Raw genomic sequence first — 72,089 nt, 5'->3', positions numbered from 1 at the left:
GTAGAGATATCGAAGATATACTTCTAAGGAAAAATATCTAATTTATAAGATACACATTGTTAAGAGAAAACAGTTTCTAATTTTTGAACATAATAAAACATCTATTCACTTGTGTGTGTGTGTGTGTATGTGTGTGTGTGTGTGTGTGTGTGTGTGTAAAATGATGACTTTGTCACTTTATCTAAGTAAAATATGCATAAATATAGAAACACTCTAATGCATATATCTTACAATTACCTAATTTCAGTTACTTTTTAATTTGACTAGTCTTCATAATCTGTACCATTGTTTTCATGAAAAATTTCTAATACTTTAGCTTGCATCACCTACAATGACTATCTCTTTTGGATGCAATTCATTTGCAATTTGTCCATGCCATTATGTTTTATACAATAGAAACTATTGCATTATTCTTCAGAGCATTTTGTTTCCTAGATATGCCAAAAAATAATTCTTTGGATTTATTTTTTTAAGTTCTTTTTTAAAATTACTTATATTTTCTTACAGTCTAGTCATTACCCCCTTCCTGGTCTGCCCTCCCACAGTTCCACATTCCATTCCTCCTCTCCCCTGTCTACAAAAGGATGTCCCCACCCCTGAACCCCACCCTCACCCCACCCTAACCTACCCCTGCAAGGCCTTTTCTCTCTAAGGTTAGGGGCATCTTCTCTCACTGAGGCCAGACCAGGCAGTCCTCTACTGTATATGTGTCAGGGGCCTTGGATTAGCTAGTGTATGCTTCTTGGTTGGTGACTCAGTGTCTGAGAGAGCTCAGTGGTATGGATTAGTTAAGACTGCTGGTCTACCTATGGGGGTCACCCTCCTCCTCACCTTCTTCCAGCCTTTCCCTAATTTAACCACAGAGATCCCTGACATCAGTCCATTGGTTGGGTATAAGTATCTATCTTAGTCAGCTGCTTGTTAGGTCTCTCAGAGGACAGATATGCTAGGATCCTGTCTGTAAGCACACCATAGCATCAGTAATAGAGTCAGTCCTTGGAGATGAATCCCAAGTTTGGTCAGTCACTGGACCTCATTTCCCTCAGTCTCTTCTCCCTTTTTGTCCTGAAGTTCTTTTAGACAGGAACAATTATGGGTCATTATCTTTGACTGTGGCATTGCAACCCCATCCCTCAACTAGATGCCCTATGTTTCAACTGGAGGTGGACTCTACAAGTTCCTTCTCCCCACTCTTGGACACTTCATCTAAGGTCCCTCCCTTTGAGTCCTGAAAATAAAAATAATTTTTAAGACAAGGCAAACCCCTCATATTGTGCCTGGAAGTTCAACCCAATAGGAGGAAAAGAGTCTGTAGAACAGACAATGAGTCTGAAATACATCCTCTCTCACTGTTAGGAGTTCCTCCAAACTCCAAGCTAACAGCTATAATATATACACAGAGAACCTCGTTCAAATGCATACTGGCTGCATGCTTGCTGCTTCAGTCTTGAACCCATGTGAGCAATGCTTAGTTGATTCAGTAGGCCACATTATACTGGCGTCTTCAATCCCCTCTGACTCCCACAATCTTTATGTCTTTTGCTTGTGATTCCTATCAAGACTCTTTTATTATTTTACTGAGAATACATGTTAACATGGAGAAATGTAATATTTACATCAGAAATTCAAAAAAAATGGATTTCAGTGTATTAAACTATTCAATTTTTCTCAGAAATTTTTATATATTTGTAGATATAAATTGAATGTACACATTAGATTCATCATTAAGTATTTAATATTAAATTGTAATAATAAGTACCTTATAAATTACATCTTTTATGCCTTTAACAACTAAATATTAAAACAAAGTCAGTTTATATTAGCTCTTTTTTCCCTAAAGAAACTCCAAACTTAGGTTTATTTTCTAATATTTTTTAAAATTTACTCTCTTATATAACTCATCTCAACTTCAGGTTCCCCTATTTCCACTCCTCTCAATTCCCAATCACACACCTCTCTCCATCCTCAGATTCACTACATATGCATTATTTCTGCCTATAAGACAAAACATGCTATTTCTGTTTCCTAATCTTACTTATTTAAAACAATGATCATCAGTTCCATTTATTTTCCTTCAAATGGTAGAATCTCATTTCTCTCTTTAAAAAAAGATTTATTTATTATTATATCTAAGTACACTGTAGTTGTCTTCAGATGCACCAGAAGAGAGCGTCAGATCTCATTACAGATGGTTGTGAGCCACCATGTGGTTGCTGGGATTTGAACTCAGGACCTTCAGAAGAGTAGTCAGTGCTCTTAACCACTGAGCCAGTTCTACTGCATGTATATATACCATACCGTGTTCTTTTTATCAATTAATATGTTGATTGACATCTAAGCTGATACAAATTTTTAACTATTATGAATAGTACTGCAAAAAAATGACCATGTAAGTACATCTATAGTATGGTAATAAGAGTTTTCAGAAGATATAAGTGAGACGATATAGCTGGATCAAGTAGTACTGACATTTGTAGTTCTTTGAAGATGATCCTTACCAATTTCCATAGTAGCTGTACCATGTTACACTTGCTCCATAAAGATTCTTCTTTCCCCATATTTTAAGTAGCATTTGTTTGCTTGTTTACTTGGTTAGCATCTGACTGATGAAAGATGGAATCTGCAGGTAGTATTCATTTGTCTTTCTATGATGGCAGACTAGCAGACATTTATTTGACATCTGTGCTAATTTTCACAGCTGTCTACTTCATTAACTCACTTATGATATGGAGGAGAACATTTAATATTTGCACTTCATATATTCTGCTTATCAATTCCTAACTGATATGTAGTTCATAATAATTTTACAGTTCAACAAAAGTAATCATTTAATTTGCTGTGCAGAAGCTTCTTAACTTCATATGATCATGTTTGTTAATATTTAGGAATACTTCCAATACCAGTGGAGTCTATTTTGGAACAGTTTATGCCTCTATCTTGATGTGTTTTCTCTGTATTTTCCTCTACCAGTTTCAACATTTCATATTTTATGTTGTTTCTTTAATATCTATTTTGAGTTTCTAATTTTTTTCAGAAACTGGATTTATTTTCATTTTTATATATGGATACCCTAGTATAACAGCAAGTTTCTGCAATTTTATATTTACCAGCTTCTCCTCTTACATCTTTAGCTTGTCTTACTTCTCCTGTGGGTTACATAAGAGCAAAGGTCTCTACTTTGTCTGTGGCTTTAGAACAGTGCAAAATGTAATAGTGGGCATTTAAAAATCAATTTGTACTCCAGTGAGTTCAGAAGAAATTCTGTGTTTTCTTTATCTCAAGGCCTATTTCAGATATGGCCTATGATTTTAAAATTTATATTCCCTCATGAATATTGTACACACAATATTGAAAACTCCTTACATTCTTCTAAAGAATTCCTTCCAAAATATTTTTGATGTGTCCTTGGAAATCCTTAAATTTCAGAGTGTAAACAAAACTGGGTACAGTTCTACTTTTGAGTTATCAGCCATAATAATATTAAATGCATTATTTTAAATTTTTGCCCATGTCCATGCTTCATGTACATATTCAAAAGTTTATGGAACACAATGGTGTATTTATTCTTATCATGTATATCATGTATTGTCTCTGAGTACAACAAGCTAAGTAGTTTTGAAAAAGCTATGAAACTGAAAACCAAGGCATGGATTCACGGTGATGCACACTTTATTTCTTGCCATGGAGGATCTGCCCTAGGAACGTTCAGCAGAGTGCATAACACAGAGTGTGGTGTCTAGGATGTGGGAATCATAGACCAAAATATCAATTCTGATCCACGTTAGATATGTGGCCTGGGTGTCTCTAGGGCTTCATTTAATCAACAGTGTACATTTTAATTGTAAATAGTTACTCATTTTGTTGCACCATTTTGAAGGATAGGCAGAATATGTCTTGTGAACCATTTGAGAAAACCTAGCACAAAACAATCAGGACATGTCAGTAACTTTGAGCAATAATTTAATTGCTTAATCATGACTCTTAACATTTCCCAATTAGGCTGTACAACTCATGCAAATCAGAGCAAACTTTTAACAGAAAACGTCTAAATATTCATTAAACCTTGATAAATAAATTGAAAACTTGACAACTCCAACATCGAATGGGGAAATCTCCAACCACATTTGCTTTTGGAGCATGAAAATCAGACCTGAATTTTAAAAAGGTAAGAGTTCTCTGTGTTCATTTTGCAAAGAGCAAACTAAGAATAGCCTTTCTGATTTGCTTTGTTTTCACACTGTAGATGATGGGGTTGAGCACAGGGGGCAAAAGAAGGTAAACATTGGCCATCATTGTATGGACTACCTTGGGCACTGACCGACCATAGCGATGCACCAGAGACAGACTAAACGTAGGGATGTAGAAAACTGCAACTGCTGCAATGTGGGACACACAGGTGCTAAAGGCCTTGTGCCTTTCTTCAGAGAAAGCAATATTGAGGACAGAGCGAATGATGAGTATATAAGATAAGACAATGCAGGGAATATCTACCCCTGTGGTCAGAATGAGATCAACCAGTCCACAGATGCTATTTGCCCGAGTGTCTGAACATGCTAACTTAATCACATCTGGATGATAACAGTAGGAGTGGGAGAGGGTATTCCTTTTACAGAAAGAGACAGGTTTAAGGAGCAGAAGTAGTGGAACTGTTAATAGTAGAGTGTGCATTATCACTAGGAAACCTATCTGAATAATTCTAGAATTCATAAGAATCATGGTATATCTAAGAGGTTTGTAGATCGCTACATAACGATCAAAAGCCATAGCCACTAACACTCCAGATTCTGTACATGTGAACCCATGGAGAAAAAACATCTGAACAATGCAAAAATCTAGACTGATTTCATTTGCCTGAAACCACAGGATTCTCAAGGTGGTTGACATTGTAGAAAAAGTCAAACCCAGGTCAGTGGCAGAGAGCACGGAGAGGAAATAGTACATAGGTTCATGCAGGCTATGCTGGGTCACAATGATGAAGAGGATCATGCTGTTGCCAGAGAGGGCGGTGGCATAAAGACAACAGAAAGGGATGGAGATCCAGCCATGAGCAGACTCTAGGCCAGGAATGCCAGTCAACAAGAAGGTTGGTAATTTCGATGTGAAGTTGCTTAGGAATTCTGTGTTGTCTTGCATTTGTAGCATTTGCCTTCACAATGCTCACATCCTAAGAAGTAACAAATTGTACTTATTTAAAAATATTTAATCCATTTTCTGATTAGAAAAACTACTCTAGGAAATTAATTCTGTTGTTCAGAAAACTAAAATTTATTAATTTAGGTATTGAAATTAGAGACATTTAGAATATACAAAGCTTTATATTCTTAAACCAAGAAACTAATCACATAAATTTATACACTTATATATTCATCTTCATATTTATAGACATTTAAGTTTCACAGGATTTTGTGCATAAATAGTGATTTCTAAAATGGCAAACAATAAGAATCTTCCAGTGTGAGAGACTCCAATCTTAGAAACACAGAAAACAAGCACATTTAATTCTTAATTTGCTAGGCTTAAAGTGAGCCGGAAAAACCTTCTTAAAGACTTTGTTTCTCTGGATTGGTCCTGCTGGTGTGACTCTTCAGACATAGAACTCTAGAAGCAATCACTTTGATCCCACATTATGGGTGAATAGCTGAAGAGAGTTGGCATTTAAAGGAAAATAATGAAGACAGAATATTGTGAACGTTAATAGGATAGATTACATTTTCTAAGCTATGGGATGCCTGAATGCTTTATGAGAACTATAAAACAAACAAACAAACAAACCGAGTGCATGGTACCCCCTATGTTTGACAGCAGTGCTGAACTGCTTGAGCACCCAACTCTAGTAAGCATGGAAACATTCCAATGCAGGTCAGAGTAGTTGTGACCTTGGGAAAGGCAGGTGCCCTCTCTGCACTGAAACTGACAATCAGCAGGGGTGGATTAGTGAGCAGATGGAGAAATTGTGCTGGTACTCTAGTTTGGTTCATTTTCAGAAACTTAGCAGTTAAGACAATTACAGAAATAGAATGTGACAAAAGGAGAGGTGTTTTGCAAAAGGGGGATAAACAAATTTATAAACTGTGATTATAGATACTGTAAGTAGTCATGAATTTTAGATAATGAGTGATAGGATTCAGTTGATACATAAGAGTTTGAAAGTCAGGTGATTGAGCTCAGCCCAGGAGAGTAATTAGATCTCAGAAAGATGAGGTTTAGCATTTTCAGTGACACTAAGGTGTATCAAGAAGTAGGTTGATCGAAAGTCACTCCAGGGAAATTTTCACTCAATACTTATGATTCTCCCAGGGAATTATGAAGAGTAGATTTTGTTTTTTTATCCACTAGTATCCAAATAGATAAATTTTGGCTTGAGGACAAGGTAGAAGATACATTTAGACAGGAAGATGATTTTACAGGCATGTTTAGGATTTATTCAATTAAAATTATAAATTACATGATTAATGTCTAGGATTACTAAAAATTAAACACTGACAATATTACCTATCCTGTTAAGGTTTTCAGTCAAATTTGCTTTATACTAATAAATATCATGTAACCTACTTTGAATTTACCATGTTTTCTTGCTTTCTTCTATTGTTGTTAAATCATGAATTTCATCTCTGAGAGTAATCATTACAATATTCAGCTACAAACTGTTTGATAATATTATATGGGACTCTAAAGATATGGTAGAATATAGAATTACTTGAAAATTCTGTAAGCTAGTTTGAATATTTATGTGTAGGTAATAAACATACACAAAGACAACACAGTGAGCATCATTATCTATCTTACCAGGGCCTTGTAGAAACAGGAACTTTCTATGTCTTTACTAGCAGAGACAGAACAGGCTATCATGCTGGGAACTGTGGGTCTTTTAGTAAGTTTGAACTGAACTGTGGGATTATATCCAAGATGTGGATCTCTCTGGGGAAACTGACAAAGAACAAACAACATATATAAAAATGTAAGGCATTACCACTGAATCCCAAGGCTGTAAGCTACCAACTTCAGTGAACAGTAGTACCGAGGAGTCCTGAATGATAAACAAAGGAAACCAGAGCATTCATAAACAGTTGGCTCTCCATATTGATGTACTGTTTCTTGTGCATTCTGTCACACTCACTGTGAGTTCATATGCACACTACTTTGTCTGAAAAACACCTTTTTCTTCTCTTTATCCATCATCACCTCTGGATTAATGGTATTTCCACAATGCTTTCTGTGATAATCTCAGTCTTGTGAAGAAGGATGCTATCTAGATGTTGCATTTAGATTTAGAATTCCATTATCTCTTATTCTCTAAATGCTCACAAAGGGGTCTCTGTGTTAATTACAATTTTCCACAAGCTGAAACTTCTGTTATGGGAGATAATAAATACATTAACCTATGGGTAATGCAATATACAATATGCATCATTTTAACTATATATTCACTAAGCAGAATAATTTTGGGTTTGCCCCTAGTATTTATAAAATAGCAGACCACAGGTTTTTGGCCCCAACTATGCTGCAAGGCATGAGTTCTACCTAGTGTAGAGGACCTTACATATGATCAGAAAGCAGTCAGTTACTCCCTTAACTCTGAACCACTATTGTATCAGTGAGCATAGCTTATCAAGGTAGTCACTGTTGTTGCTCATAAAGTGCTCAGAAGAGTAAGACTGTGCCTAGCATCTTCTAGATTAATGAAAGCTAGCCAGGAGGAATGAGGGTTTAAGATCAGCACTCATTGATTTCTCTATGTTTCATGACTCAGATATGTGGTATCTTCAGCAACAGAGCATGATAGATTATAAGTGTACAAAATTGTAGTGCACAATATGATATTTTAACACATGTATACATGGTATGAGATCAAGGCAATTAGTATATACATTACCACAGATATTCTTGATGTAAAAACTTTTCTTCTATGCATTTTGATTTTTTTGTGTTTTTTGTGTTTTTGATTAAATAATAAGAATAAAATATAGGAATAACTTGACTCTGAGAATAAATCATGACCATGAAATCATTCGTATGCCTACTCTTTGAAACTGTGTACATAATTAAATACAACTGCACCTAGTTCTCAGAGATACATACTGTACAAAACAAATACAGATAAAAAAATCAAAACAACTGTGGAATTATATCCTGAGCAACAGTTTTTCACTTAGAGAGGAGTTATAATAGGCCCAAAACAACAGTGCCTTACTCTCCAGCCTCTAGGCCTTCACTTACTGTTAGTCACATAATCAAGAAGAACTATTTTATAAACATTTTATCAATCTTTTTTTCTGGGAAAATTGTTTGCTACAATGCATTGTTAGCTAATCCAATTGATCTCAGAATGGAGATAGGACCTGATTGACTTGTTCATTTTATCAGTTATCCTAAGGGAAGAATGAGAGAGAAATGGACAATCAAACTCTTTGTGGTCACAAAGAAAATAATCTTTAGTAGAGTAAACTAGCTATCAATAGAATACAGGGCATGAGAAAATATAAGAAAATAAAATGGAGGTTCACCCTCCTGTAAATGAAAGCTCTGTGCTCATTAGTGTTCCACCACGGTGACTAATATATGAAGATAAAATACCTTTAGAGGAGGAGGGTTTATTTGGTTCATACTTAGCAAGTTTTACTGCTGAGGACCTTGAGTGAAGCTGAAATATAGCATGAGCATCTGGTGGAGAATAGCATCTTACCAAATGGTGAACAGAAAGCAGATATGGAAAGATAGGAAGAGACCATAGAAGGTCACTGCAAGGACAGTATCCCAGTGACTGATTTCATCCAGCCCTGTTCTGCCTTTAAAGTATTACCTATAAATGGAGAACAGATCTTGGACACAGGTCTTGAGGGAGACATTTTGTATTCCAACTATATCTGCAAGGGGTGACCTCTGACTGAGCTGGGACTGTAGATTTTTAGTTTGACATCCACAGAAAACTGTTACTATGGAGATTTTCCTTGTTGTTTATTGTATAGAACTTTGCTTGCTGATTGCTGTGAGCCAATTGGCTCGTATTCCATTTCACTATAGTACTATAAAATTCATATATGGTATTATGTACCATCATTTCTTAACATCTTAAAATTTCTACTGAACTGATATAATAGAATTTTTAAAATAGAGTAATTATCCAAAATGAAACAGAACTGGATTATAATTATCAATCTCCCTAATGGTGAACACATTTCAAATGACTGGTGTATGTTCGGATACTATGAAGGGAATGACTGTTTGTATTCCTACTCTTATATAAATCATCTTTTTAAACACACTTTAAGATGGCTATAGGCGTCATGCTTTCTAGGTATGGGTATTGAGTTAAGATCTTCTTACTTGACCTGTAATATCAACCAAAATTATGTGGTGTGCTTACTATCTGACACACAGATGCAAACATTGTTGTGAAATGCAGAAGCAAAGACATTTTCCAATATTTCTTTTTTCTTTCTCATATCTACTAATATTTCTGGATTTTATATATTGGTTCGAAGTAATGCGCATCAGAGCAATTTTAGATTTTTGTCCTTTTCAATCAAAATAGATCTCTTATTGTTGTCATCACAAAATCTAGACTGTGAATTCTTGTGTATGGTGAGATTATGATAAAGTAAATGCATTAAAACACAGTACTCAAAACGAACAGCCTCTTTCATGCCACAGATTCCTGAGCTTTTGTCTCCAAGACCCAGGTGAAACTTACTCACTAGGCAATATTGCAGAAGTGTCTCTGAATACATCTTAACAAGTTGAGGTGAATTTTGTTATTTATTACTTGTTGGTTGTTGACTAATAAGAATGAAAAAGTTAAGGTATATGGTTTTATCATAGGAAAACTTTTCATAAAACTCTGTACCATTCTTTTGATTGAAACAAAAAGACATAGTTTGAACTGGACAAATGGTTCTTGCTGGGTCAATTCCAGTAATCTAATGAAGGAGAACCAGAGAAAATTAAAGTCAATAGCTGGTGTCAGGTGGGCTATAAGAGCTTACAACCCAAGCTACATAGCTTATTATCATCATTATTAGGAATTATTAGTATAGTATTACTAGGAACATTGGTGCCAGTCCCTTGTTTGCCTTCACAATCATAACAGCATTCATGGAAGAAACGTTTAGTATTCCTTATTCCCATCCTCAGGATGCCAAAGGACCTTTGGTCCTATCTGGCCCCCAACAGTGGTTCAATGGTGGAGAGAACCAGAAGGTTGATACTGTGCAGAATAATGGAAACAATTCTGAGAGTACAGAAGCTAAAGCAATAGGAGGAGAAAGATTTGAGCATAGCAAGTTGGCATAGAAGCAAGAATCTGTACTAAATATGAGGTAGAATTTCTCCAGCTACAGCACTACCTGTGTATTACCTACTGTTGTGCTGACAGTACAGATGAAATGCAACCACAGAAAAAGCCATAGAAACTGGTTATGGTCTGTGGGGCAACTATGAATGTGATCATGGTCACTTGTTCACAGTAAGTATCTGAAAATCTGGTTTAGGCAGATGGAATTCCAGGAGACCATAAAGATAAACAATAAAATCTGTGTTATTGCTGCTGTTCTGAGCCAGGCTGGAATGATTGAATCAAAACATTATATTAAGGAGGAAAATAAGGTTGTGCCTACTGAGCATCTGTAGCTACCAGAGAGACAGAGAAGATGAAAGAGGCCTAGAATGAGTGAGTCAGGTGTAGAGTTTGATTTTATAGACTGAGAACCGACTAAATGGCCAACCATAGGGTACATTGAAAAGCCCCTCCCTCATGAATCTAGAAAGTCCAGAATGAATTTAAGCATTCATAGAGGTACTTAGCAAATGTCACATCAATGAATAACAATAAAGTAGAAAACTTGGGGAGGGAGGAAATAAGTAGAATTAGGTAATAAGGACATGGAGAGAGGGAGAAATATGCATAGAAAGTCATCACAAGTAACTATGAAGAATATGTCATAAGGAAACTTACTTTGTATAAACCAATAAAATTGAGAAGAGACCCAGGATTGGGATACTTTCTATCCTGGAAAAACCTAGAGGCAAATGTATGTGGTGGGTGGTGAAGTTGGTTGTTCACAGTGATGATATCAGATAAGAGATAACCATGAGACTAGCATCTGAGGGGAAGACGACCCCTTGCAGACTTCCTGAGTCATAATAAACACATTACTACTGACAGAAGCTGGAACTGTGGGTAACTAGTGAATATGAAGTTATAAGAACAGGAAACCACGAATCATATGACTATAAACACACTCAATTTTCTAAATTGAACATTAGGAAGTTTGTCTATATCTAGTAGAAATACTTATGAGCCATGAATCCAGATTTATATATAAAGATAGGCATTTCACATATGGCACTTCTAGGTGAAAGTTTGTCACAGTAAATGTTGCATTAACCATTGTAAAATTTTGCACCATAAACATCAGTTACAACCAGAGTAAGAAATCAGTTTTTCACTCTGTCTTTGGGCAGGTCTGAATATACTTTCCATTTATGCACACAGTTAAAATAGAAAGGTACTAGAAAAAATCAATAAACTCAAATTAATAAAATCAAAACATCAAAATAGGAGAGTATGATATGTTCACTTGAGTCAGAGAGAGAGAGAGAGAGAGAGAGAGAGAGACAGAGAGACAGAGAGACAGAGAGAGAGACAGAGAATTATATGTTAGAATCCTTGATCTGGATTCTACCTCAGCTTCTTTCTTTCCTCTCCTGGAACCAAAGGTTTCAGAAGAATTCATTCAGAATATCTCTTCACACTTCATATGGGACTTCCTGGTAGAAACAGTGAAGGATCTCTCCATATCCTATAAGCTAAACCCAAGCTCCTCATAACAGAGCCACTGTATTGGGCTCTGCTGGAACTTTGACTGAAACCATTTTTCTACTCATCAGAACTCTCATGGTTCATGTCTATGAAAATTCCAAATATTCTATTTCACACCTCTTTCCCACATGTATACATCTAATGAATTAAAACTACTTTTTATAAGACCCAAAAGAGTTACAATTTCTTTTTTAATAGATATTTGGTTGCAATTATAATGTTTCATTCATTTTTACCTTATACCCATAGTCCCTGTGTGAGTGGGACCACCTACATTACCTTTCTATTATTGAATGGTTCTCTAGTCCCCATATTTATGGGTAATCAATACATTCTTACACCCAGTATGATACTCTTCCTTTTTAATAGTCACCCTAATGTTTCAGGCCACTTCTAAACAAACCCTTGTCTCCTAGTCTTCCAGGTAATGAGAGTAATAATACACACTTAAAATTCCATGTTTTGTGTGTGATTGTTTTATTCTAGTCATATTTTCATAATCATAACAAGTTACCTGAGGTACAACTACAGAGGAAGAAAGTCCTACATTGACAAATAGTTACAGTGGTCAGGACCTGCTCACCTGGCTCTCTTGCTTTTAGCCAACTCATCATGGCTGGTCTGCTGGAGGTCTGGTCATCTCGTGTCAGTTGGGAGAAAAGAGACATAGTGAGCTGGGATCCACCATGCCTCCTCAAATGTCACACCTCAGTGGCATAACATTCTTCTTTGGGTCCCATCAGCTTCCATTGCCTTCCAGTAGTGCCAAAGCCTTATACCAAATGTCCTTCATTAGTACACACAATTTCTTTTTGTCTTTAATCAGTAGGGAAATTGCAAATAGATCAAAGAATTGTTTTAAAAATCTTTTTGTAAATTTATTATTAGTAAAATATTTTACCTATTACTATTAGTAAAATGGTATTGTTATTTTTGTATATCTATAAACTTTATCTCAATCATTTTTAATAACAAGATTAAACTTTAACAACTAAAGATAAGTTTTGAAAAATGCTATTATGAAAAAGAAAACTAGAAGACCCTTATCTTTATTAACTAGAGTGGGTATTTTTAGTATTTAGATATCTTCCAAAGCTTCCATATATGTGCATTCATTTTATAGATAGTATGGAGTATGATGGTAACTAAATTTAATTTCTTTAAAACTTAAAGCATATCAATAGTTCATCAAGTCTTTACTACAAATAAAATGGCACCTGGTGTCCAATCACATTTCGTCATTGGTTTCATTTATTTTCTCCTCTTCCTCCTTCCCACTTGTATTTTCTTCTCTCCTTCTCATTATTCCTTTCTTCCATTGCCCCTCCTTTTATTCTCTCCCTCCCTCTAACCTTCCTATCTACTTTCATTTTATTTTATTGGGATAAAATTTTTCTATGTATTCTAGACTGGTCTCAAATTCACAGTGCTCCCGCCTCGGATTCCCTGTTGCTGTGATTCTTGTCACGTGCCATGACACTCACTTCCTATAGGATGACAGGTATGATTTATGTTGATTTTGTAGATCAGATTTAAAAATAACTTTGAACATATGTCTATTTATAAAATAATATTTTATGTAGAGATTAGTTTGAAGAAATGCGTATATTTTAACTGCTTGATGAAATGTCTAGATTCATTGAAAATTGTGCAACCTTCCAAATGAACAATGACAACTAGGTAAAATATTTACTGATTTAATCCATGAAAAGTCTCCAGATTTTGAATTCAACAACATAGATTAAGGGGTAAAGTTGTCACATGAATAAAGAGACAAACAAAAGAAACAATTATAACAATAACTAAAGTTAAATTCTGCCAGAAAAATCAAAGTGAATTTGTCTTTTCCAAATATTTGTTTTATCAAATAGGTCAAATTCAAATTGACCAATCTCCATTTGAACAAAGAACTGCAGATTTAATAAATGAATTTTGTTAATAAACTTTTTTCTTTCACAAGGAATGCATCAGTTAAATCTGTATTATATACCACATCTCTCAGATCTCTGTCTGTGGGTACCATGAAATTCATTTTTTGTTGTTTTAGAAGGTTTTCAACTTGTAGGATACCTGTCCTAACAGGGATGACCTTGTGATGTTACGTAATAAACCTGTGAAGTGTTTCTCATCTGTGTTAATGTCAATGTGGGTAAATGAAAACACAATATACTGTGGTTCCTGATTCATGAGCCTTTTCCACAAAATGCTTGGGTAACTCTGTCTCTGATCTGCTTGGTTCTAACTCCATATATGATGGGATTGAGCATGGGAGGAACTAGAAGATAGACATTGGCAAACATGATGTGAACAATTCGGGGCACATGGTGACCAAAGCGGTGGGTGAGGAAGGTGAAAAGGGCTGGGATATATAAGGTTAAGATGACACCAATATGAGAAGCACATGTACCAAAAGCCTTGAGGCGAGCTTCACCTGAGGGCAACCTCAGCACAGCTCTCAGAATCATTGCATAAGATACACTGATGACAGCTAAGTCAAAGACAGCCACAGAGAAAGCCACAAAGAGTCCATATCCACGATTGACTCTGGTATCAGCACATACCAACTTAAGCACAGCCATGTGCTCACAGTAAGACTGGGGAATGACCTTGTTGGGGCAGAAGGGCATCCTGGAGACCATGAAGCAGAAGGGGCTCACCCACAGCAGCCCTCTCACCATCACAGCTACCCCTAGTTTGATGACTACAGATGTGGTCAGGATGCTGGAATGTCTGAGTGGGAAGCAGATAGCCACATAGCGGTCCAAGGCCATATCCATGAGCACCCCAGACTCCACAGAAGAAAAGGCATGTATGAAGAACACCTGGATGAGGCAGGCATGATATTCAATCTTATGATCATGAAACCAGAGTATGGCCAGCATTTTGGGTTGTGTGGAGGAGGACAGGACAAGGTCAGTGGTAGCCAGCATGGCCAGAAAGAGATACATGGGCTCATGTAGGGTGTGGTCAATTCGGATTATGTGAAGGATGGTGATGTTTCCAGTCACTGCCACAATATACATGACACAGAATGGAAAGGCAACCCAGAATTGGTAATTCTCCAGTCCTGGGATTCCAAGCAAGATGAAAAATGTAGAATGGGAAGAGTTGTTCCTTGAAGCCAACATGAGAGAATGCATCATATTTCCTGTGTGGTGAAGTTACTCTGCTCTCTGAGGATCATAACAGCCAAGGCATGGATGGTTATTTGCATGTCTGTAATTTTACAAATTTATTCAATATTAAATTGTAGTAAAATCATTCTTTATAATAAATATTTTATAAAACAAATGATGCTATGCTACTTATTAGAATTTGTAACATTTAAAATATTAGAACATATTAGGATTGGGGACAATCATTTCCTAAAGAAAAATATTTTCCTGGAATTGGAGTCTACTGAGTGAAAACAAGCATGACAAGTTAGTTACAATCAACTTTGTCATTTTCTCTTTGACAAATTACTTGGTCTTTAATACAGTTCCATTCATCTCTGTGTTGTGTCATTTGAGCAACTCTGGCTCATGATAGGAAGGAAGAATGTAATACCGGACCATAGAAATTTATTTTCATATTTATCACAGTTACCATCTTGGTTCTAGCCTAGAGAAAATGACATGGTTTATTTAATGAAAATCCTAGACCATGACCAATTTATGCTTTCTGGGGGACCCACTCCTTTTAAATCAGTACCTTTCTCTGTTATATTGTAACAGTAGGCACAGACAACATGTTGGTACCTGTCTGCAGCTATATTCTGAAACAGACTTGCTTATACAAAGTCAACCGGGCTTTGATTTGCAGTCTGCAATTTACAGTCTACTGCAGGGATGTCAGAAATGATAAATTACACAAGAAGATGGCTTTGAACCTGACACTCTGTTTAGCACACCTTTTTTTTTTATAAGTAGAAGTTCTGTCAAATGTTATCCCCTTTCCGAGTTTCCCCTCTGAATATCTCATATCCCCTCTTCCCCCTGCCCCCTGCTCCCCAATCCACCCACTTCTGCTTCCTGACCCTGGCATTCCCCTATACTGGGGCATAGAACCTTCACGGGACCAAAGGCCTCTCCTACCATTAATGACTGACTAGGCTACATATGCAGCTAGAGCCATGAGTCCCACCATGTGCTTTCTTTAACATTTGAAATGTAAATAAAGAATATATTTATTAAAAATTACATTAAAATAGAACAAAACAAAATCAAATAAAATTTTTCTTAAAAAAAAGAAACTAAGAAAAAAAAAGAAGTTGGGTCAATGTATAGTGAGTGAGATATCAGGTAAAGTCCATTATTCAGATGCAACAGACCCATTAACTGATATTCCATATCATTGACTGGAAACTTTGCTCATAAAATCTCCTGATCCCCACTTGGGCTATGCTCATCAGAGTTAAGGCCATTTCTCATGCTAGAAATTATGGAGGAATTTATCCAGTGCCAGCTTTTGTATGTTCTTTCTTAATGCACTTGTTCTTTCATGTCTAAGCTCTCTAAGGAATGAAACTTGTCACACACACACACATGTGTGCATGTGCACACATACACACACACACACACACAGAGAGAGGGGGGGTGAGACTTAAGACACAGGTGACAGATTAATTGCTTCTTACCAAACATCTTTTCTCTTAGTCGTTGCTGTCCTGTGCTTGTGTTTGAGAGCCTCACTTTTCACATCTTTCATTACAGCAAACCTCAGGTGAAAATAGTATTCTTACTGTCTCCCTTAACAAATGTTTGCAAACTAAAAAATTTTATTTTATAGGTGTCTAGTATCGTAAAAGTTCTTTTCAAGATCAAACAGTCCTCATATCTGTCTTATAAACCTTCATCTATAGTGGCTGAGGGCACTGAGGCTCAGATTTTAGAAGTCCTCTCTATACCACAAAGCTCACCAACCATCCTAGCTCACCATGAGATTGCCCAAGTACTCCTGTGAAATCTGCAGTTACAGTTCAGATAGGCACATCATCTGGTGCTCAGGGTCTCTGCTCTTCCATTTACCAGATTCAATCTCCACAAACAATACCACATTTTCTGATTAAACCAGGGGCTTCATCCTTCCCTGCCCGTATGTAACTCTCACTTTCTGAGGACTAAAGGTGATTTAGACAAAAATACTTAGATCATCTTCACTCTGGCCCACAGTTTTTGGACCGGGTGCTACAGGCCTAACTTGTCAATGTGGGTAGTTATTTCTGATTGTTGGGGACAGATTACTGGTTTATGAGACCTTTCACTAAAGTACATTAAAATGTATTGTTCTAACTTATGTAAAGTTTCTGTGTCATCATTTATCATGAAAAACAATAAGAGCTCAGAGCTGTTAAAGATCTGTCAATAATCACATGTAAAATCACTGTCTGAACACTTATCTCCTGGACCAGGGCTCCTAGAGGAACACAATACCTGTCTCTATTGGAAACGAATAGTTGAGAATCCTGCTTAACATGGATCTGACAAATTGCTAACCCATTGTAACAAATGCCAATGTACAGAGTACTTAGAAATTAAACTGAATTAGAGAATTTGGACTCATGATTCTTCTACTTTCCTGGACCTGAGCCATGATAAAGCAATTTATTGCTTTTTCTGGGGTTCTCTCTCTCTCTCTCTCTCTCTCTCTCTCTCTCTCTCTCTCTGTGTGTGTGTGTGTGTGTGTGTGTGTGTGTGTTTGTGTCTCTCTGTCTCTGTCTCTCTGTCTCTCTCTGTCGCTCTCCCCCCCTCTGTCTCAATAGAATAGAATAGAATAGAATAGAATAGAATAGAATAGAATAGAATAGAATAGAATAGAATAGAATAGAATAGAATAGAATAGAATCTATGCATAATGGACAGGTGGTTGCTGATCCTTTGTCATTTGTGTTACACAAAGAAGAATTTCCTTAGGCAAAGAACAGGTTGTCATTTTGCTTTGGTTTGAAAAATGTTGTTGTACATTCCTTAGACAAGAGGAAAAAGAAATATAGTTTTCCTTTTGCCCAGTACTCCTTGTTCCTATATTAATCTATAGCATATGCTGTTCTTAGTTTTACGTGATATAACTACTATTAGCATACTATACAATACTGCTCAACAGGAGATGACATTAAGTTGTATACCTGTAAAACATTAATGAAAGCATGCTGAACCTTTGAGTCTCACTGTGGACTATCTGAATCTCAGTGCAGAGCCTGTGAGATTCACATTCATGCTGCTGCTGGAGAGCCTCTGCCTGGAAGGTATCTTCCTACCTTTCTAAGTTTGCCACAGGAAGCCATGATTCTTCTCCCCATCTCAGAGTGTAGCTCAGTGGGCTTGAATTTCTATACAAGTTGCTCACATCAAGCCCGTGCTCTCAATATAGTACATCACTCTCCTTCTTGATTCTTGAAGAGTATGCGTGTTCTATTGATTTCTGAGAAGGAAAAAAATTGCCTTTGGCAAAAGGAATAATTTACCCAGACTTATTCTGTATCTTTAACTAGCTAGATATGGCTAAATATGTTTTATGATTACCCCTAGTATTCAGCCTTGTTTAGAGACTTTGGTTCAGGGTCTATTTAAGGAAATGTATGTTCTGTCTGTTTCCCCAAGCACTGAATCTTTTCCTTTTTATATATTCACTACCTCATATTTACAAGAACTACATTTATTCCCTCTGAGACTAGCAGCTGTAGCTGGGAAAATTAACCCCTAACTTTATTATCTTAAGTGTATATAGGAACACAAAAGCAGGTTTACATGAATGCAGAAAAAGGTGGGTTATTGGAATTACATAAATGAGCTTATGCTTTTATTAAAACATTTAATTAAAATATCTAGGGCTCTCATTTAAGGTATATTATATGGAACATGAAAGCTCACTGAGACTCCACATAGGTTTAAGTATAACTATGAGAGGTATGACCATAAACATGAAAGGCACTCAGATGTATGTGAGCATATGTGTATATATACGGAAGTGTTGAAAATTACTTGGTTTTTTTTAAGTATTTCAAAATACTTCTATTTCTTTTTTTTTATTTGTTTCAGTATCTAATTTTTTATTACGCATTTTCCTCAATTACATTTCCAATGCTATCCCAAAAGTCTCCCCCACACTCCCCCCCCCACACTCCCCTACCCACCCATTCCCATTTTTTTGGCCCTGGCGTTCCCCTGTACTGGGGAATATAAAGTTTGCATGTCCAATGGGCCTCTCTTTCCAGTGATGGCCGACTAGGCCGTCTCTTGATACATATGCAGCTAGAGTCAAGAGCTCCGGGGTACTGGTTAGTTCATAATGTTGCACCTACAGGGTTGCAGATCTCTTTAGCTCCTTGGATACTTTCTCTAGCTCCTCCATTGGGGGCCCTGTGATCCATCCAATAGTTGACTGTGAGCATCCACTTCTGTGTTTGCTGTGTTTGCTGTGTTTGCCCCGGCCTAGTCTCACAAGAGACAGCTATATCACGGTCCTTGCAACAAACGTTTGCTAGTGTATGCAATGGTGTCATCCTTTTGAGGCTAATTATGGGATGGAACCCTGGATAAGTCAGTCTCTAGATGGACCATCCTTTTGTCTCAGCTCGAAACTTTGTCTCTGTAACTCCTTCCATGGGTGATTGTTTCCAATTCTAATAAAGGGCAAAGTGTACACACTTTGGTCTTCGTTCTTATTCAGTTTCATGTGTTTTGCAAATTGTATCTTATATCTCAGGTATACTAAGTTTCTGGGCTAATATCCACTTATGATCTACATATCATTTGAGTTCTTTTGTGATTGTGTTACCTCACTCAGGATGATGCCTTCCAGGTCCATCCATTTTCCTAGGAATTTCATAAATTCATTCTTTTTAATAGCCGAGTAGTACTCCATTGTGTAAATGTACCACATTTTTGTATCCATTCCTCTGTTGAGGGGCATCTGGGTTCTTTCCAGCTTCTGGCTATTATAAATAAGGCTGCTATGAAAATAGTGGAGACTGTATCCTTCTTACCGGTTGGGACATCTTCTGGATATATGCCCAGGAGAGGTATTGCTGGATCCTCTGGTAGTACTATGTCCAATTTTCTGAGGAACCGCCACACTGATTTCCAGAGTAGTTGTACAAGCTTGCAATCCCACCAACAATGGAGGAGTGTTCCTCTTTCTCCACATCCATGCCAGAATCTGCTGTCACCTGGATTTTTGATCTTAGCCATTCTGACTGGTGTGAGGTGGAATCTCAGGGTTGTTTGGATTTGCATTTCTCTGATGATTAAGGATGCTGAGAATTTTTTCAGGTGCTTCTCAGCCATTCAGTATTCCTCAGGTGAGAATTCTTTGTTTAGCACTGAGCCCCATTTTAATGGGGTTATTTGATTTTAGGGAGTCCACCTTCTTGAGTTCTTTATATATATTGGATATTAGTCCCCTATCTGATTTAGGATAGGTAAAGATTCTTTCCCAATCTGTTGGTGGCCTTTTTGTCTTATTGATGGTGTCTTTTGCTTTGCAGAAGCTTTGCAAATTTATGACGTCCCATTTATCGATTCTTGATCTTACAGCACAAGCCATTGCTGTTCTATTCAGGAATTATTCCCCTGTACCCATATCTTCAAGGCTTTACCCCACTTTCTCCTCTATAAGTTTCAGTGTCTCTGGTTTTATGTGAAGTTCCTTGATCCACTTAGATTTGACCTTAGTACAAGGAGATAGGAATGGATCGATTCACATTCTTCTACATGTTAACAACCAGTTGTGCCAGCACCATTTGTTGAAAATGCTGTCTTTCTTACATGGGATAGTTTTAGCTCCCTTGTCGAAGATCAAGTGACCATAGGTGTACGGGTTCATTTCTGGGTCTTCAATTCTATTCCATTGGTCTACTTGTCTGTCACTATACCAGTACCATGCAGTTTTTTTTATCACAATTGCTCTGTAGTACAGCTTTAGGTCAGGCATGGTGATTCCACCAAATGTACTTTTATCCTTGAGAAGAGTTTTTGCTATCCTAGGTTTTTTGTTATTCCAGATGAATTTGCAGATTGCTCTTTCTAATTCGTTGAAGAATTGAGTTGGAATTTTGATGGGAATTCGCATTGAATATGTAGATTGCTTTTGGCAAGATAGCCATTTTTACAATGTTGATCATTCCAATCCATGAGCATGGGATATCTTTCCATCTTTTGAGATATTCTTTAATTTCTTTCTTCAGAGACTTGAAGTTTTTATCATACAGATCTTTCACTTCCTTAGTTAGAGTCATACCAAGATATTTTATGTTATTTGTGACTATTGAGAAGGGTGTTGTTTCCCTAATTTCTTCTCATCCTGTTTATTCTTTGTGTAGAGAGAGGCCATTGACTTGTTTGAGTTAATATTATATCCAGCTAGTTCACCGAAGCTGTTTATCAGGTTTAGGAGTTCTCTGGTGGAATTTTTAGGGTCACTTATATATACTATCATATCATCTGCAAAAAGTGTTATTTTGACTTCATCTTTTTCAATTTGTATCCCCTTGATCTCCTTTTGTTGTTGATTTGCTCTGGCTAGGACTTCAAGCACTATGTTGAATAGGTAGGGAGAAAGTGGACAGCCTTGTCTAGTCACTGATTTTAGTGGGATTGCTTCCAGCTTCTCACCATTTACTTTGATGTTTGCTACTGGTTTGCTGTAGATTGCTTTTATCATGTTTACGTATGGGCTTTGAATTCCCGATTTTTCCAAGACTTTTATCATGAATGGGTGTTGGATTTTGTCAAATGCGTTCTCTGCATCTAACAAGATGATCATGTTGTTTTTGTCTTTGAGTTTGTATATATAGTGGATTACATTGATAGTTTTCTGTATATTAACCCATCCCTGCATCTATGGAATGAAACCTACTAGGTCAGGAGGGATGATTGTTTTGATGTGTTCTTGGATTCGGTTAGCAAGAATTTTATTGAGTATTATTGAATTAATATTCATAAGGGAAATTGGTCTGAAGTTCTCTATCTTTGTTGGATCTTTCTGTGATTTGGGTATCAGAGTAATTGTGCCTCATAGAATGAGTTGTGTAGAGTACCTTCCTCTTCTATTTTGTTGAATAGTTTGTGCAGAACTGGAATTAGATCTTCTTTGAAGATCTGATAGAACTCTGCACTAAACCCGTCTTGTCCTGGGCTTTTTTTTTGGTTGGGAGACCATTTATGACTGCTTCTATTTCTTTAGGGGATATAGGACTGTTTAGATCGTTAACTTGATCCTGGTTTAACTTTGCTACCTGGTATCTGTCTAGAAATTTGTCCATTTCTTCCAGGTTTTCCAGTTTTGTCAAGCATAGCCTTTTGTAGAAGGATCTGATGATGTTTTGGATTTCTTCAGAGTTTGTTGTTATGTCTCCCTTTTCATTTCTGATTTTGTTAATTAGGATGTTGTCCCTGTGCCCTCTAGTGAGTCTGGCTAAGGGTTTATCTTTCTTGTTGATTTTCTAAAAGAACCAGCTCCTGGTTTGGTTGACTCTTTGAATAGTTCTTGTTTCCACTTGGTTGATTTTGCCCCTGACTTTGAATATTTCCTGCTGTCTACTCCTCTTGGGTGAATTTGCTTCCTTTTTTTCTAGAGATTTTAGGTGTGTTGTCAAGCTGCTAGTGTGAGGTCTCTCAATTTTTTTTTTTTTTTTGGAGGCACTCAGAGCTATGAGTATCCCTCTTAGAAATGCTTTCATAGTGTCCCATAAGTTTGGGTATGTTGTGGATTCATTTTCATTAAACTCTAAAAAGTCTTTAATTTCTTTCTTTATTCCTTCCTTGACCAAGTTACCATGGAGAAGAGTGTTGCTCATTTTCCATGTGAATGTTGGCTTTCTATTATTTATGTTGTCATTGAAGATCAACCTTAGGCCATGGTGGTCTGATAGGATGCATGGGACGATTTCAATATTTTTATATCTGTTGAGGCCTGTTTTGTGACCAATTATATGGTCAATTTTGGAGAAGGTACCATGAGGTGCTTAGAAGAAGGTATATCCTTTTGTTTTGGATAAAATGTTCTGTAGATATCTGTTAAGTCCATTTGTTTCATAACTTCTGTTAGTTTCACTGTGTCCCTGTTTAGTGTCTGTTTCCACTATCTGTCCATTGATGAAAGTGGTGTGTTGAAGTTTCCCACTATTATTGTGTGAGGTGCAATATGTGCTTTGAGCTTTACTAAAGTGTCTTTAATGAATGTGGCTGCCCTTGCATTTGGAGTATAGATATTCAGAACTGAGATTTCCTCTTGGACGGTTTTACCTTTGATGAGTATGTTGTGTCCCTCCCTGTCTTTTTGATAACCTTGCGTTGGAATTTGATTTTATTAGATATTATAATGGCTACTCCAGCTTGCTTCTTCAGACCATTTGCTTGGAAAATTGTTTTCCAGCCTTTCACTCAGAGGTAGTGTCTGTCTTTTTCCTTGAGATGGGTTTCCTGTAAGTTGCAGAATGTTGGGTCCTGTTTGTGTAGACAGTCTGTTAGTCTGTGTCTTTTTATTGGGGAATTGAGTCCATTGATATCAAGAGATATTAAGGAAAAGCAATTGTTGCTTCCTATTATTTTTGTTTTTAGAGTTGGCATTCTGTTCTTGTGGCTGTATTCTTTTGGTTTGTTGAGGGATTACTATCTTGCTTTTTCTAGGGTGTTGTTTCTGTCCTTGTATTGGTTTTTTTTCTGTTATTATCCTTTGAAGGGCTGGATTCGTGGATAGATAATGTGTGAATTTGGTTTTGTCCTGGAAAACTTTGGTTTCTTCATCTATGGTAATTGAGAGTTTGGCTGGGTATTGTAGACTGGTCTGGCATTTGTGTTCTCTTAGTGTCTGTATAACATCTGTCCAGGCTCTCCTGGCTTTCATAGTCTCTGGTGAAAAGTCTGGTGTAATTCTGATAGGCCTGCCTTTATATTTTACTTGACCTTTCTCCCTTACTGCTTTTAATATTCTCTTTATTTAGTGCATTTGTTGTTCTGATTATTATGTGTCGGGAGGAATTTCTTTTCTGGTCCAGTCTATTTGGAGTTCTGTAGGCTTCTTGTATGTTCATGGGTATGTCATTATTTAGGTTTGGGAAGTTTTCTTCTAAAATTTTGTTGAAGATATTTGCTGGCCCTTTCAGTTGAAAATCTTCATTCTCATCTACTCCTATTATCTGTAGGTTTGGTCTTCTCATTGTGTCCTGGATTTCTTGGATGTTTTGAGTTAGGATCTTTTTGCATTTTGTATTATCTTTGATTGTTGTTCCGATGTTCTCTATGGAATCTTCTGCACCTGAGATTCTCTCTTCTGTCGTCTCTTGTATTCTGTTGCTGATGCTCGCATCTATGGTTCCAGATTTCTTTCCTAGGGTTTCTATCTCCAGTGTTGCCTCACTTTGGGTTTTCTTTATTGTGTCTACTTCCCTTTTTAGGTCTTGGATGGTTTTATTCAATTCCATCACCTGTTTGGTCATGTTTTCCTGCAATTCTTTAAGGGATTTTTGTGCTTCCTATTTAAGGGCTTCTATCTGTTTAGCACTGTTCTCCTGTATTTCTTTAAGTGAGTTATTAAAGTCCTTCTTGATGTCCTATACCATCATAATGAGTTATGCTTTTAAATCCAGGTCTAGCTTTTCGGGTGTGTTGGGTTGTCCAGGACTGGGTGGGGTGGGAGTGCTGCGTTCTGATGATGGTGAGTAGTCTTGGTTTCCGTTAGTAAGATTCTTACGTTTACCTTTCGCCATCTGGTTATCTCTTGAGTTAGTTGTTGTAGTTGTCTCTGGTTAGATCTTGTTCCTCAGGTGTTTATGTTAGCCTCTATCAGCAGACCTGGGAGACTAGCTCTCTCCTGAGTGTCAGTGATCAGAGTGTTCTCTGCAGGTAAGCTCTCCTCTTGCAGGGAAGGTCCCCAGATATCTGCTGTTTGAACCTGCCTCCTGGCAGAAGTTGTGGTCTACTCACAGAGGTCTTAAGATCCTGTGGAGGGTCCTGTGTATACCTTGAGGGTGTCCACAGACTCCAAGCCCAATGTACCCCGGTGCTGGAGTGGACCGGAAGGGATTTGTGCCCCTGATCAGGCCGGGTTTTCTGCTTCCCTAATTAATGCAGTCTCAGGTCCCGGGTGATTGGATTGGAGCAGATGCTGTGTTCCACTTACCAGAGGTCTTAAGTTCCTGTGGCGGGTCTTGTGGGTAGCTTGTGGGTGGCAGCCGACTCTGTGCCCTAGCTACCTTGGTGCTGGTGGGACCGGAAGGGCCTGATTTTTTTTTCTTTTTTGACCTCAATGGTTCAGAAGTATGCTTTAGCAATGGATATATAGTGAGAAGTGAAAACAAAGGGTTAAAAAGTGTGACCATAGAATCATTGGTAGAAAGTTAGCTGTCTACCAATGATTCTATGGTCACACTTTTTAACCCGGCGGTTCCTTAGAAAATTGGACATGGTACTACTGGAGGATCCAGCAATACCTCTCCTAGGCATATATCCAGAAGATGTCCTAACCGGTAAGAAGGACACATGCTCCACTATGTTCATAGCAGCCTTATTTATAATAGCCAGAAGCTGGAAAGTACCCAGATGCCCCTCAACAGAGTTATGGATACAGAAAATGTGGTACATTTACACAATGGAGTACTACTCAGCTATTAAAAAGAATGAATTTATGAAATTCCTAGCCAAGTGGATGGACCTGGAGGGCATCATCCTGAGTGAGGTAACACAATCATAAAGGAACTCACACAATATGTACTCACTGATAAGTAGATATTAGCCCAAAACTTAGGATACCCAAGATATAAGATACAATTTGCTAAACACATGAAACTCAAGAAGAATGAAGACTGAAGTGTGGACACTATGCCCCTCCTTAGAATTGGGAACAAAATACCCATGGAAGGAGTTACAGAGACAAAGTTTGGAGCTGAGACGAAAGGATGGACCATCTAGAGACTACCATAGCAAGGGATCCACCCCATAATCAGCTTCCAAACGCTGACACCATTGCATACACTAGCAAGAATTTACTGCAAGGACCCAGATGTAGCTGTCTCTTGTGAGACTATGCTGGGGCCTAGCAAACACAGAAGTGGATGCTCACAGTCAGCTATTGGATGGATCACAGGGCTCCCAATGGAGGAGCTAGAGAAAGTACCCAAGGAGCTAAAGGGATCTGCAACCCTATAAGTGGAACAACATTATGAACTATCCAGTACCCCGGAGCTCTTGACTCTGGCTGCCTATGTATCAAAAGATGGCCTAGTCATCCATCACTGGAAAAAGAGGCCATTAAACATGCAAACTTTATATACCCCAGTATAGGGGAACACCAGGGCCAAAAAAATGGGAATGGGTGGGTAGGGAAGTGGGGGGGGGGGAGGGTATGGGGGACTTTTGGGATAGCATTGGAAATGTAATTGAGAAAAATATGTAATAAAAAATAAAAATCAATCAATCAATAAATAAATACATAAAAGAAAGTTAGCTGTCTAATTATGTAGGTGCTAAGTCATGCGATCATGAGACTTGCAAAAGAACTACAAAGAAGGCATTACCTAGGATATCTCTCATGGTGGTATAAGGCACTCATAGAGCTTTGTAGTAAGGAGACCAATTATGTTCAAATCATAATAACATATTAAAGCCAAAATTGATATGCTTAGACAAGGTATTGACAGCATTATTTGTACATACGAGGTATCTACTATTAAAGTTGGGTTTGATGTGGATTTTGGTTCGATTAATCTGAAATGCTGTTTCCTGGAGGTAGGTCACAATGATCAGTTATCATCCAATCCACTGTAGCACATAAGGAATCCATTTATGTATTTTTTTGTGGATGAAAAACTATGCAATACCATAATCTTAAAACTGATATGCCCTACTTGGTAAATGTAGAAATACATTTTATGCTTATGTCATTATCTCAGTATTAAATGTTAATTAAAGAAAAGTGGCAAGGCCGATTCTTTAATCTTTGTAAATATGTAGAAGGATGATCTGAAGAGTTAATATACACTATGAGTCCTTTCTGATTCATTCTGCTTGATTTTCTTTCATCACTGATTGGATTTTCATGAAATGGAACACCCTTTACAGCTTTGTTTCTGACAGTTTTTCTGGAGTCATATTTCTTATCTGTTGGCTCTTCACACAGTATATTATTCATGACAGGAGGCAAGAGCAGAAAAGTGTCAGCCGTGAGGATCTTAGTTATAGGGTACTGCATTTGGCAAAGTGGTACATGTCAGAGAGGGAGATGACAGGAACATAGAATATAGCACAGCACAGATGTGGGATACACAAGATGTGGGAGTCACAAGACCTTGAGCCTTTCTCTTTGGGATGCAATGACCAGCACTGCTCTCAGGATGAGTACATATGACATGAAAATGAATGTTATGTCAAGGATGCCTGTGAGAGCCATTAATAAACCATAGATGACATTGAACTTGTTGTCTGAGCAGGCCAACTTCATGACATCCCGGTGGAGGCAATAGGAATGAGATAAGAGATTCTTCCTGTAGTATATTAAATGCTTTAGAGTTACAAGGAAAGCCAGGATCAAAGATCAAGCCAGTATACAACAATCCCTTCATGGCCTCAAGTCCCTGCTCTGCCTTTCTTTTTCAATGGTGGACTATGATGTAGAAGTGTAAGCCAAATAAACCGTTTCCTCCCCCAAAAGAATACATTTTGGTCATTCTCACTGACAAACAGTGATGTAAACATTTCATACAAAATATCATCAAATGACTAGCTGAATGACAGTATCAGCATGATCAAAAATCATGAATCTCAACACTCACAAAGTAAGTTTATGAACTTTGGCATCTGATCTTGACAGATAACTTTATTATGAATGAAGGTGACATTATTCTTTGATAGATGCAGTTGTGAAAAGCATACTTTATTATAAAATATTGAAAACTTTCCCTAGTATATACAGAGAGAAACAATATTTTATATAGTTCTACCTTATATTGCACTGGCAATCTTAGCTAATTCAATAAAGCAATATATAAAATATATTTATATACTATAAAAGATATAACAAGACTGGAAATGGGACAGAAGAAAGCAGATTTTACTTTGGGAATTTAATCAGTTCAGAAGAATTTTACTGCAGCAACATGGCTGCTCTGATCATATCCAAAGACATTCTAGGTCTGAGCAATCTTGATAGAATGCAGGCATGATCTTAGTATACCCGTTCTAATCCCCAAAAGAGGAGGAGAGATTTGACAGAATAAGTCAGAGATAGGATGCACCCAACTATGTGGAGAAAAGCCATTTAAGAGCAGTGGAGGAAGTTGGAGTGGGTCAGTTCAGTTGAGTGGAGTTTCCTTCAGTTCAGTCAGCTGATTTCAGTGCAATGGACTTGAATGAGTTCAGTCACTTGGAAGGTAGTAGTGCAATGAGTTCAGTGCAGTGGAGTTGAGTTCATTTATGAATTCATAAAGTTCAGTGAAGGTCAGCCATATGAGGCAGTTGAAACCAGAAAATAAGATGTAGACAGAAGATTAGAAGTCAGAATTATTTTAAGGCCATTTCAGTGAGAAGTCAGATTGAATCAGACAGCTTGGAGAGGAGTTTGACCAGAAGAGCTGAGTTGAAGCAGCCAGCTAAAGTTTATAAATAACTAGAACACACAAGGAAATAGAAGTATTTGCTAAAAGCCTCCAAACTCAAAAGAGCCTAGAGACAGACATTTTTAACTTACTATTCTACCAGACTTTCAGAGAAGAGATCCTACAATTATTCTATAAAATTAAAACATAAAAAAATTTCAACTTATTTTAGACAGTTACAGTCAAACTGAAACTCAAACCACAGAAACATTAAACAAAGAATTTACATATTCAATGCAATCCCCATCAAAATTCCAACTCAATTCTTCAATGAATTAGAAAGAGCAATCTGCAAATTCATCTGGAATAACAAAAAACCAAGGATAGCAAAAACTCTTCTCAAGGATAAAAGAACCTCTGGTGGAATCACCATGCCTGAACTAAAGCTTTACTACAGAGCAATTGTGATAAAAACTGCATGGTACTGGTATACTGACAGACAAGTAGACCAATGGAATAGAATTAAAGACCCAGAAATGAACCCACACACCTATGGTCACTTGATCTTCGACAAGGGAGCTAAAACCATCCAGTGGAAGAAAGACAGCATTTATAACAAATGGTGCTGGCACAACTGGTTGTTATCATGTAGAAGAATGGGAATTGATCCATACCTATCTCCTTGTACTAAGGTCAAATCTAAGTAGATCAAGGAACTTCACATAAAACCAGAGACACTGAAACTTATAGAGGAGAAAGTGGGGAAAAGCCTTGAAGATATGCGCACAGGGGAAAAATTCCTGAATTGAACATCAATGGCTTGTGCTGTAAGATCGAGAATTGACAAATGATACCTCATGAAACTGCAAAGCTTCTGCAAGGCAAAAGACACCATCAATAAGACAAAAAGACCATCAACAGATCGGGAAAGGATCTTTACCTATCCTAAATCAGATAGGGGACTAATATCCAACATATATAAAGAACTCAAGAAGGTGGACTTCAGAAAATCAAATAACCCCATTAAAAATGGGGATCAGAACTGAACAAAGAATTCTCACCTGAGGAATACCGAATGGTAGAGAAGCACCTGAAAAAATGTTCAACATCCTTAATCATCAGAAAAATGCAAATCAAAACAACCCTGAGATTCCACCTCACACCAGTCAGAATGGCTAAGATCAAAAATTCAGGTGACAGCAGATGCTGGCATGGATGTGGAGAAAGAGGAACACTCCTCCATTGTTGGTGGGATTGCAGGCTTGTACAACCACTCTGGAAATCAGTCTGGCGGTTCCTCAGAAAATTGGACATAGTACTACCAGAGGATCCAGCAATACCTCTCCTGGGCATATATCCAGAAGATATCCCAACAGGTAAGAAGGACACATGCTCCACTATGTTCATAGCAGCCTTAGGTATAATAGCCAGAAGGTGGAAAGAACCCAGATGCCCCTCAACAGAGGAATGGATACAGAAAATGTGGTACATTTACACAATGGAGTACTACTCAGATATTAAAAAGAATGAATTTATGAAATTCCTAGGCAAATGGACATACCTGGAAGGCATCATCCTGAGTGAGGTAACACATTCACAAAGGAACTCACACAATATGTACTCACTGATAAGTGGATATTAGCCCAAAACCTAGGATACCAAAGATATATGATACAATTTGCTAAACACATGAAACTCAAGAAGAATGAAGACTGAAGTGTGGACACTATGCCCCTCCTTAGAATCGGGAACAAAACACCCATGGAAGGAGTTACAGAGACAAAGTTTGGAGCTGTGACAAAAGGATAGACTATCTAGAGACTGTCATATCCAGGGATCCACCCCATAATCTGCTTCCTAACGCTGACACCAATGCATACACTAGCAAGATTTTATCGAAAGGACCCAGATGTAGCTGTCTCTTGTGAGACTATGCCGGGGCCTAGCAAACACAGAAGTGGATGCTCACAGTCAGCTATTGGATGGATCACAGGGCTCCCAATGGAGGAGCTAGAGAAAGTACCCAAGGAGCTAAAGGGATCTGCAACCCTATAGGTGGAACAGCAATATGAACTAACCAGTACCCCGGAGCTCTTGACTCTAGCTGCATATGTATCAAAAGATGGCCTTGTTGGCCATCACTGGAAAGAGAGGCCCATTGGACAGGCAAACTGTATATGCCCCAGTACAGGGGAACGCCAGGGCCAAAAAATTGGGAATGGGTGGGTAGGGAAGTGGGAGGGGTATGGGGGACTTTTGGGATAGCATTGGAAATGTAATTGAGGAAAATATGTAATAAAAAATATTTTAAAAAAAGAAAGGTAAAAAAAAAAAAAACCAAAAAAACAAAAAAAGTGGAGACTGTCGTATATTTTATGTGTACAACTTATCTCAATGTTATTTCATATATGTTTGATAAAATTATTGAACTGATTATCTTCAATTAATTAATAATATGTTGCTGTTATGATTTTCAAAAAGTAAAAAGACTTTGGATGAAAAAAAAAGAAAACTACAAACCAACTCCCACTATAAGCATAGATACATAAATACTCAATAAAATACTCTAAAACTCAATCAAAGAACACTTCAAAAACATCGTTCTCCATAATCAAGATGAAGGAATATTTAAACATACAAAATTTAATAAAGTAATCCACAATATAATCAAAACAAAGAAACAAACATGTTTCATGCAGTAGATGCTGACAAAGTCCAACCACCCTTCATGATAAAAGTGTTGAGGGGAGTAGGGATATAAAGTATACCTAAACATAATAAAATCAATATAGCAAGCTGACATCCAACTTAAGTTATTTAATGGAGAGAAACTCAAAGCAACTCTACTAAAATCAGGAACGAGACAAGGCTATCCACTCTCTTCATATCTATTTAATATAGTAGTTGAAGTTCTAGCTAGAGCAATAAAACAACTGAAGGAGATTAAAAGGATAGAGATTGGAAAGGAAGAAATCAAAGTATTGTTAATCCCAGATGATATAAGAGTATCTGAGACTGGAGCACCTGGGGGAGCCATCTTGGTTCCCAGATCACTCAGAGATTAGTCTGCGCAGGTGAGAGTGTGGACTACAGAAGCTAGGAGGTTCTGGGACAGGTGGAAGCCACACAGCTTCTGGGGAAGAATCTGTTTCAGGCTCCAGACATCCAGGCACCTTCCCTGCTAGAGGAGAAGTGTCCACCCTCCCCGGGAGGGCTTTGCCAGAGCACCTAGGGGAGCCATCTCTGGTCCCGGATCTCTCAGAGACTAGACTGTATAGGTGAGAGTGCCGACTACAGTAGGTACACAGCTTCTGGGACAGGCCCTGTTTTGGGCCTTCATCTTCTGCCAGGAGGCAGGTACAAATGCCAGATATCTTTTCACCTTCCCTGCAAGAGGAGAGCTTGCCTGCAGAGAGTACTCTGACCACTGAAACTCAGGAGAGAGCTAGTCTCCCAGGTCTGCTGATAGAGGCTAACAGAATCACCTGAGGAACAAGCTCTAACCAGAGACAACTATAACAACTAGCTCCAGAGAATACCAGATGCCGAAAGGCAAACATAAGAATCCTACTAACAGAAATCAAGACCACTCACCATCATCAGAACACAGCACTCCCACACCACCTAGTCCTGGGCACCCCAACACAACCAGAAAGCTAGACCGGATTTAAAGGCATATCTCATGATGATGGTAGAGGACATCAAGAAAGACTTTAATAACTCACTAAAAGAAATACAGGAGAACACTGCTAAAGAGTTACAAGTCCTTAAAGAAAAACAGGAAAACACAATCAAACAGATAGAACAGGAAAACACAACCAAACAGGTGATGGAATTGAACAAAACAATACAAGACCTAAAAAAGGAAGTAGACAAAAATAAAGAAAACCCAAAGTGAGGTAATGCTGGAGATAGAAACCCTAGGAAAGAAAACTGGAACCATAGATACAAGCATCAGCAACAGAATACAAAAGATGGAAGAGAGAATCTAAGGTGCAGAAGATTCCATAGAGAACATGGGAACAACAATCAAAGAAAATGCAAAATGCAAAAAGATCCTAAGTCAATAGATCCAGGAAATCCAGGACACAATGAGAAGACCAAACCTACAGACAATAGGAGTAGATGAGAATGAAGATTTTCAAATTAAAGGGCCAGCAAATATCTTCAACAAAATTATAGAAGAAAACTTTCCAAACCTAAAGAAAGAGGTGCCCATGAATATACAAGAAGCCTACAGAACTCCAAATAGACTGGACCAGAAAAGAAATTCCTCCTGTCACATAATAATCAGAACAACAAATGCACTAAATAAAGATAGAATATTAAAAGCAGTAAGGGAGAAAGGTCAAGTAACATATAAAGGCAGACCTATTAGAATTATACCAGACTTTTCACCAGAGACTATGAAAGCCAGAAGAGTCTGGACAGATGTTATACAGACACTAAGAGAACACAAATGCCAGCCCAGGCTACTATACCCAGCCAAACTCTCAATTACCATAGATGGAGAAACCAAAGTATTCCACGACCAAATTCACACATTATCTATCCACGAATCCAGCCCTTCAAAGGATAATAACAGAAAAAAAAAAACCAATACAAGGATGGAAACCACACCCTACAAAAATCTAGAAAGTAATCCCTCAACAAACCAAAAATAATACAGAGACAAGAACAGAATGCCAACTCTAAAAAAAAAAAAAAAAAAAAAAAAAAAAAAAAGTAGGAAGCAACAATTACTTTTCCTTAATATTTCTTAATATCAATGGCCTCAATTCCCTAATAAAAAGTCACAGACTAACAGACTGACTACAAAAACAAGACCCAACATTCTGCTGCTTACAGGAAACCCATCTCAGGGAAAAAGACAGACACTACCTCAGAGTGAAAGGCTGGAAAACAATTTTCCAAGCAAATGGTCTGAAGAAGCAAGCTGGAGGAGCCATTCTAGTATCGGATAAAATCAACTTCCAACCCAAAGTTATCAAAAAAGACAAGGAGGGACACTTCATACTCATCAAAGGTAAAATTGTCCAAGAGGAAATCTCAATTCTGAATATATATGCACCAAATGCAAGGGCAGCCACATTCATTAAAGACACTTTAGTAAAGCTTAAAGCACACATTGCACCTCACACAATAATAGTGGGAGATTCAACACACCACTTTCATCAATGAAGAGATTGTGGAAACAGAAACTAAACATGGAAACAGTGAAACGAACAGAAATTATGAAACAAATGAATTTGACAGATATATACAGAACAATTTATCCTAAAACAAAAGGATATATCTTCTTCTCAGCACCTCATGGTACCTTCTCCAAAATTGACCATATAATTGGTCACAAAACAGGCCTCAACAGATACAAAAATATTGAAATTACCCCATGCATCCTATCAGATCACCACAGACTAAGGCTGATCTTCAATAACAACATGAATAATAGAAAGCCAACATTCACGTGGAAAGTGAACATCACTCTTCTCAATGATACCTTGGTCAAGGAAGAAATAAAGTAAGAAATTAAAGACTTTTTAGAGTTTAATGAAAATGAACCCGCAACATACCCAGACTTATGGGACACTATGAAAGCATTTCTAAGAGGAAAACTCATAGCTCTGAGTGCCTCCACAAAGAAACTAGAGAGTACAAACTAGCAGCTTGACAACACACCTATAAGCTCTAGAAAAAAGAAAGCAAATTCACCCAAGAGGAGTAGACAGCAGGAAATATTCAAAGTCAGGGGCGAAATCAACCAAGTGGAAACAAGAAGAACTATTCAAAGAGTCAACCAAACTAGGAGCTGGTTCTTTGAGAAAATCAACAAGATAGATAAACCCTTAGCCAGACTTACTAGAGGGCACAGGGAGAGCATCCTAGATAACAAAATCAGAAATGAAAAGGGAGACATAACAACAGATCTTGAAGAAATCCAAAACACCATCAAATCCTTCTAGAAAAGGCTATACTGAACAAAACTCGAGAATCTGGATGAAATGGACAAATTTCTAGACAGATACTAGGTACCAAAGTTAAATCAGGATCAGATTAATGATCTAAACAGTCCTATATCCCCTAAAGAAATAGAACCAATCATTAATAGTCTTCCAACCAAAAAAAACCCCAAGACCTGATGGGTTTAGTGCAGAGTTCAACCAGACCTTCAAAGAAGATCTAATTCCAGTTCTGCACAAACTATTCCACGAAATAGAAGCAGAAGGTACTCTACCCATTTCATTCTATGGAGCAACAATTACTCTCATACCAAAACCACAAAAAAGACCCAATAAAGATAAAGAACTTCAGATCAATTTCCCTTATGAATATCAATGCAAAAATATTCAATAAAATTCTCACTAACCGAATCAAAAAACACATCAAACAATCATCCATCCTGACATAGTAGGTTTCATTCCAGGGATGCAGGGATGGTTTAATATATTGAAATCTATCAATGTAATCCATTGTATAAACAAACTCAAAGACAAAAACCACATGATCATCTTGTTAGATGCAGAGAAAGCATTTGAAAAAATCCAACACCCATTCATGATAAAAGTCTTGGAAAGATCAGGAATTCAAGGCCCATACCTAAACATGATCAAAGCAATCTACAGAAAACCAGTAGCCAACATCAAAGTAAATAGTGAGAAGCTGGAAGCAATCCCACTAAAATCAGAGACTAGACAAGGCTGCCCACTTTCTCCATAACTATTCAACATAGTACTTAAAGTCCTGTCCTAAGCAATTAGACAACAAAAAGAGATCAAGGGGATGCAAATTGGAAAGGAGGAAGTGATATTTTGATATCACATTTGGCAGATGATATGATAGTATATATAAGTGACCCTAAAAATTCCACCAGAGAACTCCTAAACCTGATAAACAGCTTCGGTGAACTAGCTGGATATAATATTAACTCAAACAAGTCAATGGCCTCTCTCTACACAAAGAATAAACAGGATGAGAAGAAATTAAGGAAACAACACCCTTCTCAATAGTCACAAATAACATAAAATATTTTGGTATGACTCTAACTAAGGAAGTGAAAGATCTGTATGATAAAAACTTCAAGTCTCTGAAGAAAGAAATTAAAGAATATCTCAAAAGATGGAAAGATATCCCATGCTCATGGATTGGAAGGATCAACATTGTAAAAATGGCTATCTTGCCAAAAGCAATCTACAGATTCAATGCAATCCCCATCAAAATTCCAACTCAATTCTTCAACGAATTAGAAAGAGCAATCTGCAAATTCGTCTGGAATAACAAAAAACCTAGGATAGCAAAAACTCTTCTCAAGGATAAAAGTACCTTTGGTGGAATCACCATGCCTGACCTAAAGCTGTACTACAGAGCAATTGTGATAAAAAAAAAAAAAAAAACTGCATGGTACTGGTATAGTGACAGACAAGTAGACCAATGGAATAGAATTGAAGACCCAGAAATGAACCCATACACCTATGGTCACTTGATCTTCGACAAGGGAGCTAAAACTATCCCATGTAAGAAAGACAGCATTTTCAACAAATGGTGCTGGCACAACTGGTTGTTAACATGTAGAAGAATGTGAATCGATCCATTCCTATCTCCTTGTACTAAGGTCAAATCTAAGTGGATCAAGGAACTTCACATAAAACCAGAGACACTGAAACTTATAGAGGAGAAAGTGGGGAAAAGCCTCGAAGATATGGGCACAGGGGAAAAATTCCTGAATTGAACATCAATGGCTTGTGCTGTAAGATCGAGAATTGACAAATGGGACCTCATGAAACTGCAAAGCTTCTGTAAGGCAAAAGACACCATCAATAAGACAAAAAGGCCACCAACAGATTGGGAAAGAATCTTTACCTATCCTAAATCAGATAGGGGACTAATATCCAACATATATAAAGAACTCAAGAGGGTGGACTCCAGAAAATCAAATAACCCCATTAAAAATGGGGCTCAGAGCTAAAAAAAAGAATTCTCACCTGAGGAATACTGAATGGCTGAGAAGCACCTGAAAAAACTGCTCAGCATCCTTAATCATCAGAGAAATGCACATCAAAACAACCCTGAGATTCCACCTCACACCAGTCAAAACGGCTAAGATCAAAAATCCAGGTGACAGCAGATTCTGGCGTGGATGTGGAGAAAGAGGAACACTCCTCCATTGTTGGTGGGATTGCAAGCTTGTACAACCACTCTGAAAATCAGTGTGGCGGTTCCTCAGAAAATTGGACATAGTACTACCAGAGGATCCTGCAATACCTCTCCTGGGCATATATCCAGAAGATGTCCCAACCTGTAAGAAGGACACATGCTCCACTATGTTCATAGCAGCCTTATTTATAATAGCCAGAAGCTGGAAAGTACCCAGATGCCCCTCAACAGAGGAATGGAAACAAAAAATGTGGTACATTTACACAATGGAGTACTACTCAGCTATTAAAAAGAATGAATTTATGAAATTCCTGGGCAAATAGTTGAACCTGGAGGGCATTATCCTGAGTGAGGTAACCCAATCACAAAAGAACTCAAATTGTATGTACTCACTGATAAATGGATATTAGCCCAGAAACTTAGAATACCCAAGATATAAGTTATATCAAACTCAAGAAGAACGAAGACCAAAGTGTGGACACTTTGCCCCTTCTTAGAATTGGGAACAAAACACCCATGGAAGGAGTTACAGAGACAATGTTTGGAGCTGAGACAAAAGGATGGATCATCTAGAGACTGCCATATCCAGGGATCCATCCCATAATCAGCCTCCAAATGCTGACAGCATTGCATACACTAACAAGATTTTGCTGATAGGACCCTGATATAGCTGTCTCTAGTGAAACTACACTTGGGCCCAGCAAACACATAAGTGGATGCCCACAGTCAGCTATTGGTTGGATCACAGGACCCCCAATGGAGGAGCTAGAGAAAATACCCAAGGAGCTAAAGGGATCTGCAACCCTATAGGTGGAACAAAATTATGAACTAACCAGTACCCCGGAGCTCTTGACTCTAGCTGCATATGTATCAAAAGATGGCCTGGACGGCCATCACTTGGAAAGAGAGGCCCATTGGACTTGCAAACTTTATATGCCCCATTACAGGGGAACACCAGGGTCAAAAAGTGGGAGTGGGTGGGTAGGGGAGTGGGGGGGGGAGGGTATGGGGGACTTTTGGGATAGCATTGCAAATGTAAATGAGAAAAATACCTAATTTAAAAAAAAAGAAAAAATCAGTTAAATCACAGTAATAGCAATCCCTTATTCTTTAGATTTGAATGTAGTGAATAAGTTGTGCTAACAATCCAAGCAAACACAGGTTAGCTAGAAACCTAGGGTAATTTGTCAGAAAATCCATAAAGAGCTAGATGTCTTTCATCTTGACTATGATTTGAGCAAGAATGTCTATCTCTGAGATGAGATGTTCTTTCTTCATAATTATTTTGAGTAATACCTTATAAGAATCTTCCTTTGTTTACAATTGACTCTGATCTTTCCAAGGAAAGTCTAGACAGGCTCTGTCTACCTATCTTCCTGATCTTTTGTTGAAAATGTATCAACCAACTCTACTGGCTCTATGTTAATATTCTAACATTTGTGGGATATAACTTGAAACTTCAACAGTTTCCTTAGGAAACCTCAGCACTCCCAGACTTGTCACCTTTTAAACACTCCTTCCCATTGTGTCTGATCCTCCTTCCTCTTTAGCTATCAATTTTCCCTTCAATTCCTTTTTGCCCTTCCACATGCTGCTCTGATATTCTGATATCATCCTTCCCTTTGTCTACCTCTGACACCCTTTCCCCACCTTGGCTCCTCAGCTCCCTGTTGCTGCTAGAATATTAGAATTCTAAAATCACTGAAACCTTTAAGAGACTCATGCCTCACTACAACCAAAAAAGAGTGCTATCTGATCAATAAAGACTCAGATTAATTAAAACTAAATACTTATGCTCATTGGCCTTGGAAGCAATCATACAGCTAGTAGATATTTCCTCAAACATCACCTAAAAGGTACTCCAACATGTCTGTTTTACTATGCACTGGGGACAAAAATTATAAAACTCTTCTCTACAAGCTCAAATAAGCAATGTTAGTACAGATAAGCATGATAGTTCATACTTATATTCTCAACCCTTAGGAGGAGTCAGGATGATCAAGAGTTCAAGCTAATCCTTACTACATAGTGTTCTTAAAGCCAGCCTAGGCTACATGAATCACTGTCTCAAACAAACACCATATACATACATACATACATACATACATACATACATACATAAGTATGTATGTATGTATATATGTTTTATAAACTAAGAAAACTTAGTTTGTTCCATTTTGTCAGAAACACAATTTGAATTAGAGTATAAAAGAGAGTGAATATAAGATATAACATTTATACAAACTAGCAAGTTTTCATTACTATTTTTTTTACTCAGAGTAAAATTTTGTAAGGTTTTCTTCTGTGTCTATATAAATTTATATATGTATTTATGTATGTTATACATGAGTAATATTTTCTACCTCTAACCAGCATTACAAAATGAATTCAAATACGATAAATTAATACCATTATGTTGACTTAGAAATAAATAGAGGACCTATACAAATTGAATAAAGCAATAAGATACATAACATTTGTAATTCAACCTAAAGGAAATGTATGATTATAAGAGTAGTAAAATGATTTCTTAATATTAATTATTGCCTAATACTAAACATGCACATCACACTTGATACCAAAGCAAAAACACAATGAATGTAACTGGTTTGGGTTTGTTATGCTTTCCAAACATGTATGCACAATAAAAGCAGAAAATAGACAATTAGACAATAGAAATTACCAGACAACTAGACAATAGAAATTACCAGAAATTACACCTAGGTTTAGTGTTATTACTTACATGAGTAAAATGGTTTCCAAATGACTTTAGGTGTCTTACAACCTCCAAATTGTGCTGCCAAATAAACAGAGATTTACTAATAATCTAGATAAGAACACATTCCCCACAGTGTTACTTTAATTTTATGTACTTCTAGCTAATTACTTTTGTATATGGTAGACAAAACTAAATAGGTAAAAATATGTTGTATGTTTATGCCTCATTATAAGTTTATGATAAGAAGAATATACCCTTTGAGAGACTTTACCCAGCAGTGGACTGAGAGAGAGGCACATACCTACAACCAAACTTTCTACAGAGGTCGGGGACCCCTATGGAAGAATTAGGAGAAGGGTTAAAGGTCCTAGAGGTGATGGCAAGTCCACAGGAAGACCAGAGGTGTCAACTAATCTGGACCCCTGGAAGCTCTAGAAGACTTAAATACCAACTAAAGAGAATTCATGGTCTGGTTGGAGACTCCCTGGCTGTGTGCCCCAGAGGGCTGCCTGTTCTAGCCTCAGTGGGAGAGAATGTGCTTAACCTTGCAGAGACTTGCTGTACCAGGATGAGGGGATTCCAGGAAGGCACCAGAAATGAAGGGAGAATTGGGGGAGGAACCCTTGGAGAGGGGATCTGGAGGGGGTCATTTTGGATGTAAATAAAATAAATAAATTAGGAAAAAAAAGGCATAGTTATACATCGAGAGGCTGTTTGGGTGATATTACATGGCACACTGGATCCTGGAAGAGAAGGGGATAGTGAATCAGAGGTGATAGGTTCTGTCTATTGATGCTTAACTATTTCAAATGACATGGTTACAGGGCCATCTTAGGGTTTACCTAATGGTAGTTTTCATTTCTTCTAAGTGTGATCTGCTGAGTTAGAATCCCCAAAGCTCTGTGGACTAATTGGGAATCCTTGGGGAGGCAGGACTAGACATTGAAGAGAAGATAAACTGCTGTCCTTGTTCCGCACTGAAGCTCTAGTAATCAGCCCCTTCTCTCTGTGTCCCACTATCTACCAACTTACTAGTTAGCTTCCTCACAGACATGGTTTCAAGTTTCCTTTGTTTCCTCAAGCAAATACCCTTTCGTTTTGTCTGATCCAAGTTTGAAAGATACTGGCCTAAAGGCCAAAACCTCAGTCTTTTCAAAATTCTAACAGGCTTTTTAAATGTCTGCTAGAAGCCCAGAGTTCTACAAACTCACAGAAATCAACTAAGAACAACTCCCGAATCATTGAGAAGCACAGAAAGAAATCCAAATCCAGGTATGTGGACCAGTCTCAAGACAAAACTGCTAAGGGATAAAGGGGTAGCACTGACTTACATGTTAATAAATTATTTAGAATTTGGATAATGAAAACACTGAGGTTGCTTTGGGGAGAAAGCAACAAGAATGAGTAAGAGTTCCTGGGCTCAGTAGCTTGTGTTCACTTAGCATGCTTCTCATTAACTTTAGGTCTTTGCCTCCCAATGTCTATCTCTTGATAAATGAGAAAACAACTCTATGATGACAATGAAAAATGACTAGGAACTCCTGGCATTTGAACAGCCTTGTGACAATAGGCTTTGTGCAAATTCTACTCAGTCATTTGATTTAAACACAGAGGCTACCAAACTGAGAATATGACTTCATTCACTCACTGCCAGTGCATATAATATGTGTTTTTTATGGGGTGCTGTCAATCTGGAGCAGGGAAACAAAAGCATAGTTGGTGATGATTGAACATTGAAGTGCTGCTGCTCTCTTCAGAGGGTTTAATCATAGGGTAACTTGAGAATCAGCCAGGGTTGTTTACATGTAGGTAAAATGAAAAGAGAAATAAACACAGTACTCAAAGAAAAATAAGGTTGTATCTCAACTCTGCAAACTATGTCCTAGGTTTCCCCTAGGTAAAGGGAAAAAATCTACATTACTTAGAAATATAAGTCCTGCTGGACGGTGGTGGTGCACGCCTTTAATCCCAGCATTTGGGAGGCAGAGGCAGGCAGATCTCTGAGTTCAAGGCCAACCTGGTCTACAGAGTGAGTTCCAGGACAGCAAGGGCTTCACAGTGAAACCCTGTCTCAAAAAAGAAAGAAAGAAAGAAAGAAAGAAAGAAAGAAAGAAAGAAAGAAAGAAAGAAAGAAAGAAAGGAAGGAAGGAAGGAAGGAAGGAAGGAAGGAAGGAAGGAAGGAAAGAAAGAAAGAAAGAAAGAAAGAAAGAAAGAAAGAAAGAAAGAAAGAAAGAAAGAAAGAAAGAGAGAGAGAGAAAATCAGTCCTTGGAAAATAATTGAGCCTGGTAGGGTTCACTTAGATCATTTCCTGAAGCAGTGGTATGTATTAATATTCTTGAATTATTGCAAGTGAAATTATAGTAAATTATTATCTTTATCTAACCCTAAAGTTATTCACATGATCTCTTTGTATTACTACTATTTTAATAATATATCAGAAGTAATTCAGTCTGGGAAACTTTTTGCTGTCTGAGCTTTGAGACCAGGATAAGCACTTGAAATTTTATTCCTCTATTGCTGATTATTTATGTAGATATATTGTCATTTACCTTGTTGAATTCTGATAATTTAATTCCAGATGCTAATCTTATCTGCTCTTTATTTTAAAGGTCTATTTTGCAGGTACATGTTTACCAAGTCAATATCTTCTGTCCTAGCTCAAACTAAAGTGTACTCATTTGAGACAATTAATTTATGCTAGTACAGGAGCATTCCTCAGAAACCCAGGTCCTGAGGGCCTGGTATTCCTGTAATGTCAGTCTTCAACGCCTCCAATATAGAAATCCCCACCTTCGTTCTGATTGGGATCCCAGGGTTGGAGCATGTGCATATTTGGCTCTCCATCCCAATTTGTCTCATGTACCTTGTGGCCATCATGGGAAACTGCACCATTCTCTTCCTCATAAAGACAGAGACCTCTCTGCACGAGCCTATGTATTATTTCCTCTCAATGCTGGCATTTTCTGATTTAGGACTGTCCGTTTCTTCCCTTCCAACCGTGCTGAGAATATTCTTATTCAACTCCACAGAGATTTCTTCAGATGCCTGTTTTGCTCAAGAGTTTTTCATTCATGGATTCTCAGCTATGGAGTCTTCAGTGCTTTTCATCATGGCCATCGACCGTTTCATAGCTGTCTACAACCCTTTGAGATATACCTCCATCCTTACAGTCAGAAGGGTCTTTAAAACTGGCCTAATATTTGCTACATTCTGCATTGCAGTTGTTCTGCCATTTCCCTTTATACTAAAGAGGTTAAAGTTCTGTAAGAAAAGTCTCTTATCTCATTCTTACTGCCTTCACCAGGATGTTATGAAGGTAGCTTGTTCCAACAACAGAATCAACGTAATCTATGGATTTTTTGTGGCTACTTCATCTCTGTTATACTTGGTGTTCATTTCTGTGTCTTACATGCTGATCCTTAAAATTGTCCTGGGCTGTGAGGAGCCGCCCTCACATTTGCCATTATAAGATGGCACTGACAGCTGTGTTCTAAGTGGTAAACATAATCTGCACACGTGCAGGGGCAGTTTTCCCGCCATGTGTTCTGCCTTTCCCGTGATGACAACTGGGCCGATGGGCTGCAGCCAATCAGGGAGTAATACGTCCTAGGCGGAGGATAATTCTCCTTAAAAGGGACGGGTTTTGCCACTCTCTCTCTTGCTTTCTTGTTCTTGCTCTTTTTCTTGCTTTCTTGCTCTCTCTTGCTTTTTTGTTCTTGTTCTTTTTCTCTCTCTTGCACTCTTGCTCTCTTGCTCTCTGGCTCCTGAAGATGTAAGCAATAAAGCTTTTGCCGCAGAAGATTCCGGTTTGCTGCGTTCTTCCTGGCCGGTCGTGAACGCGGGTAAGACTGGGCATTACTTCCCATAAGGGTCGCCTCAAGTTCTTTAACACTTGCATCTCTCATATCTGTGCTGTGCTCATCTTCTATGTGCCTATCATCACCTTGGCAGCCCTTCACCGTTTTGCTAAAAACATTTCGCCAGTCATTGGAGTCATAATAGCTGATATCTTCCTTCTGGTTCCACCTCTAATGAATCCTATTGTATATTCTGTGAAGAGTCAGCATATTAGAAATCTGATCCAAACCAAATTTTGTGAAAAATATCACTGGTGGGAAATTCCAGGTTCCATGAAAGCCTGGGTTACATCACTGTATCTGAATACATGTAGACATTGAAAAGTCACAATTAAAAAAAAAATACTCCATTATCACAAAGATGTACTGCATATATCCAGTAAACCAACCTGGTTATTTTATTAAAAGGGACAAACACTCTATGTCAAATGTCTTTGGGATCAATATAGAGGTTATAATCAGGTTAAAACTAGGTAAATTTCTCTCCTTTATCACTCTTATCTTTTTGTGCAACCAATGATAAAATTTATCAAGTGACAAATACAATAAAGCCATTTTTCAATGAATTATACATCTAAAACTTTAAAATATATTTGCAAATAAAAGTAAAGGCCATTATGACTCTAACTCAGAAGTGACTGATTTGTGCTGCAGAAAGGTATTATACACACTTACTTATAGTCACCACCATTTTTATCAACTATTGTGGGGATATCAGCCATCAGCTAAAGTATTAAAGAGTAAGGCCCATATGCGTAAAACAAATACATTAAATAACTTCTCTCCTGTCTCTTCCCATACCTGATCCTGTCCCCCTTTTTTCCTCCCTTTCCTCTCTCCCTCCCAGCGTCCTCCCTTCTTCTACCTCCTGTGACTTTTGTTCCCTCTTCTAAGTAGGATTGAAGCATCCACACTCTGGCTTTCCTTCTTGAAAAGCCTCATATGGTCTGTGAGTTGTTTCATGGGTATTATGTGCTTTGGGGGCTAATATCCACTTATCAGTGAGTACATACCATGTGTGTCCTGGTGTGTCTGTGTTACCTCACTCAGGATGATATTTTCTAGTTCATTTGCCTATAAAATTCATGAAGTCATCTTTTTAATACTGAATAGAATTCCATTGTATAAATATACCATATTAGAAAATATCCATTCTTCCTTTGAGGGACATCTGGGTTGTTTCCAGATTCTGGTTATTATAAATATGGCTGCTATAAACATAGTGAATCACATGTCCTTGTTATATGTTGGAGTAGCTTTTGGGTATATTCCCAGTAGTAGTATAGCTGGGTCTTCGGGTAGAACTATTTGGACAGGAGAGAAATCCAGAAGATAGGGAGAATGAATAGAAATATATAGCAATGGGGGGGGGGGGGTAGGGGGACTACTAGCAAGTCCCAGATGCCAGGGAGACAATGAGAGGTTCCCAGCATCCAACAGGAATAATATTAGCCAAAATACCCAACAGAGAGAGCTTGTAGAGACCACATCCAATAGACAGGTATGGTCATCAGTTGAGAGATGGGGACACCCACCCATCTCAAACTTTTTAACCCAGAATTGTTCCTGTCTAAAGAAAATGCAGGGACAAAAACATAGAGCAGAGACTGAAGGAAAGGCCATCCAGAGACCACCCCACCTTAGGATCCAACCCATCTGCGGACACTAAACCCTGATACACTTGCTGATGCCAAGAAGTGCTTGCTGACAAAAGCCGTGTATAGCTGTTCTCTAAGAAGCCCTGCCAGCACCTGACTAATACAGATTCAGATACTCACAGCCAACTGTCGGACTGAGCCCTGGAACCCCAATGGAAGAGTTAGGGGAAGTAATGAAGGAGCTCAAGAGGATTGCAACCCCACAGTAAGATCAACAATGTCAACTAACCAGACTCCTCAGAGCTACCAGGGACTAAACCACCAGCCAACGAGTATACATGGATGGGTGCAGAGCTCCACTACATATGTAGCAAATGATTGCCTTATCTGGTATCAATGGGAAGGCAATTTCTTGGTCCTGTGGAAGCTTGATACCACAGCGTAGGGGGGGGGATGTTAGAAGGGTGAGGCAAGAGTGGGAGGGTGGGTGAGAGAGCATCCTCTTAGATGCAAAGGGAAGGAGAGTTGAGATGGGGGATTTGCGAAGGGGAGACTAGGAAGGGGGACATCATTTTGTAAATAAATAAACTAATCAATTAAAAAACAAAACTTAAAACAAAACAAACAAACAAAAATAGTTAAAGGACGTTAACAAAATTAATGACCAGTATATTTCTGATGCAGCGTATATATGCCAGTAAATAATTGCCAATTAATTAATGTGAAAATAAGGGCACTTTTTAAAGAAAAAAATGTTTGAAGACTATTGCAATTTTCAATTACAATGAGATATGCTTTGTTACATGTTGTTTCTATTGTTAAGATATCACAGGTACTCAAAAGTTTGAAAAATAGGAAAACAATCATTATAAGAATTCTACTGTCCTTTATAATCTAAAGCCAATATGCTAATATTCTCATTTTCTTGCTTATATGGACTCAAAATCTTGTATATCATGCAAATGTTAGAATACTTGTATTTCTGGTGCTGATCTTTACTACCAATTACATCAGCAGCATCACCTACATTTTTCCCCTCAAATAAATCAAGAAACACTTTCCAAAAACACCAATTGATTAAAGGATAGTCAGTCCAGAAATAGCAAATAATTACCCAGATGACCTTGATCTAGGCTACAAAGAACCAAAGGGCAACCTGCCTCAGATTTCCTTGAAAGGCAACTAATGAACAATTCTAAGACATGAAAAAAATCCCATTTAAGAAATGAAAAGATGTTAATACATATTACCAGGAGGTAACAGTGCATTTGTTTCATTTTAAAGAATGGTAAGGATGTTGAACATTTTTTCAGGTGCTTCTCTGCCATTCAGTATTCCTCAGGTGAGAATTCTTTGTTCAGTTCTGAGCCCCATTTTTAGTGGGGTTATTTGATTTTCTGAAGTCCACCTTCTTGAGTTCTTTACATATGTTGGATATTAGTCCCCTATCTGATTTAGGATAGGTAAAGATCCTTTCCCAATCTGTTGGTGGTCTTTTTGTCTTATTGACGGTGTCTTTTGCCTTGCAGAAGCTTTGCAGTTTCATGAGGTCCCATTTGTCAATTCTAGATCTTACAGCACAAGCCATTGCTGTTCTATTCAGGAATTTTTCCCCTGTGCCCATATCTTCAAGGCTTTTCCCCACTTTCTCCTCTATAAGTTTCAGTGTCTCTGGTTTTATGTGGAGTTCCTTGATCCACTTAGATTTGACCTTAGTACAAGGAGATAGGTATGGATCGATTCGCATTCTTCTACGTGATAACAACCAGTTGTGCCAGCACCATTTGTTTAAAATGCTGTCTTTCTTCCACTGGATGGTTTTAGCTCCCTTGTCGAATGACACCATTGCATACACTAGCAAGAATTTGCTGCAAGGACCCAGATGTAGCTGTCTCTTGTGAGACTATGCCAGGGCCTAGCAAACACAGAAGTGGATGCTCACAGTCAGCTATTGGATGGATCACAGGGCTCCCAATGGAGGAGCTAGAGAAAGTACCCAAGGAACTAAAGGGATCTGCAATCCTGTAGGTGGAACAACATTATGAACTAACCAGTACCCCGGAGCTCTTGACTCTAGCTGCATATGTATCAAAAGATGGCCTAGTCAGGTATCACTGGAAAGAGAGGCCCATTGGACACGCAAACTGTATATGCCCCAGTAGAGAGGAACGCCAGGGCCAAAAAAAATGGGAATGGGTAGGTAGGGAAGTGGGGGGGAGGTTATGGGGGACTTTTGGGATAGCATTGGAAATGTAATTGAGGAAAATATGTAATAAAAATATTATAAAAAATAAAAATAAATGTTCACCAAAAAATAAAAAAATAAATAAAAATTTTTAAAAAAAGAATGGTAAGATTTGTTGTTATTTTCCATATCTTTCATTTTGAAATTCTACAGGACATTGATCATGTGAAGTTTGAAGGGAAGACACTGCAGAGGGTGAAATAGTATACAATGTAAAGTGATAAAAATTGAGCTTAGATATAGAGGATGTGTAAATTAGTTAGGGACAATTTTCTAGTTTCACCGGTAATACTCCCATTATTAATGGCAGTCTTTCTAGGATTTTATTTTAAACATAGTTGAAGTAAACACACATTTTGGTGTTGTTTTTCTTCTCTAACAAAATAAATCATTTCCAAACAAATAAAATACTCTGAGAGATTCCTTCTATTAGAACCATTACTTAAGCAATAAGTCTTATAGTGTGGTTATCTGTTTTATCTGCATAAACATTACTTTTAATTTTGCTAAAACATAGTCTTATGACCCCTTTAAAAATAACTGACTAAAATATTTATCTTAATCATCTTTAAGAGGACTCCTTTGTGCACTGAACTAAAGTGCATTCATTAAAGCAAAAGCATGTCATTATTGATGAGGGAGTCAGAACTTGAAGATGTTTGTGTGCTAGTGAAGATAGGAAGGCAGAAAAAGATTACAGGCAAAACATGGAAAAACATTGTAAAATGGTACTTTTTCCATTCTATTTTCCCTATCTTAAGTCAAATTATGAAGTAAATATGCCTAATAAATAATATATGGCTTACAATGAAAAGCCAGACTGGCTTCCTGTGGTTTCTGATCCTTGTTTTACTTATATTTGATTCAGGTTGTCATTTTAACATAAATGTACACATCCATCATTGATTATTCCACTGAAAGAGGAAATAAAAGTAAGTAAGAAACTGAAGGGGCAATAGTAGGGTGGGAGAATAGATACTATATGCAGCCAACAGACCAGTAATGTAACGTATCATATATGTACTTATATATTCTTACAAATAAATGGGAAAATACATCCATTTCAACATGAAAATAGATAAAATGCTGTGATAGCTACTCCTTATTGTCAGCTTGACTACAGATAGAATTAACTAAACCCAAATGGCTGGGTACACCTGTGAGGAAGTTTTTCTTTTTTAATTATTTATTTTATGTATATGAGTACACTGAGAGAGAGAAAGAGGGGGAGAGAGAGAGAGAGAAAAAGAGAAAGAGAGATTGTTGAAGAAGGAAGCTTGTTCTCTTTGCCCGCTTGCTCTTGCTCTCCCTAGCACGTCCATTCCTTCATTGGCATTAGAATCCACTTCTTCCGGATTCTGGTATGCACTAAAGACCAGCTGAGATACCTAGTTTTGTGGGCTGCACAACTTCTGGATTCTTGAACCTTCCACTGGTAAACAACCACTATTGAACTAGCTGGATCACAGTGGTAAGCCATTCTAACATATATATCATATATACAAATGTACATGCATGGGAAATTTACTAGAATTATATATACAAATAATAGAGTAAACAATGAGTATGTATACATATTATATAAGTTCATTTCCTCTAGAGGACCCTGACTAGCACAAATATTTTATAGGTACATCACAAAAAATCTAAATGTTTAATAAACACTTAAATGAGGGAGTATAATTTGAGTTGGAAGAAAATTATCATGTAATATTGATGGTCTGATCTCTTTAAGAATGTGTTCCTCGAAAAGCAATGGTCTTACTTCAGTTTTTTATTGCTGGGATAAAACACATGGCCAAAAGCAACTTGAATAATAAAAGATTTATTTCTGCTTACAAATGTCAGATCACACTCCATCACTGAGGGAAGTTGTGGCAGAAACCTGGAAACAGAAACTGAAGCAGGGACCCTGGATTGCTCCTTATGACATGCTCAGACTGCTTTCTTATACAAGTAAGGACCACCAGCCCAGGGTATAACTGCAGTTCCATCATACACCCATTATCTGGATCCACCCACATCAAGGGATCATGATACTATACTAAGGAATTGCCTATAAGCAATCTGATAGAGGCATTTTCTCAGCTGATGTTGCTCTTCCCAGATAACTCTAGCTTGTATCAAATGGACACAAACAAACGAACAACCAGGACAACAGCTATCTTCCCTGTGTCCTTGTGCCCAGGGAAATCATATCTAGGAAAAAAAAAAAAAAACCAACAGCTAAGACAAAGAGCTAAGGAGAAAAGTTTGAAACAGATGTCCAACAGGCACTTAAAAGCAGTATTTTCTTTCGTCTAAGCCTATGGCTAATTTAGCTCTTCATTGAAGTCCCTGGAGTCACATATTAGATTTGCATGGAGCCTGATGCAAGTCTTCAGTTTTTTTTTTTTTCCATGTAGGCATTCCCAGGGAAATTTCTTAGCTTCATTAGACTGTAAACACGAGTGGGAAGTGGAAGCTTAAAGAATTCCTGCTTCCAATTTCACAATACCATTATCTTCATGGTAGAATATCACATTGACTTTCTTTAAAGGTAAGGAAATTTTCTCAAGCTATCTGATATAATTTGCATCCCATTTCCATCTGGATTCTGAGAGGTTACACTAAATGTGACCTTAGTAAATATAAATCAGAAGATTCCCACAGAAACTGAGAATGCTGAAGAACTAACAAAGAGAATGAAAGGGCATGTGACAACAGGAGTCTGAACGACCTAGAAATGCCAGATCTAAATAACATGTGTGAGAAGAATGTACTTCAGCTGTCACATGGTAATTTGTGGTCATTTCTGTTGGAAGACGCAAGCCCTTGGAAAATGAACCATACCTTGTTTTTAGACTTAACTTTCTTATATATAGATAAGAGAAAGCAATTGCATAACAACATAAAAGAGAAATTTGATAGTCACTTATCAGGATGTTATGATTTGACTTAAAATACTACTAATAGTTTGCGATGTTTGTCTTGTACACTCAAATCAAACCTTAGTGGAAACTACCTTATAGAAAAAATGAAGCAGTTTTGAAGACAAGGATGAACATCAGGTTCCAAAGTCTTTCCATATAAGATTATTTTATTTATAACTAGTAGAGTGTTAAGAAGAAAGTCACATTGCTCAGAAAAGAAGTACCAGAAGAAAGATAAATTTATAAAGGGGTATAGATTGCCATGAAAATACAACAAAAAGCCTACAAAGGAGTGACTTTGAAAAATATTGTCACATTCTGAAAAAGCAGTAAGAGTTGTAGTCTAGTTTGTCAAAGGGAGTTAATATTATTGCTGCTTGGTGACTGCAGAACAATCTAGAAGGAAACACAGATCTCATATCTGGGTTTGTTTGGTTTTGGTTTTATTTATTTTTTAATACCATGGATGAAATTTGACATAAATAGCAAAATATTTAATTATGAATTTCATTTTATATTAACATTATATATAATTAAATAAGGAAATATGGAACTACAAGTAGGCTTTACCCACTCTTCTGGCCATTAACAGTACAGTCATGTTGCTCTGCTGATATCCTAGTACTGAGAAAGAACAGATATTAATCAGCTAAAAAGGAAGGCAGTCTTCACAAAAGTTATTTTCTGAAACCAATTTACATGTGCAGAGGAAATAAGATGCAGTTTTTGGAAATGTATATTAAATCATTTCAAAGGAGAAAATAATATTTGTTTTAATTAGTACTCCATATGATATTACTGAGAAAAATGAAATGTTATCTAGTTTAGAGTATTCTGTGTATACATAGGATAAAGGTACCCAATTCCTAAAAGTCCTTGTTGTCTGTAAGGCTGTATGCTATTCTGCAGCTCCATTTCTACCACTATTTAAGCAGTTGTTTTGATAGATACACAAGCATGAATATGAAAATATAAAATTATTTTTGAATATGTAATCTAACCTACCAATTTTTTTGTTTTCTACCAAAATTTTAGTTTCATTACTATTTTTATTAAAGTAAACTATAATTGTGAGATTTAAAATCTTTCGTGAGAAATGAGGCATGAGAATAGTGACAATTTTCCTTTTGATCAGTGAAACCCATACAGTTGTATGCCTTGCAGGGAGTTTTCCATAAGGTCAATGGGTTGTCTAGAATTGATAGAAACCAGGTCCAAGGTAGTTGACAGTAGCAGAATAAAACAAGCTAATAGTGAAGACACCACCTGTTTGTTTTTGTCTTGCTTTCACAGTATAAATTGTCAATGTGAAGCAGATGCTTGATCTTAGAAGTGTGAATTGCAACAGAGACAGAATATCTTCTACCTAACATCATTTAAGAATTTCTTATCTGCTTCAAGGTTATCAAGCTAGGTAGTATCCTTCCAGAGGCATGTTCCCCCTCAATGACACACAGACTCTTAAATTCCTCCTCATCGGGATCCCTGGACTACAGAAGAGCCACATCTGGGTGTCCATTCCTTTCCCCTTTGTGTACCTTCTCTCTTTCCTGGGTAACGTTATAGTCCTCTTTTTTATCAAGACAGAACAAAGCCTCCACAAGCCCATGTATTTCTTCCTTTCCATGCTCTCCATCTCTGACCTGGGGCTGTCCCTCTCTTCCTTGCCCACCACCTTGGGGTTATTCTTGCTTGGAATTCATGAAATTCATGCAGCTGCATGCTTTGCCCAGGAGTTTTTCATCCACCTGTTCACAGTCACTGAAGCTTCGGTGCTGTCTGTAATGGCATTTGACCGATACGTGGCCATTCACAGCCCTTTGAAATACAGCACCATCCTAACCAGCTCCAGAGTTATCAAAATCGGGGTCTCTCTGACTTCCAAGAACGTTCTTTTCATCCTTCCACTGCCCTTTCTCTTGCAAAGACTGAACTACTGTCACTGAAACCTGCTCTCACACTCCTACTGTCTCCATCAGGATGTCATGAAGCTTGCCTGTTCTGACAATAGTGTAGTATCTCCTCCCCCAGCCTAAAACCTGCTTGCTCAGGGGTGGAGCTTCCCGCTCAATCGTTCTGCCACGCCTACTGCTGGAACCTGCCGCTTTGCTGTTCTGAAGCCATCACGTGATCACCCTGCTACTGGATCCCAAGATTATTTGGCGGGAATTGGGCCCCTCCCCCTTCTTTTATAACTGAGTGCCAAAATAGTAAAAATTGAACCTTGAGCAGAGAGCTTTGTCTTGGTTCCTTCCTTATCTCACGCAGCCCAGCCCAGCCCCTCTTCTCTTCCAGGTTTCCAAAATGCCTTTTCAGGCTAGAACCCAGGTTGTACATTTGGCGCCCAACATGAGGCTGAAAAACAGCAAAGGATTTTTGAAAGAGGCACTGCTGGTTTAGAACTCCATGGAATAATTAAAAGATAAAGAAAATTCATACTGGAGAAGGTATGGGCTAAGCTGAAACAGCGTTAAACCTGAGCACTGGTTCACTTAGGTTCAGCAGTGAAGCTTAAGAGGAGCTGGGAACTATAACAGGCGGTAGGCCGTGGCTCTCCAAAGCTACATTTTTAGGCGTGAGAAAAGAAAGGGTTTATTAAAAGGAAATTAATAATCAGGCGGATTGCCGCAGTTAATAAAAACTGCATCATGAGGGAAGAAAATGTCCCAAAAAACAGAGAGAAATTTCAGGAGTGCCATGCTTTGTTCTCTCTGGGCCTTATAGCAGGAGTACTCAGTTCCCTTTTGTGTCTTGTCTAATGTCTGGTGCACCAATCTGTTCTCGTGTTCAATTCATGTATGTTCGTGTCCAGTCTGTATGAATGAATGTTCTATATTTTATGTTAGATAATAAAGATGGTATAAAAAACTTTATCTACAAAGCCAAGAGCTGCCACGTGCTTCAGCCAGGAGTCAGACATATGGCAGGAGGGCCCCTGCTGGAAAAACTGTTTTGTTTTAGAAAAAAGGGGCGAGTGCACAGCCTCTTAGTTTCAGGGTAAAAAAGCTGATAAATGGTTTGTGACTAATGTGTTTGATAAATGGTAAAGTTCCTTTTATTCTATGATTGTAGCTACAAAATTAATATTCTCTGATTGGTCTAAATGTAACTGCTTCATTTAGTTCTTTTTATTGGTAATGTGCTCTGAGTGTTTTCACAATTAGCTCATAAGTTGTTGGTTAAGATTAATAATTGTTACATTGCTACAGATAGTTAGTGTTAAAATTGATAACTCAAGTTTAGAGTCCTTCGGACACGTGGCATAAGGCAGGCCAAGAGGCTGGGTCTCTAAAGATATATCTAGTTTAGATAATAATTAATGTGGCTCCTATCCTAAATAGTAAAATTTAAGATAAAATTTAAAGCAATGCCTCTTTATTAAAGCATTAAAGCTTGCTTTAATAGGTATTCATAGGTATTAATTGGCAGCCAAACTTCGTAATATGATAGTAATGCTTCTAATATTGATTTTAAAGATGATAAATTGTTTTAAACTTAGGTTTTGCTTTCCCAAGGTTATAGGTATTATCCTAACCTTGCACAAAAAACTTAAAAATTATGGTTAAAACTGCCAGTGTTCCAATGACTGCAGCTTGCAGTTTAATTTCAAATTTAAGATTTTCTACTCACCCATATATTGTTAATTAAGATAATTATAAGAGTAATCATCTTTTGAAAGCGCTAATACAGCTCACTTCATACAAAACTGTGACAAAGTTATCTAGTTATGTTTGTCTTTGTGAATAGATTAGACCCTCAAACAATCAGTTTGGCTATAGTTGCAGCCTGGCAGGAAACTGCAGTATGGGCAATTTTTTCACAACACTAAAGTTGTGAAGAACGTTCTAACTGTAAGTCATCTTAAGATAGAGTATCAAAAATTAGAGGCATAGACAGTTAAATTGTTCCTCTAGAATCGGTCCTTATTACAGGAGGGCCAAGATGCTCAGATTAAAAAATATTTTACGTCTGAGTCAATGCAGGGCTCTGGGCAGCCCCAGAGCGGCTTGTGGCCTTTCTTTTGTTTTACAAACAGTGCCTGAGAAAGTTTTTCCCTGTGTTCAAGAAAATTTCTTTTTAACAGTGTTGCAGATCGATTCAGATGTTTAGAATAATGCTTAAATTCAAAGAGTTTTGCTTCTAGTGAACTGGTAATTACTAGAAAATTTTGCCTCTAGGTATGGCTAATATAGCTTTATCTTATGTAAGAAAAATTTTTATTGTTTCTGCTTCTATACAAGAAGCCAGTGTATATTGTCTCCTAAGTGGAAAGTATTTTATTAACTAATGCTTCTCAAAGGAAGTTTACCTTAAATCCTTGCTCTCACCCAAAGGATTCAGAGACAATATACTTTTATTACTTAGGGTTTTAGTTTACTACAAAAGGTTTTACAAAAAATAAAGCTTTTATAATTGTTATTAATTATATTCATTGGTAATTAAATATTAGCTGTGCCCAAGACAATTCTTTGGCCAGAGAAAACATTATTGTAAAGTCATTTTTCTCATCCTCCCAGCCGATCGTTGGCCCACGTGGGCCCAACTAGCTGCTGTGGGGCAGAGTCTTAAGACACACAGTTTCCCTTGTTCCAGCACAAATAATCTAGTTGTGTGCTGTAGATGGTGTTTTAAAATGCTGAACAATCAAACCTTAATTTGTATATTAATAGTCAATGCCTTATCTCTGAGCTCACAATTGCTTAAAATTGTTCGTCCCTCAGATACTATTAATTCTCAAATTTGCAATTGCTTATGCATATTTCTAGTTAATAAATAAATTATGCACATGTGACTCTTAACAACTTTTCAAGCTTTCTAGTTACAACCACTCCTTAAGAAAAATGATTGAAAGTGCAATTAGTCACTGCCCCTTTACAGCCAAGTATTTAAAATATTTTGTCAACAAGTTATTAATTCAAAAGGTTAGGTATTGTGAAATTTTAAAACTTTAACTTCTTAAAAGACAAAAAAGAGAAAAATTGTATCCCCATACATACTATTTAGTGCATTCCCATACACACTATTTAAATCATATCTTTATTTTTGAAATTTGAAATTTAAATGTCAAAGAATTTAATAAATGCTTTATAGTATCTTAAAGGGATCTACTTTTTGGCTTATAGATTGATCCTAAAACAGCTACCTTATTAGGAAAGGAAAAAACAGGCTCTCTCCACAGAACGCTGCAAAAGCATATTAATTCGTGTGACTAGCTGGCAGGTAAGTTGACTCAGTGTCCTGATTGAAATGACTAAAAAACTAAATTAAATTCATGTTTTAGATCCATCCTTGCTTGCCATTTTTCCAGTTTAGACTAGCTTCTAGCCTTTTAACTTTATGGAAATAGTTCATCAGAGACTGTACATACTGACTTAGTAAAATTAGTCATTTAATAGAGTCATAATGATTTTTCTCTTTTCTTCAGTGTGACCAGTCATTCTAACTCAATCTTAGACTGGTCTAATATGCAGTCCAATATTAGAGATTCCTATATTCTTAATTACCTAGCAAAGTTAATTCAGAGCACATCCCCCACTTCCAGAGAGTCTCTGGCCTTTTTCCTATTCTAAAACCAGCCCAGAGTTTGAGCTTGTGCCTTGTTAATTTACAACTAAATAAAGTACCTAGACTTCCCCAAAAGATCTGCTTTCCTACTTTCTCATTGTCTAGATCTTTTGTTTTTCAAGCAAGTTAATCAACATTCTCCAGCTGGACCAGCAGGCATACATCCCCTGCCTCCAAGAGCACACAGGTGGCAACTGCTATCTTCATTCCAAGGACATTCCAGCACATGGCTTTCAGTCTGAGTTAAAATTTAGGTTTACCAAGAGGGCTAGTAAGGCAGATATTTCTATATTAAAAGAAATTGGTTTTTATTCTGATAGACGGGCTTAGTCCCTTAGCTGGCCTCTGGCTTTTCACCCTTGCTGTTACTGCAAGGTGTCCTTAGTTCCTCAGGCTATGGGAATAGCAGAGATGAGGAGGAAAGACATCCAGCTCCTATTTTAGCCACAAATCATGGTGTTACTAATGACATAATTCTTGCCTAGGCCTTGCTAAATCTGAGGTTGACAATTCTCCTTTAGGAGCTGCACAGTACTCAAAACTCTGCATACTGGTTCATGATCATATGAATACAGTATGGGTATCACTTGGTACAGAGAACTACTACAGGGGAAGGTCCAGCTTGACCATTTCTGAGTTTCCTGTGGGTTATACCCGGTTTAAAATAGAGGTTAGTATCTAATTCCAGCTAAAAAACAACAACAACAAAAAAATATCTACGGCTCTGCCTCCCCTCCCCAAAAGATACCAAGAGCCTCAGTTGTGGGTCATGACAGCACCCACGGGAGGAAATGGGTCAATGTCCACCCAAGCCAAGGTTAAAAGCCCACTCATCTATGGATGAGAAAATCATTTGATCACCTCAGTTAAGTGTGGCCTTTTTAAACTTAATTAATAGGTGGGAGAGAGGTTGGAGACCGTACTGTTGGAAGGGCAAGCCCTTCACTGCCTCCCACCCTAAAAAAGCCAATTGGCCTTGTACTACGGAGCCGCTCATTACCCCCTTCTCCCTGTTTCCCGCCTGTCATCCAAAATGTGGAGGAATATCAACTCAGTGTTATTCTTAATATAGTGTATTTCAAAATTGTTCAGTCAAGCTTAGCCAGGGTTCCAACGCCCTACTTAAAATTCAACTAGGAAGTTACCTACTCAGCACTAATTAGCATTATAAAGTCAGAGCCTACTGCTCAGGGCTTTTCTGTTAGTTGTTTACTAGGACAGAAAGGACAGTCTTATCCAGATACGGTTTACCATAAGTTAGGGAATCCCACGGAGACAGGTTTTTTCTTTAGCCCTAAGAATTCAGGCAGAACTATTGAGCATAAATTATTTTTTTTGGCCTCAGGCCAGCCTTTTCATTTTTATTTTTATTTTTATTTTTATTAACAACAGGGAGGAGATGTAGTCTCCCCTCCCCCAGCCTAAAACCTGCTTGCTCAGGGGTGGAGCTTCCTGCTCAATCATTCTGCCATGCCTACTGCTGGAACCTGCTGCTTTGCGGTTCCGAAGCCATCACGTGATCACCCTGCTACTGGACTCCAAGATTATTTGGCAGAATTGGGCCCCTCCCCCTTCCTTTATAACTGAGTGTCGAAATAGTAAAAATTGAACCTTGAGCAGAGAGCTTTGTCTTGGTTCCTTCCTTATCTCACGCAGCCCAGCCCAGCCCCTCTTCTCTTCCAGGTTTCCAAAATGCCTTACCAGGCTAGAACCCAGGTTGTGATCTACTGGCCAGACACAACACAATAGAATCAATGTTGTCTATGGATTATGTGCTGCACTTTCTACTATGTTGGATTTGGTATTTATTATCTTCTCCTACATAATGATCTTAAAGACAGTTTTGGGGATTGGAACCCCCAGAGAGCAGTTCAAGGCTCTCAACACCTGCTTTTCTCACATTTGTCCTGTGCTCATCTTCTATGTGCCCATGCTGAGTGCAGCCATGCTCCACCATTTTGCCAAGAATGTGTTTCCTCTAACCCACATCCTCATGGCTGATGTTTTCCTCCTGGTACCACCCCTGATGAATCCCATTGTATATTGTGTGAAAACCTGTCAAATCCGAGAAAAGATTTTGAGGAAACTTTGTTCAAAAAAGAAGCTGATCCAAGGAAGAAGAAAGCAAATAAAGGTGTAGTAATCAAATAGAATGAATGTTTAGCTGGGGTGAAGCATGATACACAGAACCATGTTGAGTAGGAATGAGATGAATACCCCTAGTACCTCAGTCAGATGATGCTCAAGATCCTGGGATCATTTTTACCTTATTCAGAGACCAGACGATAGATGAGTCATGGTGTTCAGCATGGTGGGTATCCTTAGTGTCTGTTAGATATCACACAGAGCAGATGTCTCATGATGTTCAGGACATTGAGTGTCCTTAGCACCAGACTGCTCTCGAGACTCCCAGATTGTACAATGGATAACTGAACCATAAAGGAATATTGGAAGACTGTGGTCCTCCCTCTTAAAAATATTTACCAATAAATAATGCAAAAATATCTATATATGTTCCTATTCTAAAATCATTCTTCTACATTCTTTACTTTGGGAGAAAATAAAGGCCACTATCCAAGAGAAGGGCTAGGGGTTCTTATTTATATTGTTTAATGTTGTTTGTGTTGCTGGGTGACTCTGGTTTGTTCCAGGATACTCTGCCTATATATATACACATGCTTTTATTATTTTTTGTTTTGAGATTATAAGTTGTTCATCCTTTTTTTTATTATTTAACCTTTTTTACAGTCCAGTCTTTATCCCCCTCCCTGTCTGCCCTCTGACTCTTCCACATCCCATAATTCTTTCCCATGCCCCCCATCTCTAAGAAGATGTCCTCACCCACACACTCCCACCCCACTAGACCTCCCCACTCCTAACTTGAGGGTTAGATGCATCTTCTCTCACTGAGTCAAGACATGATAGTCCACTGCTGTATATGTGTTGGGGACCTACCAGCTGATGTATGCTGCCTGGTTGGTGACTCAGTGTCAGAGCAATCTTGGGGGTCCAGGTTAGTTGAGATTGCTGGTCTTCCTATAGGGTCACCTCCTGCTCAGCTTCTTCTACCTTTTCCCTAATTCAACCACAGGGGGAAGGAGCTTCTGTCCATTGGTTGGGTATAAATAGCTGCATCTGACTCTTTCAGCTGCCTATTGAGCCTTTTATAGGGTAGTCATGCTGGGCTCTGAGCCTAGCTTCTACTGAATTCTCTTTCCTTCCTCCCAATCCTCCCTTGTATCTCTCCTTACTCTCTTTCAAAATCTTGACCTCTTTTTTTTTAATAGTTGTTACAAATATACGTAAATATCTACACAGACAGCAGGAACGAAGGCTTCCCCCAGGGAAGAGCACACCAACTGGCTATCCAAAATCAAATGAAAACATGTACACAATTTTAACAACTATAGATTGTCAGCATATTTAGATATAAATTTTAAACTAATGGAATTATTGTTTATTACTATTAACAAAAGTTATTTTATTATTCACCGTTTCCCTATGTAGGCCAATCAGGACTCAGAATCTCTTGCCTTTCCCTCCTGATGCTAGAGTTTCCAGTGTGCACCATTATCAACACCTTCATGGTTATCTTAAGAATAACAAATGGCCATGCTGCAGTTGCTCATTTTATTTGTCTCTGATTAAAAGTTAATTTATGCTTACATGTGTATACACTATGTTTTAGAACTTTTTACTTATGTATTTTAAGTTGATAAACATATATCTGAAGAATACATCCCTTTTTGATTGAAAAGAAAATTAGTAAAATTAGTCTCTTCTCTCTCTCTCTCTCTCTCTCAAGTTTAAAATGCTCATCCCAAATCTTCATATCTCCCCCTCTACTACTCCACATAAGCATTTTTAATGTTCACTAACTTTATTGGAAAGATACACATTTTTACAACATAGACAAATACTTTTTGTGGCTCATTCATGTACTCTCTAATAATTTAACTCTTTTTCCAATACCTCATTAAATATCTACATGTCTGTTTCAGACAATCACAAAAATATCCTTTTATTTTTATTTTATTATTTATTTACTTTAAAGATCATATTTTTAAAGTGTATATATATATATATATATATATATATATATAGAAAGAGAGAGAGAGAGAGAGAGAGAGAGAGAGAGAGAGAGAGAGAGAGAGAGAGAGAGAGAGAGAGAGATGTGTGTCTGTGTGCAGATATATGTGAGTTTGGTTTCCAAGAAGGCGAGAATAGTTAATCAGATCCTCTGGATCTGGAGTTATAGGCATTTACCTGCTCCACAAAGCAGGTTCTAGGACTGAGCTTGTATCCTCTGCAAAATCAGTACACAGTTTCAACCACAGAGTTTTTTCTTCTGATCCTCAAATTCTCACATTTTAGAAAATAATCTCAAAGGGATGGTTAAATAATATTAATGATATTTATTTTCATGAAAGTGTATACTAGATAAATCAAAGCCATCAAAAAGCTGAGAAAGTAACTATGAATTCTGTTCAACAGACCAAGAACAATTAAATTAAAGGACAAGGAAAATAACATTTAAGTTAAACACAGATCCATGTTCCAGGCTGCATAACACTACACTCAAAACTTAGCAACATACAAGAAGAATCATCCAGTTGCTCAAAGTTTTGTAATTTGTGTGCAGCTTAGCAGGTATACTCATCTATAGTCTACATGAAAATAACTGGGCATATTCTCTAGGGCTAGAAGATATACATCCAAAGCAGTTCACTTCTGTAGCTGCTGCTTAGTACTGGTGCCATAGCTAAATGTAATCAAATCTATTTCCATAATTTAACCTCTAAATACAATTTATCCACATACCCTGAGATTCTAAGTATACTAATGTAACTGGATTCCAGAATAATAACACAAGGTATTGTATTCTAAGAAACAGTATGGAAACTTCCAGTTCTGTAAAAGACTGTACTGTATTCACATGAATACACTCACTTCTTCATTCATTTGTCATGTGGTAATAATGAAGCTCTGATTCAAAATTGGAGAAATGATTTCCATTTCTAAGAACAGTGATAAATCCTATGGAGCTGCCTTTATGTTACCACAGGGCAACACTACTATCAGGCCCAAAAGTCAGTAGTCCACACTACTGCTCCTATTTCTGTGTCTCTGACATTACTTTTGATTTTTCTCTCTGTCCAAAACTGTTGATGCCCAGAACACCTGGCCAAAGGGGTTGAACAGGAATCCCCAAATAACACATGCTCTTACCAATACTATATATTTCTCTCTATAAAACTGACATTCCATAAGGAGAGGTAGAAAGTGTATGAGAGCTAAAGGGGATAGAGGACACCAAGAAATCTCCCTAGATAATCTCCCTAGATGCTGAAAAAGCATTTGACAAAATACAATGACCCATCATGTTGAAAGTATTGGAGAGATCAGGAATTCAAAGCCCATACCAAAACATAATAAAAGAAATATACTGCAAACCAACATACAATATCAAATTAAATGGAGAGATACTTGAAGCAATTCCACTAAAGTCAGGGACAAGACAAAGATGCCCACTCTCCCCATATATATTCAAAATAGTACTTGAAGTTCTACCTAGAACAATAAGACAACAAAAGGAGATCAAGGGATACAAATTGGCAAACAAGAAGTAAAGGTATCACTATTTGCAGATGACATGATAGTATACATAAGTGACCCCAGAAATTCTACCAGAGAACTTCTACAGCTGATAAACAACTTTAGCAAAATGTCCGAATATAAAGTTAACTCAAATAAATCTGTAGCCTTCCTTTATATAAATGATAAACAGGCTGAGAAAGAAATTAGGGAAACAACACACTTCACAATAGCCACAAATAATATAAAATATCTTGAAGTAACACTAACCAAACAAGTGAATGATCTATATGACTAGAACTTCAAGTCTCTCAGGAAAGAAATCTAAGAAGATCTCAGAAAATTGAGAGATCTCCCATGCTCATGGATTGACAGAATTAACTTAGTAAAACTGGCCATCCTACGAAAAGCAATCCACAAATTCAATGTGATCCCTATCAGGATCCCAAAATAATTCTTCAAAGACAAGGAAAGAGTAATTCTCAAATTCATCTGGGAAAAGAAAAACACCCAGAATAGTGAAAATAATTCTTAATAATAAAAGAACTTTGGGAGGAATCAGCATCCCTGACCTCAAGCTCTACTACAAAGCAGTAGTAGAAAAAACTGCATGGTATTGGTACAGAGACAGACAGGTTGAACAATGGAATAGAATTGGAGACCCAGAAATAAAACCACACACTTATGAACACTTGATCTTTGACAAAGAAACCAAACATATTCGATGAAAAAAAAGAAAGCATCTTCAATAAATGGTTCTGGTCTAACTGGCTGTCTGCATGTAGAAAAATAAAAATATATCCATAATTGTCACCCTGCACAAAGCTTAATTTCAAGTGGATCAAGGACCTCAACATAAAACCAGAAACACTGAATCTAATGGAAGAGAAAGTGGGAAAGAGCCTTGAGTTCATTGGCAAAGGGGAAATTTCCTAAAAACAACTCCAATAGCTCATGCTCTAAGATCAAGAATTGATAAATGGGACCTCATGAAACTGGAAGCTTCTGTAAGGCAAAGGACATAGTCAGTAGGACAAATTGGCAACCTATAGATTGGGGAAAAATGTTCACTAACCCCAAATTTGATAAAGGGCTAATATCCAAAGTATATAAAGAATTCAAGAAGCTAACAACCAAAACACCAAACAACCCCATCAAAAATGTGGTATACAACTAACCAGAGAATTCACGACAGAGTAATCTCGAATGGCTAAGAAGCAGCACTTAAAGAAATATTCAAAGTCCTTAGTGATCAGGGAAATGCAACTCAAAAGGACCCTGAAATTTCACATTACACCAATCAGAATGGCTAAGGTCAAAAACTCAGGTGACAGTACATGTTGGTGAGGATGTGGAGAAAGAGGAACACTCCTCCATTGCTGGTGGAATTGCAAACTGGTACAACCACTCTGGAAATCAATCTGGAGATTCCTCAGAAAATTGGAAATAGATCTATCTGAAGATCCAGCTATACCACTCTTGGGCATATACCCAAAAGATGCCCCACCATGCCACAGAAGCACATGTTCCACTATTTTCATAGTGGGCTTGTTTGTGATAGCCAGAAGCTGGAAACAAAACCTAGATGTCCCACAACAGAAGAACTGATACAAAAAATGTGGTTCATTTACACAATGGAATACTACTTGGCTATTAAGAACGAGGATAGCCTGAGTTTTGTAGGCAAATGCATGGAACTAGAAAATATCCTGAGTGAGGTAACTCAGATCCAAAAGGACATGGATGGTATGTACTTACTAATAAGTAGATATTAGTCAAAAAAGTAAAGAATACCCAGGATACAATCCACAGAACTCAAAAAGATTAACAAGACGAATAACCCAAGTGAGGATGCCTCAATCCCACTTGGGGGGTGGGGGAGAAGAAAGCAATCATAGGATCGGGGAGGGGAGGGAGAGAGGAAACTGGTGGAAAGGGGGACAGGGAGGAAAAGAGGGGAACATGATCAGGATTGGGAAGGGGAACCAAACTTAAGCCCTCAGGGCCAGCAAAAAGAGAGGAAACAGGCAACCTCGGAAGATAGGGGGTGAGAGGACCCTCCAGAATGTACCAGAGACCTGGGATGTGAAGACTCTCGGGACTCAAAGGGAGGGACCTTAGATGAAATTCCCTACAGTGGGGAAAGGGAACTTGTAGAGCCCACCTCCAGCAGAAAGACAGGGCATCAAGTGAGGGATGAGGTTGCCTGCCCATGGTCAAAAACTGACCCGTAATTGTTCCTGTCTGAGAACTTCAGGGACTAAAACGGAGAAGAGCCTGAGGGAAAGGAGGTCCAGTGACAGGCCTAAATTGGGATCCAGTTCAAGGAGAGGCTCCATGGCCTGACCCTATTACTGAGGCTATGGTGTGATAACAAAAAGGGGCCTATCATGACTGCCCTCCAATAGACCCAACAAGCAGCTGAAAGAGTTAGATGCAGATATTTACAGCCAACCATTGGACAGAAGCTGCTGACTCCTATGGTTGAATTAGGGAACAGCTAGAAGAAGTTGAGGAGGAGGAGGACTCTGTAGGAAGACCAGCAGTCTCAACTAACCTGGACCCCCAAGATCTTTCAGACACTGGACCACCAACCAGGCATCATACACCAGCTGATATGAGGCCACCAACACATATACAGCAGAGGACTGCTGGGTCTGGACTCAGTCAGAGAACATGCACCTAACCCTAAAGAGACTGGAGGCCCCAGGAAGTGGGGAAGTTTGGTGGGTTGAAGGGTTGGGGTTATGGGACATCCTTGTAGAGATGGGTGGAGGTGGTATGGGATGTGGAACAGTCAGAGGGTAGACAGGGAAGGGGGTTAATTCTGGACTGTGAAAAAAAATTAAACAAAATTTTTCAAAAAAAGGGCTGGAGAGATGGCTCAGCAGTTAAGAGAACTGACTGCTCTTCCAGGTCCTGAGTTCAATTCCCAGCCACCACATGGTGTCTCACAACCATCTGTAATGGGATCAGATACCCTCTTCTGATATATCTGAAGGCAGCAAGAGTGAACTCACATTAAATAAATAAATAAATAAATATATAAATCTTTAAAAAGAAGAAGAAAAGAAAGAAGGTCCTCTAAATTAACATAAGCAAAGTCCATATGAATCCACAAAGTCTAAAGCAGAGTGCACTGAACTTACATAGTTTATAACAAGTGGATTTCTGATTCTTAGGCTCTTTTCCTTCTGTTCATCTTGTCTGGTTTCAATGTGATAGTTTTATTATATCCCATTATATGTTATTTTGTTATAGTTTTTTTTGAATGGATGAATGAATGAATGAATGAATGAATGAAAACCTAGCCACTAGAATAAAGGTTAACAATTATACCTGCTGAGAGAGAGAAAAAAATCAGTTTTCTCCAATGGAGTGATACTGAGTATGTCAACTACTCTATGGCAGACCTAATGTAAGGAAGTAGTTGACCAACATATACTGGACTCTATTTTGAGTGCATGTTTGTGGATTGTTGTCTATATGCAGGTGAGGGCAGGTGAAATATAAGGCTAAAGACTGTGACTGGGCAATGGAAAAGGAAGGCAGGGCTAAGAGTTTTAGACAGAGAGGATGGGGACAGACAGAGGAGGACAAGAGAAGATGGAGGATGAGCATGAAGAACCCAATATAGCCACAGGTAGCTATAAATATCATAAAAGATCATAGAATAATATAGGACAATTTGTCCAATCTAGGTGGGCAGCTTGTATCGATATCAATTGAGCTTTGAGTTCTTTGAATTAGCTTTTTCGTGGGTTGAGAATATACTGATATAAATCTGACAGATAAATTACAAGCCTCTAGAGTTTTGATTATACTTGGTTATGCAGATTTGTGACAGCTAGCCATAGGGGGTGAATGACTGGAAAAACATCTGTTCAGCAGCAGGCGAATAACTAGAAGTTGAATACACCACTGCATGGGGACACAGGAGCAGGGAGACTACCACAGCTGGCAGTTGTTTTTAATTATTACATGCTACATGTGTTTTGTTTGGTGTTCTGTTTCTCTTTGGGGGAGGAGTTTTATTTTGTTTCCTTGGTTTTATTGTTCTATTGGGTTTTCGGGGTTTTTTGAGAAAGACCTAAAGTTGGATGAGTAGGGATAGAAGGTATGGAAGGATTTGGGAGAAGGGAAGAATATGATAAATATATATTTAAATTTAAAAATTGTTTAAGTAATAAAAGTATAATAAGAAAGAAGTTAACTGTTCTTAAGATAAATTTAATAATTCAAGCTATCTTTTGATAATTTCCCGTTAGCTTAGAGTCAGAAGAATATGAATGTTACTCAGATTTCAATAGAGCTGTTAATACAGATTACTCAAAAATTAGCCAGCATTCTGCAAAGATGTGCTTAGGATTCAAAAGCAAGACTGGAGAAACAATACATCCAGCTTCCCAGGGAGATCTCATTTGGTCTCTTTGTGATACACTTGGCTCCATCCCTCACCTAGCTAGTGCCCACCTCTTACACCCTTCAATTGACAGGTACACTTAATCTCTGTGATACATTCAGTAGGGACAAGCCACATAGAGAACAGCTTTTGTCTTCATCATCATTAATCTTCATAAATCTCCCCATCACATGTACCCACCCTTTGTCTATAATCAGGGCCTCATTAATATCAATCAGCTCTGTCCATGTTGTGGGAACAGGGGAAGAGAAGTTTTACACACTAAGGGAATGGCTCACTACCCTATTCTGTGCATATGTCAGTTCCTAGACAATAACCTGATTATTATCATCCTGTGTCCCTCAGGCTCAGAAAATGAATGAATGTATTATAAGGATACAAGTGACTACTAGATAGTAATTTATTCCCATTTTTATTGCAGTGTTCCTTTATCATTAATATTGTATTATTAATACTCAAACTGTCCACAAATGTCATGTGCTATGACCAAATTTTTAAAAAAGTCTGTTTCCCTGAATGGAGCTGAATCAACTATATGATTTTCCAGAGGGGACTCTATCACAAAGAAAGGTGAACTATCACTGTGAACATGAGCATATGTGTTTGAGTCATGTCGGTCAACTCTCCAATGGCAGTTGTACCTCTTTAAAGAATTGCAACCCTAAATAAGTTTGGTTGGTCTGTTTCTTAAGATGCAGATAATCATAAACAATAACCAGGGCTATTGTGAGAACTAAATTAGTTTATTTTAAAACATCTAATATTGGGCCTAGCAATTTAATCACCCAATAAATAACTCTTATGATTGACATTTTAAAAAAGACTATTCCTAATTTGCTACTGATGAGGATATGGCTGAGTATGATTTGAAGAAATTGTGGAGTCTTAATAAACTAACACCTTAAAAATAGAAAATATAATTTTGTGGGATGTAGAATTCCAACACATTCCAGGCTATGCAGAGTTCTTTAATAGTTGCTCTGTTTGATAGCTAGAGAGTGTATATGGTTTTGGTTCTGTTCATGTATCAGCTTCAGCTCCAGACTCCTGTTTTCCTATTAAATACTCAATTTTAAAAATGAAAGCAAGCCGGGCATGGTGGCGCATGCCTTTAATCCCAGCACTCGGGAGGCAGAGGCAGGTGGATTTCTGAGTTCGAGGCCAGCCTGGTCTACAGAGTGAGTTCAGGACAGTCAGGGCTACACAGAGAAACCCTGTCTCAAAAAAAAAAAAAAAAACCCAAAAATAAAAATAAAAAAATAAAAATGAAAGCAACAATAATCTGATTGTGTCGTATCAGAAAGGAGGGGTGCAAATATGTCTCTTCAGAGTATGGCCTCTGTAACTGTGGGTGTCAGCCAAGAATCACTCTATTGTGCCACTTGACACTGAAACAAATAAAAATGTTTTATAAGATCAAAATACACTAATAAAAACAGGCTAGATAGGCCCTCTTGCTCTCAGTAGGTCTGACTTTCATAGTCAGTATTAAAACTTGAAATTGCACTAACATAGTGAGCCTAATCTTTGCCCAGAGACAAGACAGAGGTATCCCTTCAACACTGGCCTCTTTTCCTTGATACTTATTTCAGCCCCTCCCCGAGTGCACCACTAACAGCCTGCAAACTGTATGGGGAATCATCAGCCACATCTGAGATCCCCAAGGAGCAACTTTCGACACTTTAAAAAGACCAGGCATTTCAAACAGGAACTGCTTATTTGTCTTGTAGCCAATCTGCCACAGAACTTGAGTTTTTAGTTGAAGTATGCCATCTAAGCCTTTTTCTCTACGGCTGTCATTGTTCAGGTATGTTACAAACAGAGTCACAGAGAGAGCATCTAGGAGCAGAGAAGACTGCACTCCTAGAGCATATACTGAGCTCTCTCTCTCTCTCTCTCTCTCTCTTTCTCTCTCTCTCTCCTAGCCCCACATCATGTTAGTGAAGAAGGTTCTGAATAGAACATGTGCAGACATGGGACAGGAAATTTAGTCCTCTCTGAGTTACTGTGTATGGTTTTTATAAAAAGTAATGTTCACCTTTGACTTACTCTTTCATTTCTTCTCTTGGAATTGTAATTGCTACCTTTCCCACTTAAACTCCTGTTATGAAAGTTAATTACTACAGTGAATTTTGTATCAACTTAGAATATTCACCCTTCGCACTAATACAGAGTCAATGGTCTTCCTTGGGAGAAATTTTGTAAGTTCTTTCATGGTAGATACTAATGAGGAAAGGATGGAAAGGAGTAAAATTCGAGGAAATGGATGGGGATCCGAATAAGAAAACTGAGAGAGAGGAGAGGGTGGAGAGGGAGCAAGAGGGGAGGGGAGAGAAGAGGAAGAGCTAATACAAGCTAACACAGACATCCTTAATCATATCACCTAGTCTTGCTGTGACCTGGCTGTCAATGTAGAATGAAAGCATGTCACTTGTTTAACTTCTCATTACACTTCAAATCAAATGAGAGGGAATAATTATGCTGGGAATCCAGAGAATATAACACTATTAAAAGAAAAATAATGAGAACTCTCTCGCATGACATAACTAGAACCTACTAGTAGATGGTGAAGCAGAAGCCAATGGAAAAAATATGCTATAAGTAATAAAATGTTACATTAATTAAAAACTTTTAAATAAATATATTTGCATTAAATTATACAAATAATTCAGTTCAGAGGGAGTCAGGCCTGTTATAGGCATAGATGAGATCCCTTTGTCAGAATGAATTAGAGAAACCATCACTCAATCTGTGGCAAGCACTAAGTATAGTTCCTTTTTCTTCCTACTGTTTTCTTTCATCCACTTTCTCGTCCACTTAATCACACATTTCTACTACAAGTCTGTAACTAGGTCCCTTGCCTGTGTCTAAGTCAGCACTACAGGGATGAAGCAAACCTGTCTTCTGGTGTGAGCCAAGACTGCTCTCCTCTTTCTGTTCCCTATCTCCATTTGCCGTTACCTGTAACTTATGGCAAAAATGAAACATGCAAGGAAAATGATTGGAAACCAAGATTGCAGCTGCAATAGAAATCCATGGGTGAAACTTTTCATTCATCAGGCAGGATGATCCTTCTGTATCTGAAGATAGGGGGAGGATAAAGATGACCCAGTAATGTCTCTTTTTTCTCAAACTCTTAAATGAATCTGAGTAGGATGGATAAAAACAGGCTTCACCAGGAATCTGTTGGCTGAAAGGAACACAAATACTTCTCTTTTTAGTGCATCTCCCTCAAGCTGATGATTCTCCCTCAAAGTGATTTTCCTTTTGACATTTTCTCCCTTGATCAGAGATGATCTTGCACCACTGCCCAGCCACTGGCACTATGCTCTCACAAATCCCCTCTCCATGCCTCTGTTCCTCTCCTCCTCCCTCTGCAAGCTTCCACTTATCTTTTGCATTCATCCCATTTATACTATCTTTCTTTATAGTTGTCTCTTGTTTTTCTTTAGGAGTCATGAAGTAATACGGTTAATATCAAATTAACTTTTCATTAATGTTTATATTAATTTACAATATGTGTGGCAAAACTGGAGGGAGAATTGTATGCTTTTAATTATTTTCTTATGTCCTTTTATATTATGAGAGTGTAAGGCTATCCTTATCTCTCTATATTTTTCTTTTCTTTAAATGTTTATGATATCCACACTGACCTACAAATTTTCTTTTAAGAAAAAATCATATAGAATGTTCTCACTTATTCTCTGCTGCCCAACAAGAGTAAGTTATGTGATTATCTGCAGTTTATGAAAGCCTTCTATGAATCAGTAGGACTTCACACTACAGTATTTTTGAATGATCATTATCATTCATGCAATTAATAGTTGTAGCTAGATCTTGTTTATATTGTACCATTTCCCTTTTGACTCTCTTCTCTGATCATTATTCATCTAACTTTATGCTTATCTTCATTTCAACATTACTAGAGCTATGGTCTAATCCCCACACTCTGCTTTCCACACTATATCTCCTAGCAATTTTTTTCATAGAAATGACAGCTGCCTTGTAGCACATTCTTACTCAGACTGAACACACACACACACACACACACCTCACATATGTGTTTCCTCACTATTATTTTCCACCTTGGTTCATTTACTGTTATTCGTATGATGTAAATTGGATATTTACATATACAGACTTATTCAAGGTAAAGAATTTACTAGGCACTAAATTTAACTTTGAATTGCTCCATTCTTTTAACAACTTCTTTTCTTGCAACAGCAGTATCAACATGAAAAGACAACACTCACTCTGGATTTAACCATGGTTTGGATTTCATGCTCAACTCTTTCCTGCTTGATAAACTTAACCCAGATTTTTTTATGTCTTTGTCAGTGATCCTCCATGTGCATTTGGGTCCTAAGAATAGAACCTCTGTTACAGAACTAATGTCATAGTTGAATGGCATGCATCTAGTAAAATAACATATGGCAAACACTTCATTAAACATTGTATTCCTGTGACGGATAATAACTAGTCAATCTACACTTGTCTGCATGGGGGACAACTGAGTGTTTTGCAATGTAATTTGTTCTGAAGAAAGAGCAAAAATAGTCCTGATCAGATATTATAGGCAACTATGCCAAGATATCATATTAATCCAAGCCCAGGAGGCAAAGCTCACTCTAAGCTGAGTTTTTCATTGTAGGCAATAGATTAGAGGCTCCCTTTAGTCATTTCAGATGTCTTTCCTTTCTTTTTGCATCCAAATTGGTCCTCATCTCTTCTCTACCATTTCTACATCAAGGCCTGGTTTATCCAGTCTGATTCTGGAGTTAATCTCTCCTGGTACATCTCAGATCTCTCTCTCTCTCTCTCTCTCTCTCTCTCTCTCTCTCTCTCTCTCTCTCTCTCTCTCTCTCTCTCTCTCTCTCCCTCTCCTACAATAATTTTCTGGGGCCTCAGCTTCTAAGGTTGTGGTTCCCAACCATCCTAATGATTTGACCTTAGACGCCTGTAATTCTGTACAATTGCATGTAATCATAGAAGGTGTAAATGGAATATCAGTTGAAGAGCTATGGAGTTTAGGGAGCCGTTATCCATGCTGTATGGGAAATTTTCAATGTATGTATATTTGAAAACAATTTTTCCCCATTTTTATTAGGTATTTAGCTCATTTACATTTCCAATGCTATACCAAAAGTCCCCCATACCCACCCACCCCCATTCCCCTACCCACCCAATTTAAACTTCCAAAAATAACCCTTCACCAACACATCTGAATGTTAACCCAGTAATGGTTCACCAAGATAAACTTGGTTGAAATCATGTCTTTGGTCCTTGGTGCCCTATCTGGGGTTACTAAATAGTTGTTCACTATCTTCCCAGGAAACTAATACAATACTCCCCAAAAGTTGCTATAAAGGTTCAGGAAATGTTTCACTCTGTTTATAAGCTTCAAGTTCAGGGATTGGTGCCAACAAATATCTATTAAACACTATTTTAGATCTCCTCTATAGTATAGAAAACTTGGAATAAAACAAAACACTCAGACAAGTTAATGTATTTGAAGGTACATGGTGTACAGCTAACCCTAGTAGATATTTCTTCAGTGTCTTATGGTTTGAGTTCTTCGTGCATATGAGATGCTTGTGAAAGTTTCAGTTATTAAATAGAAAACATTCTAAAAGATAAACAGACCACAAGGTGATGTATAAGATTGCCTCATTGAGTCTTAGAGAGACCAACTCTAGAGGACATGGTGCCATAAGGCTAAATTTTATAGAATAGAGAGGTATAGCAACCCGTCATGATAATTCACCCTGTCACTCTTCCTGACTCCTTAGTCCTGAATGTTTAGATGACAGATGATCCAGTTCTATCACTCACTTACATGGAAAATATTTTCTGCCTTAGGTTGGTGTTTATAAGATTATAAAGCCATGGCCATCCTTTACAACAGCAGCCTCCAAAAAGCCACTTTCTTCCTGACAGGCTTTCAAGGTCTGGAAGAATTCCATGGCTGGATCTCCATTCCCTTCTGCTCCATCTACTTAATAGTCATTTTAGGAAACCTCACTATTCTCCATGTCATCCGGACTGATGCCACTCTCCATGAACCTATGTACTATTTCTTGGCTATGCTGGCCCTCACAGACTTGGGACTCTGCCTCTCCACACTGCCCACTGTGCTGGGAATCTTCTGGTTTGATGCCAGAGAGATTGGTATTCCTGCCTGCTTTACTCAGCTATTCTTCATCCACACCTTGTCTTTAGTGGAGTCATCGGTTCTACTGTCTATGTCCTTCGACCGCTATGTAGCAATTTGCAACCCACTGCGTTATTCTACCATCCTGACGCCCAGAAGGATTGTGAAGATGGGGCTGAGCTCAGTACTCAGAAGTGCACTCCTCATTCTCCCATTACCTTTCCTCCTTAAACGCTTCCATTATTGCCGATCCCACGTGTTAGCCCATGCCTATTGTCTACATCTGGAGATCATGAAACTAGCCTGCTCCAGCATCATTGTCAATCATATCTATGGGCTCTTTGTTGTGGCCTGCACTGTGGGTGTAGACTCCCTGCTTATATTCCTCTCATACACCCTCATCCTCCATGCTGTACTAGGCAAAGCCTCCCGTCAGGAGCGCCTCCGTGCTCTCAATACCTGTATCTCTCATATCTGTGCAGTACTGCTTTTCTACATCCCCATGATTGGCTTATCCCTTGTGCATCGCTTTGGTGAGCACCTT

At 37.9% G+C, this 72,089-nt stretch overlaps 3 protein-coding genes and 4 pseudogenes across 3 annotated transcripts in view; 4 read left to right on the top strand and 3 right to left on the bottom strand.

Annotated features, from left to right (window-relative positions):
* Nucleotides 1-4,182: 4,182 nt before the first annotated feature.
* Olfr583 (olfactory receptor 583) lies at nt 4,183-5,142 on the bottom strand. The gene has a single exon (NM_146757.1). The coding sequence runs from the start codon at nt 5,140-5,142 to the stop codon at nt 4,183-4,185; it is 960 nt and encodes a 319-aa protein (NP_666968.1).
* An 8,859-nt stretch (nt 5,143-14,001) lies between these two features.
* On the bottom strand, nt 14,002-14,961 carry Olfr582 (olfactory receptor 582). The gene has a single exon (NM_147053.1). The coding sequence runs from the start codon at nt 14,959-14,961 to the stop codon at nt 14,002-14,004; it is 960 nt and encodes a 319-aa protein (NP_667264.1).
* Nucleotides 26,851-27,310, bottom strand: Olfr581-ps1 (olfactory receptor 581, pseudogene 1; annotated as a pseudogene).
* Olfr580-ps1 (olfactory receptor 580, pseudogene 1) lies at nt 41,952-43,302 on the top strand (annotated as a pseudogene).
* Olfr579-ps1 (olfactory receptor 579, pseudogene 1) lies at nt 51,245-51,832 on the top strand (annotated as a pseudogene).
* Nucleotides 56,692-57,516, top strand: Olfr1527-ps1 (olfactory receptor 1527, pseudogene 1; annotated as a pseudogene).
* Olfr578 (olfactory receptor 578) overlaps nt 71,280-72,089 on the top strand; it is a 942-nt gene continuing 132 nt past the window's right edge. Inside the window, exon 1 of the mRNA NM_147115.1 lies at nt 71,280-72,089. This exon is cut by the window's right edge and continues 132 nt beyond it. Within this exon, the coding sequence (NP_667326.1) occupies nt 71,280-72,089 (810 nt within the window).

The sequence above is a fragment of the Mus musculus genome, chromosome 7 (assembly GCF_000001635.26).
Source record: "Mus musculus strain C57BL/6J chromosome 7, GRCm38.p6 C57BL/6J".
NCBI classification, from domain to species: domain Eukaryota; kingdom Metazoa; phylum Chordata; class Mammalia; order Rodentia; family Muridae; genus Mus; species Mus musculus.
The sequence above is the reverse complement of the archived record's forward strand: the minus strand, read 5'-3'. Positions and strand labels throughout refer to the sequence as shown.

Coding starts and splice junctions, on each gene's coding strand:
- Olfr583 (NM_146757.1), bottom strand. CDS start 5,142: ATGCTACAAATGCAAGACAACACAGAATTCCTAAGCAACTTCACATCG.
- Olfr582 (NM_147053.1), bottom strand. CDS start 14,961: ATGATGCATTCTCTCATGTTGGCTTCAAGGAACAACTCTTCCCATTCT.